Raw genomic sequence first — 71,593 nt, 5'->3', positions numbered from 1 at the left:
GGCACTCCGTCGCTTACGACGTCGAGGGTTCCAGTTCATCCGGAACAGCCTGCTCGTGAAATTAACGTGCAAATGGCTGAGCACTCCACAGACACGTGTATCCTTAACGTAGTTCTCGGGGATATTCAGTGTGACACAGTGTGACAAGGCTGACCCTTTGAATTACAGGCATAACAGAAACAGGAAGAAAGAGTGAGAGAAAGTTGTGGTGAAAGAGTACAGCAGGGTTCGCCACCATCCCCTACCGGAGCCTCGTGGAGCTTTAGGTGTTTTCGCTCAATAAACACTCACAACGCCCGGTCTGGGAATCGAAACCGCGAAGAAGAGTATATATAGTGCTAAGAAATGTAGAAGTATATTACACACTCGTTCTGAAATATGAATAAAAATATATATCCTGAGGAAATTCTCGGACAACTTCAAATAAGTTTTATTCTTTGCAACCTCAGAGAAAATGGAAAAATTAAATTTAGTTCTGGAGAAACTTGCAAGAGAAACACTCGACGTATCAACTGAAAGCCATGTACAAGTTAAAAGATAATTGCCTTGACATGAAAAATAGATTCTGCCGAAAGATATAGCTACGTATTATGTCTTGGGATATTTCTCTTTATTTCCCCAGTACTTGATTCGGGTAGCTCCAAGTTACTGAGATGGAAAAATGCCAGTTTTTCCAAAGATATTTCAGGATTGTGAGGTTATTTATTAAATCTTACTGTCGTATTTTACAATGTGAGAAATATCACGAGAATTTCTGTTTGAGTTATTTTATTCATTCCAACAAAACAACTACTGCTGATGTTGCTGTTGCTGCTGCTGTTTTTGTTGTTGCTGTTGCTGCTCCCATGATTGTTATTGTTGAGCAGGTAAACCCACTTTCAAAAGAGTTCCAAACTATGACCATTCAGTCTTATTTTCCGATAAAGTATCCAGAACAACGCAGATCAACGTTAGCCTTCCTTTTTTAAACCTTTACAATCCACGACTATGCTTTAGCGGAGATAGCTTCATTTTACTATACTCGTGAAAAGGGCAAAATCGAGTGGCGGCACAGTCTTGTGGTTAAGGCTTGCTAATTGGCAGAAACATCGATATTTTCAGCCGTAAACGCTAAATGCCCCGCATTTAAGTCTTCCGGGGGTATAATCAAACGAAATCGTTCCCGCTAAACCGTACTCGTGGGTTCAAAGGGTTAAAGAAAGTGAAGCATTGCGTAGGGGGAATTCATTATTTGCATTCGATCGGTGTGAGGATTGATCGTCACAATTCTATGTTTATTTAAAAGATCGATGGTTTTGGTATGGTTATTGATTCAGAGATTATTTTACTGAAAAAAAACAAACAATAAAATTATGCAAAATTCTATTGTTTTCTTTCCTTCTCTTTCTATTCCAAATCATGCTATTCGATATTTTTCACATACAGTTACACTCTCAAATGAAAAAGCGACAGAAAGAGTACTGTATAATTTTTGTGCACGCATGTTTCAGATAGAGTTCTTCAGGCTAAAGATGACAGAAGAGAAATAAAAAATACACAGCAGAATTTTACAACTTTTTTTTTTTTTTAGAAACTGGCTGCAATTAACGGGGAACGCAAGACAGCATATATTCATCTACCTCACCAATTTATTCCTACTCTTCTTTGCATTTTTCTTTCTCCCTCTCTCACCTAGCTTATTTCTCCTACTACTTCCTCTTTACGCCTGCAAAATCACGTTGTCTTGCGTTTCCTATCCATTGCAGCCAATTTCTTTTTTATCATAAAGCATGTAAAGTGTTACGGTACTTCATTTATTTCCCTCATGTCATCTTCAGCTTGATGACGGATTCTTTCCGAAACGTTGGATTTCCCCCCCCCCCCCCGCACCAATTCCACCATAATCTTTCCGTCGCTTTTCCAAATAATACAAGGCTTACAAACATAGATTGCCATCAATATTTTTTAATTATGTTTTGTATGATATACTACCCCATATTACAAACTCACGATGTGATGTCTTAAGAAAGAAGGTGATGTATATTTTTGATTACAAACATAACAATACAAACCATAGCATTTTTACAGAAAACATAATGCATTGTAAACTAGACTGAGATATGCAATTAGATTTATGGTGCTAGATTTATTAAAGGTTGTATTAAATGTTAACTTAATCATACTAAAATATAATTAAATCCTATGAAAATTGTGACATTTTAAATCTATGCAATTTATACGCAAACACACCTGTATGTATACTCTCGTACATAACTGTGCATTTTGATATAATAAATACACACACACACTGTCACTTTCACAAACACATATAGGTGTATCTGTATGATAAGAAGTTTGCTTCCCAACCAAATGGTTACAGGTTCGGTCCCATTGCGTAGCACCTTGAGTAAGTGTTGTCTTCTACTATAGCCTCAGCCAGATTAAAACTTTGTGAGTGGATTTCATAGACAGAAACTGAAAAAAACCCGTCGCGTTTATGTGTGTGTGTGATTGCCTCCCTAATCCCTGTAACTTAGTTCTTTAGCAAAAGAGACTGGTGGAATAAGTACCAGACTTTAAAAAATAAGTACTGGGATAGATTTGTTTGACTAAATCCGCCAAGTCGTTGACCTAGCAAAGCTGCAGCTTAAAGACTGAAGCGAATAAATGATTATATATATATATATATATATATATATATATATATATATATATATATATATATATATATATATATATATATATATATAATTTATGATGGAGACAATACTCCGTATATAGTACAACTGTTTTTTGTGCTCGTTTATGAGCTAAGGAGTAATAAACATTTTTTGTAGAAGATAAAAATTTCAGTTGTCAGTACTTTACATCCGAATTCTGTTTATTCTCCCCCGAATACTTATATCTACACATGCATACACGGTTTTCGTGTTCTTATATCTTACGTCGTTTACATTTTATATCTTATTATTTTTATCATATTTTCTTTATCTTTTATTATTTTTTATTATTATGTTATTATTTGAATTTTTGATATAAACATGTATCCCATCCAAGTCTTATAAATCACTATAAGCACACTTCCGTTTTTCGATGTAAAGCACTGACAACTGAAATTTTTATCCTCTACAAAAAATTTATACATATACATGCATACATATATATATATATATATATATATATATATGTATATATATATATATATATATATATATATATATATATATATATATATATACACATACATACATATACATATATATATATATATATATATATATATATATATATATATATATATACAAGAATAAGGGCAGGGAATCGTCAATTAGTAATAGAATTAATAATTAACAATTTTGCCAAGTAGTTCAGTATGAAAAAAACCTTTATCGGTAAAATCATTTATCATCATAGATATACAGGGATTAGCATTGAGTTGCTTCTCCAACATACTGAAAATTTAGAAATAGCAGTCAAAAAACTACTGATTCTAAACTACAAATTTTTCTCTAAATGGATGGCGATATTTATGGCGCACATAGAACAAAAAACCAGAGTGAAAAGCAAAAACAAACCTGCCTTTAGTTAATTGGATACGAATGGAATGGATTTCTTTTGAGATGGGATGCCTGAACTCGCTAGCCGATGAATTCGTAAGTGCCTTTTCTTCTCGTTGATTTTTGGCGTCGCATGGCCAGAAATTACCGTGAATTTTTTTTAGAGACACTTTCAGATTTATCAGAATATTGGGCTGATGAGACGGAATAGATTAATATCTTAACCGCGAAACGTTCGTATCCAATTAACTAAAGGCAGGTTTGTTTTTGCTTTTCACTCTGGTTTTTTGTTCTATGTGCGCCATAAATATCGCCATCCATTTAGAGAAAAATTTGTAGTTTAGAATCAGTAGTTTTTTGACTGCTATTTCTAAATTTTCAGTATGTTGGAGAAGCAACTCAATGCTAATCCCTGTATATTTACGATGATATATATATATATATATATATATATATATATATATACACACATACATACATATACATATATATATACATACATATATATATATATATATATACATATATATATATGTGTGTGTGTGTGTGTGTGTGTGTGTGTGTGTGTGTGTGTGTGTGTGTGTATATGGACATGTACATATCCACATATACACACACATAGACACGCACATATATAAACGAACTGTATCTTTGTATCGCGTACTCCCTTTTCCATTTACAAGTTCATAAACTAATATAAAATTATATAGAATTGTAGAGTATTTTACGATTGTAGAGTGGCAATAATGCATTTGAAGTTGTAACATTTAAGTTCTTCTCGAGAGAATGTAGTAAAATATTTCATTCTGTTAGCATATTAGTGCTAGTATATTTAATATAGGGTAGCAATAACTAGAGATATTAGGAGGTGAGAGACTATTGTCAGTTACCAATGTCTTGTTTTTTGTCGACAAGTACCGGAAATAACACAGGACATGATTTAATTTGACCTCGTTAGTAAGAAATAGAATGTTTCTGTATAGTACTTGATAAAGCAGTCCTGGATTGGATGAGTGGATTTTCTGTACGTCAGTAAGTTTAGTTGTCATAACGTATGTATTGTTGAAGGGTTATAAAATTTGGTTAGAAACCACAGGGGTTTTAAGTTCGATTCCATGACGTGACATCTTGGGCAAGTGTCTTTTACCATAAAAAAACTAGAGTAATTGGGAGTTAACCACCTTGCTCAAGCAAAAACACTACGAGACGCATGATCATGGAATCAAACCCACGATCTTATGATCACGAATCCAACACCCTGACCCAAGAGAATGTTTCTTCGCTTTACAGGGCTGAACTATTATCACCAATGGAAGAATCGTTCACACGTTGAACAAATTGCTTAGCGGCACTTTTATAGGTTTTGAGTTCAAATCCCGACGAGGTCAACTTTAATTTTCATCCTTCGGTGGTAGATAACATAAAATACTAGTCATGTAATAGGTTGATGTAATCAACTGACACTTTCCCCACAAAATTGCTGGCCTTGCGCCAAAATTTGAAACAATTATTGTCATTGACGAACTGGCAAAATCATTAAAGCATCGGAAGAAATGCTTTGCGGATTTCTTCTGGGTTTTTATGCTTAGTTCAAATTCTATCCGGGTCAGCTTTACCTTTCATTCGTGCCGGGACGATAACACGAGTACTAGTCAATGTAATGGAGTCAATAGTTTCGACTAAGACCCTCCCCTCGAAATTTCCTAAATTCTGAACCGTTAATATCACCAATATCAGCTAAAGTAAACCGTATTGCTATACAATTATGTCTCCAAAGGTATTTCTTTTGTATGTGTATATTTTAATATTTAATTTCGTTGCGTTTCTCATCTGATATCGTTTTCTGTGTAACTGACATCATTTTCTGTGTAACTGATATCGTTTTGTTTTGCTTATAACCGATATCCTTTTCCATATAATTCGTAACTCAGCTAACATATTTCTGAACTTCTTAATGAAGTACCAATTGAAAAAAATTATTTTCATTTTATTGCGCTTAGTTAATCAACGACACAAAAGAAATGGTAACTTCTTAGATTCAATAGCTTCAAATATATCAAAGCAAACACTTGATTTAACAAAAGATGACAAAAACTGTTGTGTGGACCTAATTGGTTCTTTGAAATAAGATATATCGGGAAGTAATGGTGGTGGAATAGCTTATGCTAGTGATGCAAGATTTAGTCTATCATAAATAATTTCAACTCCCGAGATCTGATGTGAACTCATAACCCAAAAGTCAACAGTCTGTTATATTGACTCCTAAAAAACATTGATTCGTTAAGGCATAGGATAACAGCAGAAAATATTTCATTTTATGTATTGTGTTCAGATCACTGCTTATCAAATTAAATAATATCGTACGAGGTCTGATCAAAAAGTATTCGGACTGTTGATATAGTAACGAAGCTAAAGCACGTAGAGTAAAGTCGCTTGGCACAGGTTGACCTTAAACTCTGCTGTGCATCCGTTTGTCATGGCGATACTTCTCATACCCAAATCTTCATCCATAGTGGACTGAATTTTCTGTCATGGTCAATGCGACGTTCACACACTACACACCTTCATTCCAAGCACTGCTGTAAACCGCGGAAGTGAGAAAGAACGTTGAAGCATAGTGCGCATGCACAACAGAGTTCAAGGTCAATCTACGCCAAGCTTGCTTTAACTTCGTTACTATGACAACAGTTCGGATACTTATTGATCAGACCACGTATATATATATATATATATATATATATATATATATATATATATATATATATATATATACATATATATATATGTTAAATATATATTTTTTTTAACCAAAAAATTTGGTAAAAAATATAGTATCTGTTAACAATCTTAGCAAAAAACTCACAGTTGAGTTTTTGAATATATATCAACTTTAAATAGATGTTCTATCGAAATGTACATAGGTCTATTTATTTGTTATTATTATTGTTATTGTTGTTGTAATAAAGTATTTTCAACGGATCAATTTTGAGCTCTATTTAAAGTTTATATATATATATATATATATATATATATATATATATATATATATATTCGTGTGTGTACGCTTGTATAGACATACCTAGATACATTAATTCGCTCAAATTATTAAATTTGTAGTTATATTAAAAGTCATAAAAAACGGATTTAAGTGTTTGTGGCAATGTGTTTTTTAAGGATGTTTTTAATATAATTACTAATTTTTAATATAGGAAAAATTAGTTTTAAATATTGTGATTGTATGAAGAAAATGTTTTTAATATGTACATACATACAAACATATATACATATAAATATATATATATATATATATATATATATATATATATATATATATATATATATATATATATATATGAATGTATGTATGTATGTATGCATGTATGTATGTGGAGGCTCAATGGCCCAGTGGTTAGGGCAGCGGACTCGCGGTTTCGATTCCCAAACCGGGCGTTGTTTGTGTTTATTGAGCGAAAACACCTAAAAGCCCATGAGGCTCCGGTGGGGGTGGGGGGACGACCCCTGTTGTACTCTTTCGCCCCAACTTTCTCTCACTCTTTCTTCCTGTTTCTTGAGTAACGCTGCGATGGACTGGCGTCCCGTCCAGCGAGGGGGTGGGTGGAGACATACGTCATAGAAACCGGGAAACCGGGCCCATGAGCCTGACTAGGCTTGAAAAGGGCGCATAAATGAAAATAAATATATATGTATGTATGTAAATATATATGTATGTAACTATATATGTATGTATGTATGTATGTATTATGTACGTACGTATGTATGTATGTATGATTGAAAGAGACTTTTATATATAAACAATTGACTGAAAAATGATGAGGTAACACAAGCCAGAATCGAACACACAAATCAACGCTTACATATATATGTATATAATACATGCATACATTATATCCGATATACACGTGCGTGTATATATACAGTAGCGGCCATAATACAACGGTCAGTAAGTACAAGTATATTGAAATAGTTATTATAGAAGATTAACAACACGTTGAGACTAGATATTTAACACATGTTTTGATATACCTAATAACTATCTTTCGTGAAAATTTCAAGTGAATGGAATAAATACTTCGTATGTTATGAAGGAATAAACAAACAATCTTCCAAATTGCAGCGGCCAAAAGTTAAGGGGTCACTGAGAAAAAAATGAACTACTAACTAAGGTATTTGTTGTTTAGAAGATTGTTAATGGGCTAACAGTTATTTCTTATGATCTTACATTCAACTGTCAGCATAGCAGCTTGTGAGAAACGACTGGTGTCCTGTGATAAAAAACAAAGGATTGTGTGTCTTCACCAAGAGGGCAAGTCAAATTCTGTGATAGCAACTACTGTAGCAATGTCTAGAAGTGTTGTGCAACAAATTGTAACTCGTTTCAAGTTATCAGGATTGACAGATGCTAAATCCAAAGCCGGGATACCTCGTAGAACTTCACTAAAACAGGATCGTACTATGGTTAGAATGTCACTGATGGATAGATTTAAGAGTGCTGCTGAGATATCCCGCGAGTGTAGCTCCACTTCCGATGTCAACGTATCACACAAAACAGTTTTTCGGAGGTTACAAGGTTCTGAGTTGCTTGTTCGGGCACCGGCAAAGAAACCTCTGATCTCCAAGAAGAACCAAGGGGCCTGTCTTCGTTTCACTCACGAACACGTTGTTTGGACAGAAGAACAGTGGTCGCAGGTTCATTTTAGCGATGAATCGAAGTTTAATGTGATTGGTTCCGATGGCAGGATGTACGTCTGATGAAGTGGCGAAAGGTTATCCCGTGCATGTGTGAACGAGACAGTGAAATATGGAGGTGGCAGTGTAATGGTGTGTGGAGTGATCTCTACTGCTGGTCCTGGTCCACTTATTCGCCTACAAGGGGCTGTGAATGCTAAAATCTACAAGAAGATTCTTAGACTGCATGCCCTGCCACATTTTCGATCCTCGTCAGTTCAACCTCTTATCTTCGTACAGGACAACGCTCCCTGTCACACTGCGAAGAGAGTCAAAGATTTTTTGTGTGATAAAAGGGTTGATATTATGGACTGGCGACCTCCGCCATTTTTCAGTTCTCACAAACTCCATCTACGAAGGACCTTTGTCTCTTATACGAAACATTGGGCTAGTGAAGACGAGGTTTCTTTTTTTTTTTTTCGCTACAAGAGGAGATTGCTGCATGGCAAATATAACGTAACGCTCAACACTTTTACAACGTTTTACCATGGATATACGGCATAGCGCCAAGCCATTGACAATATACGAACCAACGAAGGTGACGAGCTAGCAAAATGGTTAGCATGCCAAGCGAAATGCTTAGCGGTATTTCGCCCGTCTTTACGTTCTGAGTTCAAATTCCGCCGAGGTCGACTTTGCCTTTCATCCTTTCAAGGTCTATGAATAAGTGCCAGTTAGGCACTGGGATCGATGCAATTGGCTTGCGCTCCCCCACTCCGAAATTGCTGGCCTGGTGCCAAAATTTGAAACCAATATGTGAACCAACGAGCGTTGATACGGAAGTTCAACAAACTTATTCGAAACTTTTATTCAATTCGTTGTTTTACATCCGCAATTGCAATACTCCATTTGCGTCTTCTTCTTTACTCATTTTTTTTTCTTATCTCGAGCCCTAAAACTATAAGGCCGGTTACCCGGTTTCCATGGTGTATAAGTCACTGAAATCATAACGTTCCTCTGAAAGGGAAGCCAGTCCGTTGCAGGAGTCAAGGCCAACAACTTTGAATGTAAGGGTCCAGTCGATCACATTGAACCCAGTACCTGAATAGTATTATATATATTTTTTTGGATCCCGGAGAGGCGAAAGGCAAAGTTGACTTCGGCGGGATTTTAACCCTGATGATAAAGAGCCGGAAGAAAAACTGCTAAATATTTTGTTCGATGTACTAACGATTCTGCCACCTAGCCATTTTCCTCCTCACTCCACCAACACTAAACTCTCTCTCTCTCTCTCTCTCTCTCTCTCTTCATATCTCTCACTCTCTCACTTCTCTTTCTCCCCCCTCTCTCTCTCCCTTTCTTCCCCTCTCAATAACCAATTAACTAATCAACCACAGAACCACCGAAAACAAAAGAAAAGACGAAGTATCACATCTCTCGTTCGTCCCCCCTATATTCTTCATATTACAGTTTTCACAGACGGCTTGCTTAATAGAAACTGACACAGATTATATGAAGTTATTTACGTTAAACTTTATTTTATTCCACTATAAAAGTGTCTACGCGGGTGCGCATGCGCATGTGTGTGTCCATGTGTGCGTATGTCTTTAGTATACCAGAGAATTGGTTCCTATTATGTGTTTGAGTGTATGTACCAGCGAATATAAATCGAACTTGGTCTTCATTACGTGTGTGTGAGAGTGTATGTGCATGTAAAATAATCACTCGTAATTCATAAGAAATTTCCATTGTGTCCTTCGTTTTTATACAATGGCTGCGTTTTAGTTAAGTAACTGCCAGAAAATTTTAGTCCACAAAATTATATTAACTGGAACGACAACAGCAACAACGCTAACGTTAGCTAAGGAGAGTGGAGTTAAATGTAAAAGAATAGACAGCAAATAAACAAACCATTACAATTTTGAACAAAATAAAGTGCCAAAGCAAAAAGTAGTAAGAATATTTGATAACTGATAATGTCTGTACATATAAATGTATGTACAAGTTTCTGTGTGATTGCAAATCTGCGCGAATCTATCTCCTTACATGTGTATACATACATTACATACGTGCATGTATGTATATACATATATATACATACATATATATACATACATATATATACATATATATATATATATATATATATATATATATATATATATATGTATACACACACACACACACACACATACACACACGTATGTATGTATGTGCGCTTGCATGCTTGCTACTTTGTTTGGATGTTATGGTGGTATATGCGTTGATTAGTATGTATTATACGTATGTGTGTATGTGTGTCTATATGCATAGAAACGTGAGTATATGCAAATATTAAAATGTGCATATATGAATATATACATATATCTGCTGATGCATATATATGCACACATATCTCTGGATATGCACACACGTATACATACATACACACTCACATATACACGTACATGCATATACAGATAAATATGCACAAATATACACAAATATACGCAAATATATGAATAGGTAGAGATGTATGTATGTATGCATGTGTGTATATATGCATGCATGTATATGCAGTTTCCTGTGTGTGAATGTACCTGTGAACGTCTATGTGAATATGTGTATATGTATTTCTATGTGTGTACACTCATGTCTGCGCATAACATTAAAGACGTATAGTGTTTCCTCTCTATGAGCGTATACTTGTTACTGGTCTTTTTTTCGGATGTATGTATGTGTGAGTTTGTGTGTGACTTAGTGTGTGGCGAAACATACACAACGTCGCGCGCGCGCACACGTGTGTGGGTGTGTGAAAGTCAAGTGGAACAATTAGCTGTCTATTGTTAGAGCTTGTAAATGAGACAATTTCAGAAGGTTGATGCATGCATCCATTGAACTGTAACATTGTGTGTGTGTGTGAGAGAGAGAGAAAGGGGGGGGGGGGGGAGAGAGAGAGAGAGAGAGAGATGTGGCATAAAGGAGAAAGGTAGACAGAAAAAAGGTAGAGTAGAGGAACGGTGTGAAGCCAAAAAGCAAAAGAGCTAGAAGGTTCAGAAGACGGAGATGGAGAAGAGGAAGACGATTTGAAAAGAGGTGGAAGTTTGTTAGCGACACTAACAACTTGTCTAGAGAATCTCGGTTTTATTTTTAGATTTAGAGGGTAGCAAGAAGAGATAGATCTGAGTGAAGTGGGAGCACGGATCGGAGGTAGAAGGTAGGGTTTAACTAACAGAGAGAGAGAGAAAAGACGGAGCAATTAAGATACACACAGACACTTATATCCGTGTGTATCTGTACGTATACATATGCGTTTATCTATCTATGTGTGTGTGTGTGTGTGTGTGTGTGTGTGTGTGTGTGTGTGTGTGTGTGTGTGTGTGTGTGTGTGTGTGTGTGTTGTGCATGTTTCACTTATGGAATAACTGACCACCACGCATCCCGACTTTTGAGACGATAGACAAAGAAAATAAATAAAGCTTTACGGTCAAACACGAGAATGATGGATTAAGTTTGTATATATTTTTTGCATCTCACTCCCTTTTCTCCTTTGTTCTCTCTTTCTCTGCCTCTTTCTCATCCTCCTTCTCTTCTATCTGCTACCCACATGTGACCCGTAACTGATTTTCTATTTTCTCTGCTTTTTCTGGCTGGTGTCTTTATTTTCCTAGCGTGTTGGTCAACTTTTTCTCCTCTCTTACTAATTCTGTTTTTATATCCATTTGAGGATTTCTTCCAGGCGTTAAATCTATCATTCCTGTATTTGACCGTAAGGCGTTATTTATTGTCTTCGTCTATCGTTTCAAATTACATTTGTCTACTTTCGTACGCCCACTCTGTATTGTTTTGTTCGCTCGATCCCTAATTCTACGCAAATCTTACGTGTGCTGATATACGAAGTTCCCAGTCTTATTGTAAAAGGCACGAAACTGGATATTAGTATTACTGGCCGATAACTGAGGAAGGAGTTGGATCCTTGTGTCTGTTCTACGTTTACGTTTTGTAGTATTTAATGCATTTTTCATATGGAATAACTGAACGCCACACATCTCAACTTTTGTTAACGGTAAGTTCGTATATATTTTTTGCGACTTTAACTTTTCTTTCTTTCTCTCTTGTCGGCATAGGTAAATAAAGTGCCATTTCAGTACTGCAGTTGATCTTTTTCTTCTTCCTACCCTCTCACTCTCCCTCTCATCTTCTCTCTGGAAGAAATCAGCTGTTTTAATCTGTGAAGGAATGCAGCCCACCTAGATTAAAATGTGCATGACACGCACTGGGTATTTACTGACTGAAACAGAAAATGACCCAACGTAAGGTTACATGGAGTCCACCAAACTTTACCTGTCATTCCTCTTTCGTGCTTATAGTCAGCATTAATATAGCAGATTCCAATTCACTATAGCAAATGAGAAAGCACATCTCTGGTCGCCATGCACAGCTATTCAGGGATCACCAGCTTCTAGAACATAGCAGATTCTTTCGTGTCCAGGATAGACAACGAATTAAGAATTTGAGACCTATTATCAGTGGCTGCTGGAAAAGAAAATACTTGTCAGTCAATCGTTATTAGAATAGCCGAGTCCGCCCAACAGACCCAGTTTATCATCAGTGACAACCACAGTAGTTCAACAAGAGCCATCGCAAATCACCTCGAGTTGACGGAGTCCATTGACTGACGGGAAATATACGAGGACATCAGGTGCAAACACTACGCGGAAAAGAAACGATAGTTCAAGTCCTATAAGACACGAGAACTGTATGATGATGTGTCCTCCTGACACTTTTTTGAATTGCTGTGTCTGAGACATTATCGATTAAGAAACCGGCCTGCAGCACCACGATGTTGTTGTGGTGTTATGGATGATAATCAACTGATCCTAGCACATCAGGACCATCATTGAGTCTATAATTGGTCTGGTTCTATGACCCGTTTCTTTGCTATATCTAGTTGCACGCGTGTGAGGGCTTTTCTGGAAGTATCTTTATTTTTTTCTGGTTGGTGTCATTATTTTCCTTCATTTTCCCCTTATCAGACACTGTACAGAGCTTTAGAGTAATGGGATCACTTTCAACTAATTTCCCATAGACGAGAGCCTTGCTTGTTGAAATAGAAAAGGTCTCCAGTGAATGTGGTCCTCACGAAGTAGTATTTAATTATGACTTTTTATGTTCTAAGTTCAAATCCCACCGAGGAAGGCTTTGCAGGGTCGCTAAAATTAAGTAATAGTCATGAGGGCGTGTTTATGTAACTTAAAATGTGTTGCCTGTTCCTCCCCATATTAGATATTATTAGCAAGGCAGAGATTGATAGATAGCAAAATCAGCAGGGTGCCAGATGAAATGGTTTCATTTATTTAGCTATGTGTCCTTACGTTATCCATTCGGTTCACCGGTGGTCGGTAATATAATTATCAGTAATATACAAGATCATATACAATCGACTGAACTCTATCTCGATGTACTCGTGGTTTTGTGTCTATTTAAGAAATCATATTTTGCTATGGCTTAATAAGGATAAGAAAGTTAGTGTCACAATTTTCAGGGCTTCTGTGATGAGTGGGAGAAAGCGAGGAAGTCATCTTAAGAGTGAAGACCTGGTTCGTATGTTTCCAACTGAGAGAAGTCTACACACAAGGAATTCAAAGATGACAAAGTGGTGGTGCTAAACCGTCGATGGAATAGGTCAAACACACACAAAAAGCAACAGCTGAAATGGTAAGTTGTTAAATTACATAAATATCTAGCAACACTTAGCTATAAGGGCTTTTCATTTTGTCTTGGAATACAATCCAGGTTCGATTGATAAATTAAGTACTTATAATATTTTGGTATTAATTCAGTTGACTGAATCCGCTTCTCTTCAAATTAATGCCCGTGTAATGAGTTGTCAGATAAATTCGTTAGTTTTCGTTCTTCTTTTTTTTTTTTTTGCTTGGCACTCCGTCATATGTCGGAAAAGAGGTAAAATTTATACAAGTTTCGAAAAAGCTAAACTTGTAGAAAAAGAAGAATGTAGCTACAAAGAACCCTAAAACATCAGGATAAAAATATTTTTCGTGCTAATTCAATAAAACATTGGGAAGGATTAAAATAAATGATGGGGTGAGGCACGAACAAATTTATCAGACAACCTAATATATATATAATAAATGCTGAGCGGTAATTTCTGACGTCGATAAAAGGCCTAAAAGTTTTCGATTATAGCAGTTCCACTACTTGACTTGTATGTTATTATATTACTCGAACCTCATCGAGATTTAAACGCAGAACATAAAGTGTAAAAATAGTATTGCAAAGCAATGTTTGGCACTCTAGGGCTTCTGCCAAGCCTAACTATTACCAGCCCGACATATTTATCTAAAAATGAACATTATATCGATATTAAGCAGTGGGATAGTTGATTAGTAGACCATTAGAGCGCTGAATAACACTTCTTGCAGTATTTAGTTGCAATTCATTACGTTCTGAGTTCAATTTCCATCGAAGTCAACTTTACCTTTACCATTCCGAGATGGGTAAAATAAAATACTAGTTAAATTAATCAACTGCTCCTCTTTCTTAATTCTGAAACCTTGTATCTACGATAAGGACAATTATTAGTACGGATACACAATTCTTTATCAGGAACCCTTGGAGACAGTTGCGTTCTGAATTTCGGATTTTTTCGGATTTCAGAACAAAAGCCAGTTGCCCCAGATTGTAAACTCGTCGTCAAAACAGACGTTCTGCTATGGTAACGACATTACATGGGAAAAATAGAGATTACAAATATTACAGCTTATTTATAGAGTAATATACTGGTAAATGAAATAGTGGGATAATTAAGATCACAAATAACAAAATACATATAGTGGGATAATTTAAAACAAAAATACACGATTCACAAATACAGGTAGATACATTACCACAATATTTCTGTACAGAGACACATAAATATTCACGCTAATTTGAATAAAGAAAGACTACAAATGGTATTATAGTTTATTCATAAGCTAGAGTCATAAACTGGTTCAAACTAGGATAAATATGCAGCTACATAGATGCTCAAGTGATGAAGTAGCACTACCAGAGAGGGCATTTTTAAAGACTTCTTCAAGTGTCATCTGTTTTATCAGCATAGTTTTCCGTCTTTTTAATTGAGTAAAATCCCATAATCTGTTGCTCACTGATAAATGCACGTTGTTCAAGGCCAGCTATTAACTGATCACAAGTTTTCACCATATCATCTATAGGAATTTTCTCACCTGTGTGCTTTAACAATTTCGTCACCACTCAAGGAATGCACAACAGGGGCATCATTGTTACTGTTATCTATTGGGGTATCTGCAATTCTTTTTGAAAATTTCAGGGCACATTATATAAAAAGTCGCAAGAAACAACACAAAGACAGCAAACAACAAATGCACGTCTTCTCTCTACGAGTGCTGAGTCACACCTGACGCTTGGCAGTAAGTGGTGGCCGACCTGCCGAGCATTACCACGTCATACCTGAGTAAGGCGGGTCACGATGGTCAGCTATTTGCGCTCCACCCTCCACAAAAATAAGTTTGGTTTTTTAAGCTTTTGGGATTTTAGATTTCCGGATAAATGATTGTGTACCTGTAAGACTGAGAATTAGGTGTAGCAAAAATAAATTTCTTTACAGTATTTACTTTCGTCGCAGTCCATGGAGGGCAAGTTGCTTTGCAGCATTGCGTTCTGAGTTCAAATTCCGCCGATGCCGACTGATTTTCATCTTTTCGGGGTCGATAAAATAAGCACCAATTAATCACTGGAGTTGATTTAATCGACTTACTTACTCCCACCTCCCTCTCAAATTTCAGACCTTATGCCTATAGTAGAAAAGGGATTATTATGTACTGTGTCGTATTGGTTAAGCCTGAGAATTACGTAGAGTTTACATGTGTCTGTCGATTACCATCCACTGACACGTTGATCGAATGATTGGATATCTATCGACAAAACTGATAGAAGATTCATCTCATACGTGAAATGGCTACATAAAAGAATCGAAAATCATCGACAGATTCGGTCCGTTGAACCGTAACTTGTGATCTATGATACTTGTCGAAGACTTAAGAGAAAATCTGTTACTGATTTCTTTTGGGTTAGTTTTGATTTACTGGAATTATAGCTTTCTTCAGTTATGAGTTTATTTACATCTAAGACAATTTATAGATATGGTACACCGACCCATTTGTTGACTGGTATTTTATTTTTTATCAAACCCTGGAACAAAAAGTTAATCATGGTAATATCAACATAAAAAGATGTAACGAAAAACAGTAAAATATTTTGTCCAATGCTCTAAGTATTAATCAGACACTCGATTTTGAATGGTCTTCATTGACCAGCGACTCACTCCGTCGGTTACGACAACGAGGGTTTCAATTAATCTGATCAACGGAACAGCCTGCTCGTGAATTTAACGTGTAAGTGGCTGAGCACTTACAAACACGGGTACCCTTAACATAGTTCTCAAGGAGATTTAGCTTGACACAGAATGTAAAAAGGTTGGCCCTTTCAAATACAGGTACTGTTCATTTTTGCCAGTTGAGTGAACTGGAACAATATGAAATAAAATGTCATCATATAAAGAGGAAAGAGATTAAGGATAGATTATTATTAAGGCGGTAGGGTGGCACTATCTCTAGGGCACTGGACAAAATTACCTTGTGGTATTTCTTCCAGCTCTTTACATTCTGACTTCAAGTCCTACCAAGGTCAACTTCTTTAATCTCTCCGGGGCGGGTAAAATAGATCATCAGTCTAACACTGGGGTCAATTTGATCTATTACCCCCACCAATCCAGTTGTAACCCTTGTGCCTGTATTAGATACAGTTAACGACTTGCCTGTTCTATCTATCATATGTGATACACAAGACATATTTCCCTGCCGTCCGTGTATCATATATAATATATATTTCCAATTTTTTTCCCAACAACCCGTGTAACGGGATTTATGAAAGGAAATTTTTATATTACTCGTACATTATGAAACGAAGGCTGACTAAAAATCTGAAAACCAGCATGGATCTTTAGGACAAACTTATGAAAATGATTTAGGCAGTAATTTAATTTACTGAGCAGTAGATTAAAACTGTAGTAAGCCAAACTAAATAGTTTTCGTTGTTGAGTTTCATTTTTCTTAGCCTCGAGTCAACTTAGGTTTTATGAATGGAATTCTAGAGGGATCGAACCGAAGACCACACGGTTGCGAAGCAAATTTTTTTTAATCATTCAACAATGTTGCACAGGATCTAGTTCAAAACGGGGGCACCAGTATTTTCTTAACGAAACACTTTGAAACTTGGGACACTGGTAGAATGTGTCATATAAAACATCTTTTTCTCTTAGTCTTCTTAACAAAAAAACGTACATCGCAAGTTATTTCATGTTAAAGTTGTCGTATTTCTGTAATTTCAACCAATGACTGACGTCCATTCAGCCGAATACATTAAGTGCTGACTACATAAACAAACGATTCTCAAACGATTCTGGTGGTGATAAAATTATTATTTCCTTGTCAAACAATGGCTGAAGCATATTGGCAGTAGCTAATAAACCTTTCTATTATAGGCACAAGGCCTGGTTTTTGAGGTAAGGAGCAAGTCAATTAGGGTTAGGGTGAGGAAAAACGAACACACGTGTGTTGCCTCTCTGCAAAATGTCAGAAGTAATGGAGATTAAATACGCTTTACACCGCTTAAACTGCCAAAGGAGTAACTGTAAACAGCTGAATATTTGTCAGTGATTGGTTGAAATTATCGAAATAAGACAATTTTTTACATGAAATTAATTCGAATACAAAAATTTTTTTCTGTTCTATAACACAAAATAGATAAGTATACGAAGTTTGAAAGTCTTTCGGTACCAAAAACACTACATAAAACATAAATGAAAACTGGTGCCCCCGTTTTGAATTAGATCCGTTGCACATATGAGGTACCATTTCCATAGGAATATTTCATGTTCCCAGTTTAGAGCCTTACCATACAAGGTTTTAGCTGTCACCGTATTCGATAAAGCAAGCACCAATAACAAGTTGGGGTTTATAGAGCGAATTATACTAAAATTTCATTTAGTGTCAACGTATCTGTAATTTGTTTTGGAGGATCCATTTCGATAAATGCACTCTACCATACATTCGAGATGGCTAACACCTTTTAAGTGATATGTAGTAGACAGAAAAAATATATATGCGTGTGTTTGTGAGCACACATAAAATCAAAATACATATACATACGGTGAGTGTATGTACTTTCGAAGTGACAGGCCACATTTTTGCACTTATATAGCCGGAATTTTGCATTAGTTTATGTAACTTTTAGGTTCTTTATTTGTTTGTTATTGGATTTTTTCACACATTTTATTAACTGTTTTCTGAATTACTTGAATTTAAATACGTCTGAGTAAGCCAACATTTCCGGATCAACTTAAGATTGTTAACATCTTTCGAAAAAATTTACCAAACATATAGCGAATTCAAATGATTGTATTCGTTAGAAGTGTTTATAAAGCCAAGGATGTCATATATATATATATAATGTGTGTGTGTAACTTTGAAACTTCGGCAGACTTGAGATAAATCGTTTTTAATGAAGAAAATCGAAGTAGATAAGAGTGTTTTAAACTCAATTTACACGGTATTATAGCTTTATCTACTTCATGTTTTACCGTTAAAATCGATTTATCTAAGTTCATAATGCCGTGACGGTTATATACACATGCATTCCTTTCTCCATTTTTCTCTCCTTCTCTGTTCTTTCTTTCTGAAGACGAGTGTACACACGAAACGTAGAAGAGTTTGTTCTTTTTTCTTTTTCCTGGGTGTAAACCTAATACACTCTTTCTTTCTTTTTTAACTCTTTACCTTGTCTTCGTGTTATATTCTTTTGCACTAATATATATATGTATGTGTGCGTGTGTGTGTGTGTGTGTGTGTGTGTAAGTAAGACTAGGCTGAGACTTTAAAGCTATTTACTGAGGTAACTTTCAACGCCATACATTCCATATACATGTTGGATAAGAGATCAACTAGTACAGTTTACGTACAATTTTGTACAGTTCGATGTGGCTGCCATTTGTTGCCCTACACACATATAATCGATACTTCAGTCGGATGAGAAAAGATTAATTTTCGGACATACTGTGTATATGTCTGTGTGTGTGTGTGTGTGTGTGTGATTTTAATGACCCATCATAGCTGTCACTCACAGGGAAGTATGACGTGATAGCTTGTACCATACTTTCGCTAGTTGTTTTAGGTATTCATAGAGTCACGAGCAGATATAGAAACTTTTTCGATCCTCCCGTTCTTTACCCAGAGAAACATCCAGCTGAAGTCCACTTGACTGAAAGACATTTTCAACTGAAAAGACTGGAGTAACTTAAAATGAAGTGCCTGGCTTAAGGAGACAACGCTCAGTCCAGGAATCGAATCCATCATGTTATGACTATGAACACTTCATCTTAACGACTAGACATTATATATGTAATTTTTCTACTCGAAGCACAAGGCCCGAAATTTCTGTTGAGAGAGCCAGTCGATTAGATCTATCCCAGTACGCAACTGGTACTTAATTTATTGATTTCATTCAGGACGAAAGGCAAAGTCGACCTTGGCGGAATTTGAACTCAGAACGTAAAGACAGACGAAATACCAATTTCTTTATTGCCCACCAAGGGTTAAACATAGAAATGGACGGAACAACTGATGGGATCAGTAATGCAATATGATTTTACATAAAATGTAACTTTTAAAAATTAAATGAAATATATGAAAAATCGAATGAAATTAACAATACAGGGACAAAACAAATGAAGCGATGATCAGGCCACGCTCCGACCCCACAAGCCCCGATCTGTTTGCTGGTACCTTTCTTGTTCTCTTGTTCTCTTGCACACACAACACTCGTACAACATGCTTCCATCTATTTTGGAACGTACACTCCGACAGACATCTCTTCTCCAGCCACACCTTCCTTTTCAAATGAAAAGAAAAAAAATGATCATAAATTGTGACCAGAGATAAAGTTGCCTGTCTTAATTCCTTTTATCCTAGTCTTCCATACTGTCTCTTTCGCTATTGCTACAATTCTTACCTTCGTTTGTTAAAACTCCAGGTAGGTCAATTTGTATAATTGACTCAGTCGACAGCTGTGCTCATCCTTCGCCGGACAACAGGTATTCAACATAACCCCACATTTCAGATATCTCCGGACATTGAACATTAGCGTGTGGGACGGTTTCCCTCTCCCTCACCCCACCCCCGCATCTTGGACAGGTCGGCGACTGACGCTTACCGTGTCTTGCGAGCTTATCCCAAACGGGCAAGGCACCTCTGTAGTATTGCCAGGTTAAGGACTTTTGGAAGTTTTCTGTTTTTCTTCTAGTAGTAATTTCTCCGGTGGTTGTATTTTAACCACGTTAACATTTATTTGCATCATTTTACTGTATTTCATAAAATCACACTTATTCGTCGAAAGCAGCCGGGTTCCACCCCCAGCTGCCAACGCAAAACTTTTTTTCTTCCTTGTTTGGATGCTAGGTGCATCAATTATTCTTTTGGACACAATATTTTTGTTTTTTGGCAAACTCGGGAATTCCTCTAGTGAAAGTTCTGACGATCTTTCAGACATATCTCCAAACAACTCATACATTTTGTTATACTTTTTTGCAACGGGGTGGTTACATTTATCCAGTTTTTCACTTTTACGTTCAACGTCATGTAAACATTTTAACGGTGTGTAACTCAAAAAATTCAAACACTCCCGTTACCTTTCTTCCATTAACCATTGTTACGTCCGTCCTTAACAACTGCAGATAATCAGGTCTAGGGGGTGGTGTCTCCACCAACCATATCCGTTTCGTTTTTATTATATTTTCACCAAGTTCTTTTATGCACTCGAAGCATCTTTCCTCAAGTGTCAAAATGCATTTTTCAGCACATTTCTCTGGCATTTTCACTCTTATTATTTCTTTTAACCTCTCGACTTTTCTCTCCATCTGCTCGCAATTCTCGTACTTTGTATTTCACATCTTTCTCTGTTCTCTCCTCCTCTTCTTGTACATTATTAGTTTCTGGCTCTTCCATCTCTCCTTTGTTTTCTGTTGACCGTTCCTTTGACTTATTTTTCCTTCGCTTTTTAGGGTTAGTGGCTCCATTTTCGTTCTTCTCCTTCGTTTTCTGTTTCACACTTCTGTCTCTCTTTTATTTCCTCAGTGTGGTCTACAATTCTTTCCTCCTCTGTTTGTGCTTTCTCTTGTTGTGGCTGTGTGAACTCATATAGGGGGCATTTGGTCTTCATATGACCTCTCTCCCCGCATCTATAACAATTTGGTTTTCTTCCCTCGACTACGACATTCAACGTTTTCTCGTGTTTGGAGTATTATATCTTGATTCAAATATCTTTGCTGCTACGTCTGTGTGAGTTCTTTTACGTCTGTTATTGTGAGACATTTTTGTAACTGTTTGTTTAACAGTAGTTTTTCGCCCTACGGGGCAGGAAAATACCATTCATTTGTCTTGGCGACAAGAATTTTTTCTGTTATTTTTGTCTTTTTGACAAAATGGCGACAGCCGAAAGCAACGCTCCCATTCAGGGAGAAAGTATGCCAAAGCAAAGTTTTTCTCAGGCTGTTGGTGGAAGCACCATTGAACTGAAAATTGTAAAAGAGAGTCTGTACGCGTTCAGGAAGTACATACAAAAGGTGGATGGTGAAACCAAATTGATTCCACCACCCGAGACTGTCAATGCCCGAAAGGAAAAGATAGTAGTATACAAGGTATACAATATAAAAGAAAAAAAAATCACGGAGGTTCGTAACGAACTGGTCGAGAGGTGTCTGGCGCCAATATGGCCAAAGGTCCGCCACGTCAACTGCGGAGTACGAAGTGCAACGGTTGAGGTGCACTTCGACTCGGCTGAAGTGGCGAGGGAGGTCTCGACGGAGACGTTAAAAAACGATGTAATCATGTTGCTGCCCACTTACATGGGAAAAAGAACAGCACGGGTGACCATTGAGGACATACCTTTCAGATACGACGTAATGTGGGCGGCAGCAGCGGTTATATTCGACGTCGAGGAGAAAATAAATATTCTAAGCATGAAGAGGAAGGAAGCGACCAGATGGAGAGGTCAGACGTTGGAAATTCTAGTCCAAGCTGAGAACAGCACATTCGAGAATTTGCCTGATAGGGTGTTTGTGGGGGAGGGGCATACCATCCGCGTGTCGGTGGAGGGACGTCGACCCAGATGTTTCAAGTGTGGGCAGAAGGGTCACGTCCGCTCGGCCTGTATAAAAACAAAGCCAAACACCGTTAAAACGAGTGACGCCCCTCCTCCGAAAGCGGACGAGGAAGAAAAAGAAAAAGGCAAAGCAGTCACCATCGAAGTGGAGAGTGGAAACACGGTAGAAGGAAAAAAACAGCAAGAAAAAGAACAAGAGAGAGAAAAAATAGTTGCCGTAGTGGAGAACGAAACGGAAAAGATGGAGTTCCAAACTGCGAGCTACAAAAGGAAGAAACAACACGCGCCAGAGTCCCCTCCCCAAACAAAAAAAAAACCTCTGCACAGACAGAGGAAAAAAAAACAACTTCCCACCCTTACCCCGCTGGCAAAACGCTGATAGGACAGAGGTTCAAGCCCCCCACCCCTCAACCTGCATTGAAAGGTTTTTAAAATAATGAAAAAATAGTGGCGATAGACACAAAAAATGAAAAAGTGGTGAAGTATATCAAAGCCCACCCAAGGGTAAGATATTTCAAGAGCGGCACAGAGGACGCTCAATACAGATATGCAAAGGTCTCAGAAGAAGACTTTGCAGAAAGACTGTTTCAGGAACACGTTAGAAACAAACTAATAATTGACGTCTCCAACGACGTAAAAGAGGGCAGATTGATTGTCAGCCCGGCAGCCACCCCAAACCAGAGCCCGGTGGCAACCCCGAGAAAGAGCCCAGCAGAAACGGAAGGAGGAGGGGAGGTTGGCAGACAAAAAGTGCCATGCTCCCTCTCACAACCGTAAGTCCTCATTTTCTACCTTTATTTTTTCAATGATTAAGTTGGGTAGTTTAAATGTGCGTGGAATGGGGTCGAAATGGAAACAGGCTTGTTTTCTGCACGACCTCATTTCACATAGAATAGATGTGGCTGTAATAACCGAGTCCAAGATGAAGGGACCTGAAGCGTTCTCGCCCCTCCTCAATGGTTACGAGAAATTTATTTCTCCGAGCCGGAGGGGAGGTGCAGGCGTGGCAGTCCTCATCAAGAAAAACTTGGATTTGCAGATACGTACTGTCTTTCTGGACCCAGAAGGTAGGCTGGTCGTCCTAGATGTGACACACGAAAGTAAGCAGTCCTTCAGGTTGGTGGCTGTCTATGCTCCTAACGGACACAGGCAGTCGGATTTTTTTCGGAACCTGGAGTACTTTCTATTGACGTCTAAAACCATAGTATTGTTAGGGGACTTCAACACTATTCTCGATGCGCGAGTTGATAGTGTAGGCTCCGCTGATAGGAAAGGAAATTCTTGCCTCAAAGGTCTACTAGAGAGCTTTAATCTAGTAGACCGTTACCGACTGGATGAGCCGAGCGTTCCACAGTGGACGTGGAGTAACAACGACGGCTCACGCAGATCGTATATAGATAGAATATTTGTTAAGGAAAGAGATAAGAATAGTTTTAGCTGTCCACATTTTTGCATTGTGCCTTACTCGGATCACAAACTTGTGACGTGTGAGGTGCATATAGATAAGTGTCATAGACAGGGACCCGGGTATTGGAAAATGAACAAGTCTATTTTGACTTGTGTAGCTTTTCGTACCCGGATTAAGGAGTTAGTGCAGAGGGCATTATGTGGCACCATCATTAATAATAGATGGTGGCACGCCCTCAAGAGAGCCATACGACTTGAGTCCATTAGATTTAGCAATCAGCTAAGTTTAGATAGGACTAGAATAGAGGGTGACTTAGTCAGGAGTCTAGATGAGGCAATGGAATCTGGCACCGCATCCAGAGTGACGGCGGCGAGAACGGTCTTGTATCGTCACCTCAATGCCAAACATGAAGGATGCCGAGTCAGAGCTAAGTTACGCGCTGGGAAACGAGAAGGTATCAACGCAGCCAGATGGGCTCGCCATGTGGAGAGTCAGAAGGGCAAGAAGTCCTGCATTGGGTCTTTAACTGACGGGCAGGGACGCAGGATCTATGGACAGGAGGAGATGCAAAAGGCCCTTCACCAGCATTTTGCTCGGGTGTTCGGGGAGAGCGGTCCGCTTGGGCGTGGGGAGCCCTTAAGGGACTTCCTAGCTGGCGGGCCTCGACTCTCGGCGCGCGAGGATGAATACTGTGAAGGCCTGATCACTCCCGCGGAGGTAAGAGAGGTGCTGGCCGAGTGCGCTGGGGAAAAGTCTCCGGGACTGGATGGTCTGCCCTACGAGTTTTACCGAGCAATGCCGGACTTGTTTGGGGAGATTCTGGCAGGCGTCTATGCAAACTGGCAGCAGAATGGGAGAATTCCCAGTTCTGTAAGCCGGGGAGTTGTGACGCTGATACAGAAGGACCCAAGCAAGGGGGATAGCATTAGTAACTATAGGCCCATAACTCTACTCAACGTAGAGCTAAAGATTTTGGCCAAGGTGTTAGCTAAAAGGTTGACGGCGGTCGTGGAGAAGCTTGTCGGGAAGGCACAGACCTGTGCAATCCCAGGCAGGTCGATCCAAGACAATCTTCACCTTCTCCGCTACACCTTAGACAGGGTTGGGAAATTAGCCGGCAAAGGAGGGGCAGTGGTCCACTTAGACCAAAGTAAAGCATTCGATAGGGTCGACCATCGGTACCTGGAGGCCGTCCTCGAAGCGGCTGGGATAGGCCCGGGCTTTCGCGGGTGGATCTCCGCTATGTACAGCGGCATTAAGTCCACCGTCCAGATAAACGGTTACCTAACGGAGCCGTTTTCGATCAGGCGGTCTGTTCGTCAAGGGTGCCCCTTGTCTCCGGTCCTGTATGTTTTGGCCCTGGAGCCATTGCTGCGGAGGCTGGAGAAGTTGGGTGGCAACCCTAATGAGATCGGATGCGGTAAGTTTACTTCTGCGTATGCGGACGACGTCGCTCTCATCGTGTCTGAGGAAGCACAACTACCTCGAGTAGAAGATGCTCTCCGAAGATACGAAGCGGTGGCAGGAGCAAAAGTTAACAAGGACAAGTCCATCGGTCTGCGCCTCGGCACCTGGAGGAACAGGCCGTTATCGTCCAGTGTCGTTGGACACTGGACAGATGGTCCTGTTAAGTTGCTTGGAGTCTGGTTCGGTTCAGACTCAGACGGAGAAGAATTGGAGCGAGGTAGTAAACAAGGTGGAGGCCATAATCCGGAAGTGGTCCGGGCGGTCTCTGTCCTTGAAGGGTAGAGCGGAGGTGGTGCAGATGTTTATAGCATCTGTAATCACCTACCGCCTGTCCGTTGTGCCTTGCCCCGATTTTTGGCTAAACAAGCTGGTACGACTCCTCTTCCGCTTTTTGTGGAGGGGGGGAAAGCCACTTGTGAGGCGCTCCGTATGCTGCCAGGAACCGCTAAAGGGTGGTTTGGGGATGCCCTGGCTAATGATGCGCAGACATGCGTTGAGGCTGAGACATCTCTGGTGCCACCTGGAGGGTGATAAGGTGTGGAGTCCGTTGGCGGAGGAGTTCTTGCCGCGACCGGCCTCGCTGGAACGATTTAAACCCGGTCTCATTAGAAGATGTAATCTGACTTTATGGCAGAAGGAGTGCCGTCAGGCACTCTGGTCTATCCACAAGACGGGCAAGGCTGGCTGCGGGAATACCACCTCGGTATTCTACAGACGGCTAGTGGAGGAGGGAAACGATGACGTCTTAGGAGGGGCTCTGGGGTTCGACGAGAACCAACTCGCCAACCTGTTTCGTAAGACCTTCAAGCCAGAGTACTTGGATAATTTCCAAAAATCTCTGACTTGGCAGAGTTACAGGAATGCTCTACCTGTTCGCGAAAAGTTATCCAGGCACGGTTTAGCAGTGCCACCGACATGTCCAAGATGCGAGCAGGACAGTGAAACTGTCCAGCACGCTCTCGTACATTGTCGGAAGCTCTCCGGCTTGATGATTTACGTGGAACACGTGTTGTCGCATTTTGGGACGAGTACAGCTGTCGGCTGAGTCTATGATAAAGATGATACCGCCAACTGGACTATCAAAGGAAGGTGAGGCTTGTTTTCTCTGTACGGTAGCAGTATTGAAAGAGTGTATATGGAGGACGAGAATGGAAGGCATCGTGACAGGGTCCTACATATCCGGCCCTGGATTGCTGTTCTACTTCAGATATCACCTGAAGAGCAAGATATGGCTGGAAAAGAGAACCCTGTCAGAGAAAGTATATGAACGAAGATGGAAGGAAGTAGTGAAAAAGGTGGGTGTAAGTCACCCAAACTAATCATTGAGAAAATAAAAGGCAAACTGCTGGGCCTTATAGGCTGCCGGGTTGAAAAACCCAATCTCCCCTTCTTTTTATAGACATACATGTGTGTAGGTGTATGTATGGGTATGTGTGTGTGTGTGTGTATGTATGTATGTATGTATGTATGTATGTATGTATATGTGTGTATATATATATATGTTTATATAGATGTGTGTGGGTATGCATGCATATGTATGTCTGAATATTCAAAGTCATCGTTTTTTAAATTTTATAAAAACATCGTAAAATTTTTTTAAAAAGAACTCATACATTTTGTACATCTGTTTGTAATTGTCTTTGTATCATCTATGTAAATTAGATCCATAGTGATCATAATAAAAAATTTACGACATTTAACGCTTTCTCGTCCTCCACTTCTATCTGGTAGGGAATTCTTTCTATGTCCTCGAATGTGGCAAAAAGCCACATTTCGAGTCCAAATCCCCACCATTTGCATACTTTTGTTTTCGCCACTGGTCCCAATTCCGGCTCCTCCTTGGTTGCAGCCAGCACTGTTGCAACCAACCACTCTGGTTTAATATCTAGTGTATCTCTGGGAATTCGTATTTTTACACTTCTTCCTCTATAGCTTGGTAGCAATGCTATTTTCTCACTTCTTAATATGTTGGTTGCATGCTTGGTTGCCTCTTCTATAGTGGCGAACCTCACCTCAACCTTACCTAACTTTCTTCCTCTGTTGATGTACGTGGCATCATTGACAATTTCACCCAGGCACTCCTCGATTTCTTCTTCCGTCACCATTTCAATTTTACCGGTTTCCACAGCCTGTGTACGATACACTACTGTCCTCAGAATTTTATTTTCTTTAGTCTCTTTTGGGGGACATAATTTGTACGAGTCTCCCTCAACTTCTATCAAATTCATGCTTCTGGTCACCTCCTCCATATCCAACTTGATTAACTTGGTTTCCAGCGGCACTGGCTTCCTCACCGCAGTGGCCTTGGCGTAGCTCTCCATACTGGAGACACTACCACTTGCCACAGCTGGTAAAAATGCAGCAGCTCACTTGAAATGCAACCGTAATAATTCCACAAAAATCACCATTATTCACCGAGACAGTTTTCACAAAGTAACACAACAGTATTCACAATAATTCACAGAGCCGTTATACCGCGAAGCATTTCGCCCGGCGTTCCATCGCTTGTGCCAGCTCGTCTCCTTAATCACCGATTAATATTTGCTTCCTCGTCTATGTATATAATAGTTTATTGTGTACAATAAGGCGCGTGGCTTAGTGGTTGGGGTATCCAGCTCACGATCGTTTGGTTGTCAGTTCAATTTCCGGCAATGCGTTGTGTCCTTGAGCAAGACGCTTTATTTCACGTTGCTCCAGTCCACTCAGCTGGCGAAAGTGAATGGTACCTGTATTTCAAAGGGCCAGTCTTGTCACACTGTGTCACACTGACACGTGTCTGTGGAGTACTCAACCATTTGCACGTTAATTTCACGTGCAGTCTGTTCCAGTGATCGGATCAACTGGAACACTCGTCACCGTAGCCAACAGTGCCAGTGAGTTATGCACAATAAGCATCTGTTTTTTTTTTTTTAATCTTTAAAAACCAAATATTATTTGTTATATGAATGTTATACATCACGCGCTCCCTGAATTTTAATCTGCTGGGGACAAGTGCAAACTTTTAGCCGTAGGTAAAGCCGTGTGGTTAAGAAATTCACTTTGCAACTACTTGGTTTTGGGTTCAGATCTGTTGCTTGGTACCTTGGGCAAGTAAGTATCTGCTATATTAATCCAGGGTCGATTGATGCATTGTGAATGACAACCACTTTGAGTAGTTGTCAGAAACCAGTTGCATATATGCATTTGTGGTGTGTGTGTGTGTGTGTGTGTGCTTGTTTCTCACCGCTTGATAACCAGCGTTTCTTTATTTTCCAGTAATGTAACGGTTTGGTAAAAAATATAAAAGAGACCGATATAATAAGTACTAAACTTTATAAAAACACAGTAGTGAGGTCCATCTGTTCAAGTAAACATTCTAAGGCGTTGCTCCAATTCGACGAAAACTTCCATTACTAAAACAAATAAAATAAAGAATTAATTTCCTTTGTGAATATTTTTCTCTAATTGTCACAACTCTGGAAATGACAGATATCTGCTTCGCTGATGAGATCAGACCATGTCCAAGAATTGTTTCCTCAAGTGGAAAAAAAAAATTTTAATATTATTAGTCATTGATTAACTCATTTTTCTTCTCTACATAATCACTTCTTTTTATCATTATCTATTTATGTGTATATCTAGCTGTCTTCTCACATAATTATTTCTCTTAAAGTTTTAATGCTCACCGCATTAAATATCTTAAAACTAACGTAACTAGATATATATATATATATCTAGCTGCTTCACTGCATTGTTTTAAGTTAGCGCTTTAATGTTCTCTATTAGTTTAACGCATTTGTTAATGCACTCTAAATAAAATAGGTAAATATTAACTAGCTATCTGATATCGAGCTGCCTCATACATGCTTTCCACGTTAAATTTTTCAATACTAGCTTCTCTAGGTATTTGCAAATCTAGCTACTTCATATCTTTTTATTTGTTTCAGTCGCTGGATGAATCGACCCCAATAATCAATCTTCTAAAGTCTGGTACTTATTCTCTCAGTCTTTTGCCGAACTGCTAAGTTATCAACACGTCAAACGGGGAAGGAGAAAACACAAAGACACACATACGCGAAGGGTTTCCACACAGTTTCCATGAACCCCAATTCACTCACAAGAAATTGGTTGATAGTGGAACTGAACCTGAAACGACGTGGTTGCAAAGAGATCTCCTAAACCACACAACCATACCATATTTAGTTTCAGTTAACTTTTCCGTCCTCCCTACATTGTTGACATTTAGCATAATTAGTTATTTATATCTAGCTACGTCACCACATATTTCTAGCTGACTTTTCAATTTTGCCTACATTAAAGTTAGCTCGAAGTTATCAATCTGCCCGTCATTGACTAACGTTACTTTTCCTTTTACTATAAACCTGAATATACAGGGTAGCTCTAAACTCTGGACGCATAGGAAAAAATGACAAACTCGTATTTAATATGAATATCAGTGATATTTTATATATTCAGACTTCATTATTACTTTATACTTTGTTTATTGTTGGGGTCATTAAATAAGCTTTTGTTTCCAATTCATATGAAACCATACAAGGCGGCAAGCTGGTAAACACGTTAGCGAGTCGGACAAAAGGTTTATCGGAATTTCTTCGGCTGTTTACGTTCTAGGTTCTAATTCTGTCCAGGTCGACTATGCCTTTGATTTTTTTGTGGAGGGTCATAAAAAGTAAGTACCAGTCGAATATTGGGGCCGATGTAATCGGCTTACGCCTTCTTTTAAAATTGCTTACACTTGTGTCAAAATTTGGAACCACTTATGAATCCATTTCAGTATTGTTTGTTGTTGACGTTTATCTCCAGGACAGTCCTGGTCGAATTGTCCAAAGATCAAATGTATTGTGGTCATTGCGTCTTTTAAAAGATGTGTCGAACTGTGTTAACTATTTTCCACTTTTGTGACATAATATGGGAGATATAAACGACAAAGTTGAGTTCAACAAGGATTTGAAAATAGGCCTCTGTATAATTGCCAAGGTCGGAATTGTATGGATTTGAACTGTCAATGTTTTGGATTTAGTATTCATTACTACTATTACACTGGAACTCAAAATAATTACGCAGAAAATTACCAAATCCAAGCAATGGCTTAATCAAAGCATATGATAATATAAAAAGCAAAAATATGTTCTTGCCGACCGAGCTCTTCCACTCACTTGTGTAAATGGGTGTGTTGCTTATAAAGTTTTGTGTATCACTTCTTCACTAGATTCCCGTTACAAAGAATCCCACCTTTCAATCACATACAAAACGGGTTTACTTCGCGAATCTCCAAAATATAATTAAAAATACAAAAAAATGTATTGCAGTGAACGAATAAAATGTGTTTCAAGAATGGTGCACGGGCGAATCTAAAGTTTAGGCTTCAGCAAAGCTCTTCCCAGTAACATTCAATCTACGGGAAAGTAACCTCGTTCTTTCTTTTTAAAGAGACCATATTTCTCTCAATACTTGTGACGAAGTAGCTTGCAGCTAAAACTTTTATTTCATTTCTAACCATTCTAATTCCAATGTCATACGCAAGAATTTTTGAAAGTAATTTTATTCCCCCCGCCCCGCACTTTCTCTCTCTTTCAATTTTTCTCTCTGTTTACGCAGAATATTTTACTAAGATTTCACTAAAAAAAAAAAAAAAAAAAAAATGCGGATATTAATTTCTTTCAAAGATTACATTTTAGTTTCTATTTATTCTCAACGTTGAAGTTGCTTACATGTACTCATTGTTTAAAGTCTTCTTTTGTTTGCCTCCATTGAAATTGTGTGAAAGGCTGAAAAATAATAATTTATTCGTCTTTCATTCATTTATTCATTTATTTTTTTAAAAAGCATTTCTGTCTTTCTTTATAACGTTATCATTTAACATTCAACTTTGTTGTGACCTGCAAAAAAAAAAAAAAAAAAAAAAAAAAGGAGTAAAATTAAGCAAAGCTAGCAAGTCCAAAATGCTTGCAATTGTCAGCTACGTCATTCTCTAAAGAATCTGCAGAAAAGGGGTTACAATTGTATTAATCATCTCATCTTTCTGCCGCAAGGGATGCTTTCTTTCTTCAAATATTCTAGCTCAACGTTTAACCTGCTTAATATTGCTACTCTTGCTACTATACGCTTTTCTGCTTCTCGCCACATATAATGCAGCATCAGTCCCGTATTCTTCATCCTTCTGTATCGATCTGGGTGTGTGTGCATATATATATATATATATATATATATTGATAGGAAGGACAACAAAAGAAAGAAAGAGACCTCGATATTATGTAAGTAGAGGAATTCATCCGTAAAAATAGAGCCGGATAACTGAAGAGATGTTGGCGTGGGCTCCCACCCCGGCATCCGAAACTCGGAGTTTTATCATGCCTACCGAATAAGTGTCGCATATTTTTACAGATATATATATATATATATATATATATATATATATATATATATATATCGATGGGTATGTGCATACGTGTGTGTGTGTGTTTGCGTATATATATATATCGTTGTATGTACGTGTGTGTGTGTGTTTGATGAGAGAGAATGGGGTATCACGCAGTGGAGCTGAACCCGGAACCATGTGGCTGGGAAGCAGAAGGCTGAACACAGACACAATGATGATGATGAAATGAAAAAAGATGTGGCTGGTGGGGCAAGCAGCCAACGCCCTCCGATTGTTACTTCCCGATAACATTGTTCTTTTTAAAAAAAAACACAAATGAGGTGTTGAACCTGTTACAATAATTACAAATTGAGGCGCTGAGCCTCTTATCAATAAAAAAAGTTCAGAAAATATTCAACTTGAGACGGTAAGCCTCTTACCAATCCACTGTTTGGGTGGGACAATCTCCTACCCCAACACAGTGTTGTTTGTCTTTTTTTGCCATTTTTTGTTTTTTGGAAAAAAGTTCCCAAAAAACAGAAGTTCACAGAGTTTTAAAAAACTGCAAGAAGGCAAGAAACAGTTCCAAACCACAGCAAATTCTTCTGGCCGTCTTGGTACTCCTGGCCAACTCGGTAAGCCTCTTGGTAAGGGCACAAAACAGTCACAAAAACTGGTAAAAAATAAGCACAATTATAGAAGGAGGGATACGCCCCACAATACGCACTTCTCACCGCTAAGTGAGACTTTAAACACAACCACAGGCAGACAAATGCGTGGAACGCAGTGGAGATTTCTTGTTCGACAAAAATAAATACGAGCAACAAACCCCCACTGAATCCCCTCCCCCCAAAACAACAAATGTCTTACCTTGTAGTTGTGCTTTACTCGTTCAATAATTCACGACGTTGGTGTACAGCAACGTGATTCCTAGAAGTGCAAAGAAAACACTGAGTGAGAGGTGACGCCACCCTTCCTGCGCTTGTGTGAAAACTTTCGCGCGGATAGGCCGCGTCAGTTCCCGGTTGTGATGTCTAGTGTGCACTCGTAGGACTGTTGTTCTCATGCAAGATCTAGCAGCATCAAGTTTTGCGAAGAGCTTGGTGATATTCAAGTTCAAATTATCCAAAAGATTCAGCAAGCCTTTGGCGATGATGCCATGGGTAAAACTAAGGTGAAGGTGTAATACAACCACTCCAAATATGACCGCACCTCAGTGGAGAGCGGGGTATGCTCAGACAGGCCATCCACAAGCCGAAATTAGGAGCCAGTTGAGAAGGTTCGGTGAATAGTCATGGAAGACCATCGTGTAACAATCCAGGAAATAGCTCACTCAGTGTGAGTAAGCACAGGATCGGTACTCTATTTCAACGGTGGATGAATATCAGCGAAGCAGTAGAAGCAACACCGCAAGGAAATCGCTCAGGACTTGCTGGATCGTGCAAACAACGATCCAGACTTTGTGAAGACCATCATCACTGGTGATGAGACATGAGTTAATGGTCTCCGCACGATGCGTCCGGTCATCTTACGTGAAAAACGAAAATCCAACGAGCGCGCACTGCATTTCTGTACTATAGGCGTAAAAGCCAGAACTGACGCAGCCTATAGCGCGAAAATTTTGTACGTGCGCAGGGAGAGTGGCGTCATTTCCCACCCGACTCATTTTGCCCATGTGACATTAGGCTTGGCAGGGAAAAATAAAGTCGGATACTTTTTGAACGCAACTATCTATGCATACATACATGTTTATATAGAGAGAGACATGTGTATCAGTGTGAGTATGTGTGCATATATAGGTATATAGACGTATGTGCATATAAAAATGTATGCGTGTGTATATATGTATATATATATATATATATATATATACATGTATGTATATATATATATATATATATATACATGTATGTATACATATACACATACGTATACATAAATGTATATAACTATACATATATACATAAATGTATATACACATACATACGCATTTGTACAAAGATTTATCAGATGTGTTTGCAATCAGAGCACTCAAAAATGTTGCGCTTCACTATCACCAGCGATAAAAGCACATCCTTAACATTGTGGGGACCGCATCTCAATGATCGTTCCTTTCTCCTCACGGCCGGAACAAATATCACTCCAACAATTACTGATACACCATAAAGCTCAAGCTGAGGCCACAATGGAGCAATGCTTTTACATCTGGCCCACAAACTAACTTCATCCTCTCTGACTTTCTCTTTTCCCTCATAAGCATTCGATGTTTAAAACATTCTATAGTATTTTTCAGTTCTATGTTTAAGAGATGAGGCATTATGTACATTATTTACAATTGATGGATATTTGTCCTCATCTTGTTTGTTGTTAGAACAACGTTTCGGCTGATATACCCTCCAGCCTTCATCAGGTGTCTTGGGGAAATTTCGAACCTGGGTTCTCATTCCTAAAGTATTTTCGATGTTGTTGTTATTGTTATTGTTATTATTATTATTATTATTATTATTATTATTTAGGTCACTGCCTGGAATCGAACTCGGAATCTTGGAGTTAGTAGCCCGCGCTCTTAACCACTACGCAGCATAATAATAATAATAACAACAACAACATCAAAAAATACTTCAGGAATGAGAATCCAGGTTCGAAATTTCCCCAAGACACCTAGTAAAGGCTGGAGGATATATCAGCCGAAACGTTGTGTTAACAACAAAGATGAGGACAAATATCCGTCAATTGTAAATAATGTAAATTCTATAGTATTTTTATAAGTAGATATTATTAAGAATTTTATCTTAAAAAATTGTTGAACTATTTTGTATATTGTAGAAGTATAAATAATTATTTTCACATAAATTTTAGTCACAAAAATCTTACATGGACACCCCCCCCCCCACACACACACTGTCATATGTACCCAAGTTGAGAACCACTGGTTTATAGCGTCATTCTCACCGATATCATTACTCAATACCACATCAAGATTTGAGTTGTTCAAGTCCTCAAAACGTTAATAAAGGCACCACACATTCGCCTATTCATCATTATCTACATGGTTGTGAATAGATCTCGTCTCTGTAGAAAGGCCTGAAATAAGCAAAGATATGGAACTTTCTTGAAAACACCCAAGATCGACTAATCCATTATAGAATGTGCGTCTTACAAACTTATTGTTACAGAGACTGTAAACCTTGTCTTACGGAGAAGTATAACATTCCTTTACAGCCTTTTCAATTTTGAACAAAAGTACTGGTAAGATGATTGCCGACATTTCCATTGCTATTCCATCTAAAATCTGGCTAACATTGACATGCACTGAAAGAAGGCTATATGTTTATTTTACCAGCATTAATTTACATTTATTCACCAATATGATATATATAGATAAGCATGGCTGTGTGGTAAGAAGCTTGTTTGCCAACAGTTCCAGGTTCGGTCCCACGGCGTGGTATCTTCGGTAACTGGTTTCTACTATAGCTCCAGCCCGGCAAAAGCATTTTGAGAGATTTTCCTAGACGGAAACTGAAAGAAGCCCGTTGTTGGTGTACACACACACAATCTGTACTTGCGTTTTCCCCCACCACCGCTAGGCAAACGGTGTTGATTTGTTTACATTTCGGTAACTTAGCGGTTCGGTATGTGTGGCCGATAGAATAAGTACCAGACTCTACAAAATAAGTACTGGATGTACTGGGGTCGATTTGTCCGACGAAAACCCTTCGAGATTGTGCCCCAGCATGGCTGCAGTCTAATGATTGAAACAAAAAAAGTGGAAGAAAACGATGTACGTATCCATATATATACTTGTATGTGTGTGTATGTGTATATATACATATATATATATATATATATATATGAACGTGGGTGAAAATATGTGTGTGTATATATATATATATATATATATATATATATATATGTATGTATAAAATCAACAAGGATATAATGTATTGCAATTGTTCTAGTTTTAAGTAGTTTCTTTCCATTCCAACTTCTCTGGATTATTTACGAAGATAATAAATACATTGTCATTTAAAGATGACATTTTATAAATCAATGTCTAGGTTTACATAATAATATTCAGCGCAGCTTGTTTCAATGTATTCAACTCTATAATGCAAGATGTTAAGTACACTATACCGGACTAAATAATATTACACTATAGTAAAATTATAGCTAACCTGCTAGAAATAGATACTTCTCCCGCAAACCACAATGTACATTCTAAAATAGTAGAAAAATCTGGCAAAATCAAAACAAAAGAAACAAAATTGCGACTGGTATACCTTTGGTCATAGGTCTGCTCTCCCAGAAATGACTTGCAGTTAAATAACAGCAGCAGAAACAGAAATATCAACAACGATACAACAAACACTAGACTGCCCAATGCAACGATTTAATGATAGAAACCCTTCGTGGTTGGCTGACTTGTTAGAAATTGAAGATAAATATCTCCTTAGTAACATGCCATTTCTTTCTAACCAACAAAAAGCATGTGATTATTCTTAGGGAATCAATAATGTAATGAAATGTTTTAATACCAACCTGCATGAGACAGCTCCTGGATTTAAGATACAAACTTGTTTCAAATTAAGTCTTTCCATTAAAATTTCGTTTAATTCATGTTTCAAACATCAAAATGATGAAGTTATTTTACTGAATACATTATGTTGAAAATTAATTGAAACAAAGGCTGTATAATTCCAACAGAGTATAATAACCAAAGTGAAGGTAAGAACTACCTCACTCCTCGCTGCCCACTCAGGCTAAGGGCGAAACTTTTGAATCTGAGATACATAGTGATGATATGGAGGACCTTTTAGTATTGCGATGGATTTAGAAGAGCTTGCAATACCTATGAACAACTTCTGCAGGTTTTGCGAGGCAAAGCATGTCCGGTTTTATCTCACCACTTTATGAGAAAAATGGGCATCAAACATCGAAAAGTTTCAACAAAGTTCGAATGCAAAATAAATATGATTTATTGTATCATTGCGGGGTTCTCTGGTTAAGCAAAGTGTACATAATCAAATCTTCTATGAACTGAATGCCGAAGTGACACTTTTTCATAGATGTTAAAGGCATTCGCATCATGAAATTAGATGATGTAAAAAGGGTTACAAAATTTGACGTTCAATTTTACGAATCACTCAAATCACCTAAATTTGAAAACACATGGACTGAATGCAGTTATTGCCTTCTTCGCCAATATCAATGCTATAACTGTTTGTAGCTGGACTGGAAAATAATATAGCATGCTACATTTTTCCAACACCGAAACAGCAGGAACTAAAGTCTGTAATGGAGTATATACTACAGAATGTTTCATTCTGTTGGATCAATTTGAAAAGATTTCGAGATTGACAAAATTATGAGTTCAAATTATAAATAAGCGTAACTGTATTTGATTTAATGCTAAGTTCTCGATTCCTTGCAACTAGAATGAATTAATTTACAATTGGATAATACTTTGATATTCAGATTTAATAGTTTTTCTTTTTTCAGTTTTATGGATCCTTGGTAGATATCTAAAAATATTAAATCTCAAGGAATCCCGCAGTGAAAATTGCATCATTGATTTCTACGATTTACCATCAGAGAATATTTTCTCGGCATTAAATTTTGCTTGCTTTCGGATAATAATTATTTTGCACCTATCTGAGAATTGCCTCATTATCGATCTCCTTTAACATCTAGTCCTCAAAGATAAGTAGATTTGACTATTAATATTCCAGGTAAAACATATCCCGCGTTGGTTTTGGTTTTTCGTTATCTAAAGCGTTATAACCCCCTGGCTAATTAGCGTCTTATAACATTTTAATTCATGCTGCGAACGCAATCACATGTTTAACTGTTATTGTGCTTCATTGTTATTTCTTGAGGAATAATTAATGAACGTTTTTTACAAATTTATTTAGAAAAAAAAAATTAATCAATAATATACTCTCCGTTGTTGCTTACGACTTTCTCTCATCGTTCAATAAGTCTGTCGATGCCTCGGCGATAAAAATTTCCCGTTTTTTTTTACTCAAAGAATTCGTCCAACCAAGCCCTCAATTCCACGTCATTATTGAACGATACACCGCGCAAAGCGTTCGAAAGCGATTGCAAGTCTGGAGACTATGGCGGACGAGGCGGCACTTCCCATTCGAGTTCTTGAATCGCGACTTTGGTCATATTGGCAAGTTTCTGAACCTTGCACCGAGTTTCTGAACCCATTGAGTGAAGGTGGTTCACCACAGTTTTTTTTTTTATCACAATCCATCTGCTTCACCAATTCTCTTGTCGTTTGACGTGGATTTTAGTGAAAAAGTCGATTCAATCGCTCTTCATCGAACTCAGTTGGTTGACAGGTGTGTGATTCGTCCTTGAGGTCAAAATTCCCATTTTTGAAGCACAAAAACCAACGGCCAGCGGTACTTTGAGGCATTGCTCCTTCTCCATACATAGTACAAATCACACGAGCAGCTTCGGTGGCCTTGACACCTCAATTAAATGCAAAAGGCAAATGGTATCGAAAATGCTCAGTTTTGTCCATTTGACACTTCATTTCAATGATCTAAAAATACACAAAAATCAATAAAATTAAAAAATCAAAACACACTATCTTGTAGAGCAAAAACTTTTCTTTTAAATAACACAAAACATTTTGTGAATGTGATTTATTTCTGCGTGCATCATTTAATTTGAGAAAAAAGGCTCATGAATTATTCCTCGACCCAATACATTTCAAAGGTATTTTGTATTTATGACTGCCCCTTGGTACTAAAAAGATTTCCTATGCCTGGTGTAGAAACTTTTCCTATGGCATCATTATCAGAAGTGTATATATATTCAGGATATTATTCACTTCAATACTGCTTTTATTTAATTCACATATTCTGTATCATTTCTAAATGAAAGTTATAAAAGTGGCGTTTACTTTATAAGACGAGGTACTCTTTTCAAACATTCAAATCTATATTTTACTCTATCTTTATTATATAACTGACCTTCTTCATTGTACATCTGAGGAATATTTACTTCGAAATATAAGCCTATTAGCTGTGAAGTTTTAATACTTTCACAATCAAATATCTTTTTATTCATACAGAATGAAACCTCACTCTGTCTTCGAGAACTATTGTTAGCCATATAATTCATATTGTTAATTATTGATGATTCTTATAGCGGGAAACAAGAAAATTAGATTGGACGAGCTCTTAGAATTCTTTGTATATGAATAACATTATTGCATGCAACAATTGTATATCGCAGTTGTTGCCAAATTACTAATGTGTATATTTGCGTATATGTACGCGAATACATACATAAAATATAAGTGAGCAACAATGAGGTACAAGTGTCGTACCTCAATTTAAGTACCTAATTCAACTGAATCTTAATTGTATTTTATATATATATATATATATATATATATATATATATATATATATATACATCTTAGCTGAAGCTACGTTAGGCGAGGTTCACGTTTCTGATAGTCAGAAAAACTAAAAGGAAGCAACGTAACACTATAGAATGAAATATATTCATAAATATATCGCAATACAAAACTGAATAATGCTCCCTCATCCACCAAAAGAAGCGCCACACATTCATTTATTCAATCGTTATACGCAGAACACGTGATAATAATCGCGTATGTATGGGTAAGAAAATTTGCTTTTTTACATCAAATATACTCCTTGCCTTTTAAATAAGCTAAATCAAATTAATATATATAATTTATGTATACTGATAAATCAAGCGTTATAGAGTTAAATTATAACTAACAAAAATATTCAATAGACCAGTCATCATCGGCACGTACAGAGCTGCAAAAAGGAATCGTTTTGGATGTTCTTGTTAAGGTCTAATGAAAGGAAAACAAAATAGCACAAAGATTTTAATTGCAGCAAAAATCTATAGCTCTGAAAGAATCTGAGAAACTTTAAACATAAATGTATAGACAATATTTCCGACACTTCATCTGCAACAAAAACAACAGTTAAGTGTTTACATATTTGATATAATTAGTAAAAGAAAACAATTTGATGAATTTTATCAGTATATATAATTCAATAATTACGAAAGGCAGTTTGAACATGTTTCAGTCTTACGTGAAACATAAAAAAGCGGTGAGCTGGTAGAATCGTTAGTGCGTCGGACAAAATGCTTCAGACTCTTTACGTTCTGAGTTCAAATTGTGCTAAGGTTGATAAAATGAGTAGCAGTCAAGTATTAGGGTCGATTACATCGACCTACATCTACCCCTCAAATGTTTGGGGCTGGTACCCAAATTTGAAAGAATCATTAAAAATATGGACTTCTACAATGAAGGAGATCTAAAGGAATCACTAAAAAAAAATGTACATGGCTTATATATTGTTTAGAGCAAAAGAAATACAGGTATTCTCTAAATATAAAGCCTTAGAACAAGATATTGGAAACGCACAAAATTCAGTAACATGATAAACTTGTTAAAGAATAAGGTGCCGATACATTAAAGCAGCAAGTTAAATCATTTTAAGTGTACAACACGAAGAGGAAGACCAACAAACGCAAGGTCTCAAATTTGGAGGCCGAGTACAGTTGAATTATATTGATTACAGTATTTAATTCGTACTTATTTAATTGGCCTGGAAGAATGCAAGATTAATTCGATCTCTGTGGAAATTGAACCGAAAATGAACAAATAGGCAACAATTTTGAACATGATTTCCATTCAGTTCAATTAAAACTACAGTCAGTTTTTTTTCCTATCAAGTCAAGTTTCTTTTTCTTCAGTTAATCTTTGAATAAGCACAGTTGTATTGTTTGTCTGGTCGTAATAGGACTGGTCAGCTGATCGCGTGTATTATTTTATTGATAAGAAGTGAGAATTTCTCAGATCTGATATTTTAAGTTGAGTTTTGAAAAGGATGTAAGCCTATAGTTAGTTTCAAATCTCCCTCCAAAGCATCAAGACTGGATGAGAAGAACTTACTTGAAAAAGAAACGGAGGTACTCTACTTTCGATCTAAGTGCTTTCGAGTGACTGAAGGTTTGTGTATTGCTATAATATCCAGGGTTTACTGGAGGAATTGGGAATTCCGATCTACAAAACTGAATGACGATTGTTCATCGATAGGTCAAAGCAGAGCTTAAAGTGTGCCCACCTCCACAATGGCAATGGCGCAGTTTCAGGTTTAGTTCCACTGCGTGACATTATGGTTAAGTGTCTTCTGCTTTAGCCTCAGGCCGACCAATGCCTTGTGAGTAAATTTGGAAGGCGGAAACTGTATGAAATTTCATATATTTGTATGTTTGTGTAAGTCTTCTTGGCGATTGGTGTTTGTCAGTTAGCTGTTTTGCCAAAAGAGACTAATAAAATAAGTACCAGACTAAAGCCATCAAAGCGGTGCCCTAGCATGGCCGCGGTCCAAGTAAAAGATAAAGATAAATTACAAAATTTAAGAATCATTATCTTTTAAGCGCATATCTATACCCGTAAGTGCTATTCTCTCCAAAGATATACGGTCGTGTGCACACACACGTCTAACATTCTGAATATACCAGAAATTAATATACTCACAAGAAACTGAGTGCACAGAAGGTTAGTTGCCAATGTAGTAATTAATAATTGATACTTATTATTCATTTGTCAAGGGAAATTTTTTGCATAGCGAACGAACTTTTCGCACACTGGTTATTATAAAATGAGAAAGAACAGCACTCAGAATTCGCCTGCAGTACTAAAAACGATCCCCCGCCTGTTGGTCTATGTGATGATTCGATCAAAAGAAACTTTGTATTAGTGTATATTACTACATACACTTTGATTGTAATAGTTTTGTTTTCCATCCACATGTTCCTTGCAGATGTAATCTGTTAACTTCGTATGTTCTGTGTGTCTTTCTTTCAACGTATCAAAGTGAATAAGTAACTGCATAACGTAACACAACAGGAACAGTATCAATAATAACAATAGCACTAATATAATAATGATACAAACAATAATAATGATAATAATAATCAGATGGAAAACGAGAAAGAACGAAAAGGATAAGAACAGAGCTAAAAGAGGGGAAAAAAGACTCCAAGAAATGGATTTCTATTTAATCTTTATAAAACTTGTTCAAATATTGCGATCTGAAGAAATTACGCAGTCAGGCATTTTTAGCAGGTGTGTTTAACAATAATAACAGCAAGTATAACAACAACAAAAATACTAAGAACAACAATAACAAAAACGATGAGAATTATTATTATTATTATTAATATGATAATGCATTTCTTTGACTCGAGGGAAACAGAAATTCAACAGTTGAGAAAAAAAAAAAAAGAATTTTAAATCTTACAGCCAAAATGCGAGATAAAGGAGAAAGAAAAATCAAGCAAAAACCACAAATAAAATTTTAATTGGTTTATATCGTCTTTTGTTTGTTTTGGTTTATGCTAAACAATATGTATGTATTTACTCACTTCATAGTTTCCAAGCAACCTTAGAAATGTTGCAAAAATTCATCTCAAGAAAGACACATACATAATATGCATGCATACATATTTATACACATATCTATACATACCCACACATATGTACAGAGAAACATACACAATGTATGAATATATGTATGATTGCATCTGTGTGTAGATTATTGTTCGTGTTTGCAACATTAACAATGGGCGATATGATGGCCAAGTTTTGTCGGCGAGTTTAATATGCTAAAGAATAGGAAAGCTTAAAGTGAAGGAAAACCGTATAATGTGAAGTTTTCCATATGACTATGGATTTGAAAATTGAGTTTATTCTGTGACTTCAGGTGGAATTGTGTTATGGGAATGGTATAAGAAAATAAAACAACACACGCATGCGCGCACACACACACATATACATACACACAAGCAGACGCAAACACATTATTATTTGAAATTAGTTTCCCAGAGTATAATAACTAGTATGGCAGTACACATTGATTATGAATGTATCCAGTACTCACTGAAACGCTTTGTGTGGTTAAGAAATTCGCTTCACAACCACGTGGTTTTGTGTTCAGTCCCGCAGCACAGCAATTTAAGCATGTGTCTGCTGCTGCATATATATATATATTTGTTCTATGTGTGCCATAAATATCGCCATCCGTTTAGAGAAAAATTTGTAGTTTAGAATCAGTAGTTCTTTGACTGCTATTTCTAAATTTTCAGTATGTTGGAGAAGCAACTCAATGCTAATCCCTGTATATTTATGATGATAAATGGTTTTACCGATAAAGGTTTTTTCATACTGAACTACTTGGCAAAATTGTTAATTATTAATTCTATTATTAATTGACGATTCCCTGCCCTTATTCTTGTATATATAGTACGTATGTATATTTGCGTATTTCTATGTTCATTTTTATTTTACTCTAGGCACAAAGCCCAGAATTTGGTGGGAGGGAGACAGTCGATCAGAGCAGCCCCAGTTCGTAACTGGTACTTAATTTATCGACCCTGAAAGCATGAAAGGCAAAGTCGACCTCCGCGGAATTTGAACTCAGAACGTAAAGACAGACGAAATACCGCTAAGCATTTCGCCCTATGTGCTAACGTTTCTGCGAGCTCGCCGCCTTTCTATGTACATTTATAAATATATAGGTATAAAGATATCTATGTGTGCATACATACACTCACATCCTTCCATACTGCGTGGGAGTGTGATAAGATGGTGCAGGCGTAGGTGTGCGGTAAGAATTTTGTTTCCCAGCCACATACTTCCAGGTTCAGTCCTATTGCGAGGCACCTTAGGCAAGTGCATGCCTCAGGCCGACCAAAGCGTTATGAGTGGATTTGATAGACGGAAACTGTAAGAAGCCAGGTGTGTGTGTGGGGGGGGGGGTGTATTTTTCACGTCTTTCATATCTAAAATAGCAACGATGCTTTAATCGGCATATTTGAATTTTACTTCTTCATCTCATTCAAATTACATAAGTTTAGATATTAATTACGCAATAATTATATAGATGATATCTATATTTTAACTGTGAAAGCATTTATTGAACATAGTAGAATTTTCAAATATCAGTGAGACTTTTCCTTTTGTATTCTTAATATTTTGCTCTGAACATCCTAACCAACGTATATCTATGCAAATTCATTCCTTTTATGGATATTGCACCGAATTAATATTACATTTTTAAGTTAACAACATGATATAAAAAAACTGTGATGTTAATCAGTGGATATCTTTTATAGTGTTTTATAATGTACATACGTATGTACATGTATATCGTGAACTTTCCTGTCATAGACGAACAAATGAATTGTTTACAGTGATCATTTGCTTATGCTGTACATTGGCTTACTCTCTCCATCAAATCGATATTGTCTGTACAGGGGCACGGCATGTCATATGTCAGATGATGTGATCTCAGAGTAAAGAGAAATCAAGTGTTTTGCTCAAGAACACAAAGCACTGTCTTATTCGGAAACTGAAATCACATCTTCCGACTGTGAATGCAACACTCTACCCATTAGCCCACGTGCGTTCACACACACACACACACACACATCTTTCTTTTTCATATGGATGTGTGGGAGCCTCTTTGTGTTTGATTTCCCTACTGCTTAAAATCCAGTATGGTTTCTTTACACCCTTTCGACCAAGCGGTTTGGCAAAAAAAAAAAAAAAAAAGACAAATAGAATAAATACAAGGCGGCGAGCTGGCAGAAACGTTAGCACGCCGGGCGCGATATGCTTAGCGGTATTTCGTCTGTCTTTATGTTCTGAGTTCAAATTCCGCCGAGGTCGACTTTGCCTATCATCCTTTCGGGGTCGATAAATTAAGTACCAGTTACGCACTGGGGTCGATGTAATCGACTTAACCCATTTGTCTGTCCTTGTTTGTCCCCTCTATGTTTAACCCCTTGTGGGCAATAAAGAAATAAGAATAAATATCAGCCTTGAAATAAAAACTATAGCAGATTTGTTTGATAAACTCTTCAATCTATTACTCCAGCATCGACGCAATCCAGTGATTAAGACAAAAATAAAGAATATACCGACGGTTCAGTCATCCAAAACTTGTTTGTAGTTGTCTCCCTTGCTTGGAAAGGAAGATTAGCTTTTCTTCTAAACATGTCAATTTATTTTCTGAATTATTTTCTTCTACCTTTTAATTATTTATTTTTTTCCAGTCATTGGACAACGGCCATGCTTGGGCACTGTCTTGATGTTTTTCTATGCATTTGTAATTCAATCGATGAGACCGCCTCTATTATTTTCAAAAGTTTGGTACTTATTTTATTTTACCTTTCTATCGAACTGCCGGATTATGAGGACGCAAACTGTAGCAAAAAATCTTGAAGTGATAGAAGAAAACTAACTGTAGTTTTGAAATCAGCATGCCAATTTAGTCTAAATCAAGTGAAGAAACAAAACTCAGAAATCATGTTCAAAATTTTCCCTTCTGTAATGTGTATTCGGAAGTAGTATATAATACGTATAATAATCATATGTTTAGCCTCGAGAAGAAGATTGACACTGTAAATTAACTAGGATCCACATTTCAAGTGACTGAACTCTTCGGTATATCCGTGAGGTATATTTTAACAGTGAGACTAAATATATAATATTAAGCACATTGCACAGGATATCCGTATCAATATTTATAAATGTCATGTACGTGTTAATGTGTGTGTGTGTGTGTGTGTGTGTGTGTGTGTGTGTGTGTGTGTGTGTGTGTGTGTGTGTGTATACACACACACACATACAAATACACGGGCGCACACATATGCATATACATATTCTCATTTTGCCATGGTAGCCGGATATCAACTGTGTTCTCGTGTTGGATAATTACTAGCTAATCAACAAGCATGGAAATCGTTGCCATTAGGTTGTTGACTTTCAATCATCAAAGAATATACCATCCATCATTCCGGTTCTGAGGAACTTCTTTCAGTTCGTTATTAACGTGTATATGTGCTTGTATGTATGCGTGAGAATTTCTTCCTCTCTCTCTCTCCGTCTTTCTTTCTATTTATCTATCAATCAATTTATATATATATATATATATATATATATATATATATATATATATATATATATATATACCTATATACGCATGTATATATGCTCTTATATATACATACATGTACATAAACGTATTACTCTGTGTGTGTGTGTGAACTTGTGTATTACATAGATATTACATATATTATAGCACACCATCAATCTAGGATTTTACACATATTCTCTCTCTCTCTCTCTCTCTGTACATGTCGTATGCGTACAGATCACTGATTTTGAACTACTTCCGTCACTAATAATGAATGTGTGTGTGTGTATGTATACTCACAAGCGAATATAAAACAAACATAAAGAAGATCCAACACTTTATAATAGAGTGCAAATTGGAGTCGATGATTACGCGGCTATTTTATAGCACAGATTTTTCACTAATGCTAAATCGTCAAGTGAAGTAGGAAAAAAAATATGTAAAGAATTTCTTATTCAGTTAATCTTTTTTAATTTTTATCGTTTTATAATTACCGTTGACGTTTCTGTTACCATTTATTCATTTAGTTTGTTTGTTTTTTTCTTTCAGTTTATAAATACTTGTTATGATTGGGTATAAGAATATTAAAGCGTCGGTGTGCAGCGTATGTAGAGGGAAGAGGAAGTGGGTTGAAATTAAAATGTAAGTAGTAACGTAATGTATAATACATTCATTATAAATGCGTGTGACTGTTAATTGATCTAATGATAATTTAAAAATCAAATAAATTTGCGTGTGTTATGTGTAATGGAAGTCAATAAAAAAGCCGTTATGAAATTATGGGTGAGTGAAGGTCAAAGGATAATGTCTTTAATGTGTTGATATCTATATATGATAGTTAATGGATGTGGAGTAATGAAAGAAAATTTTGTCTCAGTGAAAATGATGAATGTGTTACGTTGTTTGAGATAAATCGGTGAACATGAGAGAAATTGTCTCAGTGTATCTGTTTCTTATTCTGTTTGTTGTTGGCACTCCGTCGCTTACGACATCGAGTGTTCCAGTTGATCCGAGCAACGGAACAGCCTGCTCGTGAAATTAACGTGCAAGTGGCTGAGCACTCCACAAGCACGTGTACCCTTAACGTAGTTCTCGGGGATATTCAGCGTGACACAGTGTGACAAGCCTGGCCCTTTGAATTACAGGCACAACAGAAACAGGAAGTAAGAGTGAGAGAAAGTTGTGGTGGAAGAGTACAGCAGGGTTCACCACCATCCCCTGCCGGAGCCTCGTGGAACTTTAGGTGTTTTCGCTCAATGAACACTCACAACGCCCGGTCTGGATCGAAACCGCGATCCTATGACCGCGAGTCCGCTGCCCTAACCACTGCGCCATTGCGCCTCCACTCTGTTTCTGTATTTTCAGCTTTTATTTGGTTCACTCGTTGGATTGCAGCCATGCTGAGGCTCCACCCTGAAGGGTTTCAGTTGAACAGATCGACCCCAATATTTATTTTCTTTTTTTAAGCCTGATACTTATTTTATTTGTCTCTGGCCGAACCACTAATTCATAAGGATGTAAAGAAATCGGCATTGATTGTCATGCGGCGAGTGTGGACAAACACAACACAAAGAAACGCACATGAGCGCGCGCACCGACCCCAGTACTTGACTGGTACCTTAATTTATCGACTCCGAAAAGATGAAAGGAAAAGTCGACCTCGGTGGAATTTGAACTCAGAACGTAAAGACAGACGAAATGCCGCTATGCATTTCGCCCGGCGTTGTAACGTTTCTTATTCCTTTACTGCCCACAAGGGGCTACACACAGAGGAGACAAACAAGGACAGACAAACGGACTAAGTCGATTATATCGACCCCAGTGCGTAACTGGTACTTATTTAATCAACCCCAAAAGGATGAAAGGCACAGTCGACCTTGGTGGAATTTGAACTCAGAACGTAGCGGTAAACGAAATACCGATTTCTTTATTACCCATAAAGGGCTATACAAAGAATTTTTCAGACATCACAAAACATAAAGACAGTACAAAACGCAAACATAAAATCGGGGTAATTAAAATAAAATGATAATATGCAAGAATAAAAAAATGAGGCGCAATGTCCACTCGATCCCCGAAGTCGGGTGGTTACATTTATCCAGTTTTTCACTTTTACGTTCAACGTCATGTAAACATTTTAACGGTTTTGTAACTCAAAAAATCCAAACACTCGCGTTATCTTTCTTCCATTAATCATTGCTACGTCCGTCTTTAACAACTGCAAATAATCAGTTCTAGGGGGTGGTGTCTCCACCAACCATATCCGTTTCGTTATTATATTTTCACCAAGTTCTTTTATGTACTCGAAGCATCTTTCCTCACGTATCAAAATGCATTTTTCAGCACATTTCTCTGGCATTTTCACTCTTATTATTTCTTTTAACCTCTCGACTTTTCTCTCCATCTGCTCGTAATTCTCGTACTTTACCAAAAGCCCCTTGTATTTCACATCTTTCTCCGTTCTCTCCTCCTCTTCTTGTACATTATTAGTTTCTGGCTTATTTATCTCTTTTTTTGTTTTCTGTTGACCGTTCCTTTGACTTATTTTTCCTTCGCTTTTTAGGGCTAGTATTTCCATTTTCGTTCTTCTTTGTTTTCTCTGTTTCACACGTCTGTCTCTCTTTTATTTCCTCAGTGTGGTCTACAATTCTTTCCTCCTCTGCTTGTGCTTTCTCTTGCTGTGGCTGTGTGAACTCATATAGGGGGCATTTGGTCTTCATATGACCTCTCTCCCCGCATATATAACAATTTGGTTTTCTTCCCTCGACTACGACATTTAACGTTTTCGGAACCTGGAGTACTTTCTATTGACGTCTAAAACCATAGTATTGTTAGGGGACTTCAACACTATTCTCGATGCGCGAGTTGATAGTGTAGGCTCCGCTGATAGGAAAGGAAATTCTTGCCTCAAAGGTCTACTAGAGAGCTTTAATCTAGTAGACCGTTACCGACTGGATGAGCCGAGCGTTCCACAGTGGACGCGCTGGGAAACGAGAAGGTATCAACGCAGCCAGATGGGCTCGCCATGTGGAGAGTCAGAAGGGCAAGAAGTCCTGCATTGGGTCTTTAACTGACGGGCAGGGACGCAGGATCTATGGACAGGAGGAGATGCAAAAGGCCCTTCACCAGCATTTTGCTCGGGTGTTCGGGGAGAGCGGTCCGCTTGGGCGTGGGGAGCCCTTAAGGGACTTCCTACCTGGCGGGCCTCGACTCTCGGCGCGCGAGGCTGAATGCTGTGAAGGCCTGATCACTCCCGCGGAGGTAAGAGAAGTGCTGGCCGAGTGCGCTGGGGAAAGGTCTCCGGGACTGGATGGTCTGCCCTACGAGTTTTACCGAGCAATGCCGGACTTGTTTGGGGAGATTCTGGCAGGCGTCTATGCAAACTGGCAGCAGAATGGGAGAATTCCCAGTTCTGTAAGCCGGGGAGTTGTGACGCTGATACAGAAGGACCCAAGCAAGGGGGATAGCATTAGTAACTATAGGCCCATAACTCTACTCAACGTAGAGCTAAAGATTTTGGCCAAGGTGTTAGCTAAAAGGTTGACGGCGGTCGTGGAGAAGCTTGTCGGGAAGGCACAGACCTGTGCAATCCCAGGCAGGTCGATCCAGGACAATCTTCACCTTCTCCGCTACACCTTAGACAGGGTTGGGAAATTAGCCGGCAAAGGAGGGGCAGTGGTCCACTTAGACCAAAGTAAAGCATTCGATAGGGTCGACCATCGGTACCTGGAGGCCGTCCTCGAAGCGGCTGGGATAGGCCCGGGCTTTCGCGGGTGGATCTCCGCTATGTACAGCGGCATTAAGTCCACCGTCCAGATAAACGGTTACCTAACGGAGCCGTTTTCGATCAAGCAGTCTGTTCGTCAAGGGTGCCCCTTGTCTCCGGTCCTGTATGTTTTGGCCCTGGAGCCATTGCTGCGGAGGCTGGAGAAGTTGGGTGGCAACCCTAATGAGATCGGATGCGGTAAGTTTACTTCTGCGTATGCGGACGACGTCACTCTCATCGTGTCTGGCAGGAGCAAAAGTTAACAAGGACAAGTCCATCGGTCTGCGCCTCGGCACCTGGAGGAACAGGCCGTTATCGTCCAGTGTCGTTGGACACTGGACAGACGGTCCTGTTAAGTTGCTTGGAGTCTGGTTCGGTTCAGACTCACAGACGGAGAAGAATTGGAGCGAGGTAGTAAACAAGGTGGAGGCCATAATCCGGAAGTGGTCCGGGCGGTCTCTGTCCTTGAAGGGTAGAGCGGAGGTGGTGCAGATGTTTATAGCATCTGTAATCACCTACCGCCTGTCCGTTGTGCCTTGCCCCGATTTTTGGCTAAACAAGCTGGTACGACTCCTCTTCCGCTTTTTGTGGAGGGGGGGAAAGCCACTTGTGAGGCGCTCCGTATGCTGCCAGGAACCGCTAAAGGGTGGTTTGGGGATGCCCTGGCTAATGATGCGCAGACATGCGTTGAGGCTGAGACATCTCTGGTGCCACCTGGAGGGTGATAAGGTGTGGAGTCCGTTGGCGGAGGAGTTCTTGCCGCGACCGGCCTCGCTGGAACGATTTAAACCCGTTCTCATTAGAAGATGTAATCTGACTTTATGGCAGAAGGAGTGCCGTCAGGCACTCTGGTCTATCCACAAGACGGGCAAGGTTGGCTGCGGGAATACCACCTCGGTATTCTTCAGACGGCTAGTGGAGGAGGGAAACGATGACGTCTTAGGAGGGGCTCTGGGGTTCGACGAGAACCAACTCGCCAACCCGTTTCGTAAGACCTTCAAGCCAGAGTACTTGGATAATTTCCAAAAATCTCTGACTTGGCAGAGTTACAGGAATGCTCTACCTGTTCGTGAAAAGTTATCCAGGCACGGTTTAGCAGTGCCACCGACATGTCCAAGATGCGAGCAGGACAGTGAAACTGTCCAGCACGCTCTTGTACATTGTCGGAAGCTCTCCGGCTTGATGATTTACGTGGAACACGTGTTGTCGCATCTGGGACGAGTACAGCTGTCGGCTGAGTCTATGATAAAGATGATACCGCCAACTGGACTATCAAAGGAAGGTGAGGCTTGTTTTCTCTGTACGGTAGCAGTATTGAAAGAGTGTATATGGAGGACGAGAATGGAAGGCATCATGACAGGGTCCTACATATCCGGCCCTGGATTGCTGTTCTACTTCAGATATCACCTGAAGAGCAAGATAGGGCTGGAAAAGAGAACCCTGTCAGAGAAAGTATATGAACGAAGATGGAAGGAAGTAGTGAAAAAGGTGGGTGTAAGTCACCCAAACTAATCATTGAGAAAATAAAAGGCAAACTGCTGGGCCTTATAGGCTGCCGGGTTGAAAAACCCAATCTCCCCTTCTTTTTATAGACATACATGTGTGTAGGTGTATGTATGGGTATGTGTGTGTGTGTATGTATGTATGTATGTATATGTGTGTATATATATATATATTTATATAGATGTGTGTGGGTATGCATGCATATGTATGTCTGAATATTCAAAGTCATCGTTTTTTAAATTTTATAAAAACATCGTAAAAATTTTTTAAAAAGAACTCATACATTTTGTACATCTGTTTGTATTTGTCTTTGTATCATCTATGTAAATTAGATCCATAGTGATCATAATAAAAATTTTACGACATTTAACGCTTTCTCGTCCTCCACTTCTATCTGGTAGGGAATTCTTTCTATGTCCTCGAATGTGGCAAAAAGCCACATTTCGAGTCCAAATCCCCACCATTTGCACACTTTTGTTTTCGCCACTGGTCCCAATTCCGGCTCCTCCTTGGTTGCAGCCAGCACTGTTGCAACCAACCACTCTGGTTTAATATCTGGTGTAACTCTGGGAATTCGTATTTTTACACGTCTTCTTCCTCTATAGCTTGGTAGCAATGCTATTTTCTCACTTCTTAATATGTTGGTTGCATGCTTGGTTGCCTCTTCTATAGTGGCGAACCTCACCTCAACCGTACCGAATTTCACCCAGGCACTCCTCGATTTCTTCTTCCGTCACCATTTCAATTTTACCGGTTTCGACAGCCTGTGTACGATATACTACTGTCCTCAGTATTTTATTTTCTTTAGTCTTTTTGGGGGGACACAATTTGTACGAGTCTCCCTCAACTTCTATCAAGTTCCTGCTTCTGGTCACCTCCTCCATATCCAACTTGATTAACTTGGTTTCCAGCGGCACTGGCTTCCTCGCCGCAGTGGCCTTGGCGTAGCTCGCCATACCGGAGACACTACCACTTGCCATAGCTGGGAAAAATGCAGCAGCTCACGTGAAATGCAACCGTAATAATTCCACAAAAATCACAATTATTCACCGAGACAGTTTTTACAAAGTAACACAACAGTATTCACAATAATTCACAGAGCCGTTATACCGCTAAGCAGTTCGACCGGTGGGCTAACGTTTCTGCCAGCTCGCCGCCTTAGAGACATTAACGTAATATTAGTTTCAGATTTTGGCACAAGACCAAGACTTTCGGGGGACGAGGAGGGGGTGAGTCGATCACATCTACCCCAGTGTTCAACTGGTACTTGTTTTATCGACACCTAAAGGATAAAAGGCACAGTCAACCCTGATGGAATTTGAACTCAGAAAGTAAAGACGAGCGAAATGCAGCTAAGCGTTTACCCCGATTCAGGCCAGCTCACTGCCTTTGATTTTTACTTTCTTTTCGTAATATTGGTTTCAAATTTTGGCACAAGGCCATCACTTGCGGGCAAGGGGATAAGTCGAACCCTCTGTACTCAACGGGTACTTATTTTATCGACTCTAAAAGGATGAAAAGCAAAGTCAACTTCGGCGCAATTTGAACTAAGAATGTAAAGACGCTATGCATTTTGCCAGGGGTGCTAACGATTCTGCCAGCTCACCGCCTTTCACCATCATTATTTATATATTATTTATTTATATATTTATTTATTTATTTATAATATTAGAACGAAAAGTTTTGTGTTTGTAGACTTAAGGGAGACAGTTCGTTACCTTTTCTTTTTGCGCACATAAACTACGCCAGTAGTTCTCATACGCAACAAAGCCAGAGAGAGTGACTTACCACGGCCACTTTTTGTAAACTTCAATTTGTAGTAGTTATATAATGGATTTAATCCTGAATAAAGGACCAAGAATGTATTGTACATAAAGCTAAGAATACAGATACATACTGATGGTTTGGGTCAGCAATTAGTTTTATAGCTTGAATTGAAGAGTATATATAAATAAGTTTAGATTAAAGGATAGTGCGTTATGATCGGATTATGAAGGTTTTATTGCTAACATAGTGATCTAAAGTAGTTTAACTGATCAAGATTATAACTGTCATGATGAGAAAACCAGGTGACTACGTAGTTTCCTCAGCCTTTCTTTTAAGTTTTCGCGACTATTAGTGGTTATTCACTCGGCTGTTATTTAATCTCTTGAAATCTGACAAGTACAGATAGATAGTTTGCTTTACTGCTGAATACTAATGAAACCAAAACGTGCTCGGAGTTGTCTTAAAATTTTCTCGGTATGAAGCTCACTCTCCCGCTGCTAAATACCCTATGTTTAATTTAAAATCAATTTTAATTTCAGAGTTGCCTCCCGTTTACTTTTCTTAAGTATAATTAAAAATCAAGATAATATCCATATAATTTTGATTTAAAATATTTGGTTCACTACATTATGTTAATACTAAATAAACGTAGAACGTATCTATGGGAAATACGTTCTCTGCCTCCCATCGTAGTCATTTTTAAGAGGCTGGTTTATGTTCTTTGGTGGTTAATTGAGATCCGATCTTATATCTACTGGTGACAAACGAATTGGTGGAGACTTAAATTCTTTCCCGGTATTTAGTTACGGCCCTTTACGCTCTGAGTTCAAATCCTACCGAGGTCTTTTTTTTTTTCCTTCCTTCTTTTTTCGATAAAAAAGTAACCGTTGAACAACAGGTATCGATGCAATACATTAACTCTTCTTCCAAATTCCTGGCGTTTTTGCTAACGTTTATTATACGACATAAATCGCTATTAAATTCTGAAAATAGCATTGACTATGCAGAATCGATAAAACAATGTACAAATTTGCGGTATTTACGTCCGTTACGTCTTGAATTCAAATCCATCCAGGATCAACTTCACCTTTCTTATGGAGTCAATAAAAGAAACACCACTCAGGAACTAGGATTGATATAAGCGAATCTATCTTCTCAGGCATCTAGAAATGATACCTGAAGATGATTAAAAGTCGAAGCATTGTGTAATTATAATTATTGTGAAGATTTCCTAAACATGGAATAGACTATCTGGAAAAATATAATCTTTGTGATGGGTATTACGCTTAAAATAAATGCCGTTGTCAGTTGAAATACTTTGTTTACAAAAGGAGATAATTTGTCAGAATTTTATTTCTTGATTAACAAATCGCAAGATGATATATTCGCTCATGTCAAAATACATCTGCCGCCTTCCATCTTTTCTCATAGGCAAATTTACGGGGCGGAGTGTTGAACTAGAAATAAAAAGAAATGAAAATAGACGTAGAAAATGAAAAAAAAAATTCACAGAATTTTTTGTGAGAACAAAGTTTCCACTAAAAGGGTAGTAATATAAGAACTGTTTTAAATTAAATCGTTCAGCATTATTGCGTGATCAATTCTCTGCAATTGGCTATATTTTCCGTTTGTGTGCTCTTAAAGTAAATATTGAATCGTAAATTTATTTTTTCAAGATTATTTCAATACAGTTTTCTACAACATGTAAATATCAGTATTTAAAAGTAAATGTAGGATTTCTATATTTTATTATATTATCGTTTTCAATGCATGTAAGCAAAAGATATTTGTTGTCATAATTGACAGCATCTGTAAATAATGGAAGTGTTGAATGCTTATATTGATATATTTATTCATACATATATTAAAGTTGGTTAGTATTGTATTGGGTTCTGTCTATTATATAGACATGTATATTATGCATACATACGCACTTAAATACATACGTAGACATACACACATATATATATATATAAGTATATGTGTATGTATGTATATATATCTGCATATACATATGTATGTGTGTGTGTCTTTCTGTTTGTCCCACGACCAACACTTGACAAGCGGTGGTGGTTTATGTCCCCGTAACTTGGCGGTTGATCAAAGGGGATCGAAAAGATCAGATTTAAAAAGAAAGAAAGTATTGGAGGCGATTTGTGCAACTGAACACTTCAAAGCGTGGTATTCCAGCATGGTCGCACTGTGTGTGCATCTATTTTACAGAATGACCTTCCCATACATAATAGTCTCTGTTTAGACACGTGGCTCCACAAGAAAGACTTGTTGAAACAAATACAAAAAAATACAAAAAGATAAAAGATTATATATATATGTATATATATATATGTGTGTATATATATATATATATATATATATATATATATATATATATATATATATATATATATATGTGTGTGTGTATAAATTATGGACACATATTTATCGAGTTTTTGTTTTCCTCACACTCAACCAGCTCTGATCAATCATTGCTCCAAATTGCTCTCCAGACCATCACAGAGTAGCCGCCGTGTTTCATTGTTGGCTGCAATCTTTTTACGTCAAATGCTTGATCACAGAGTCTCCTGACCCACTTTCGATCACTGTCAAAAAATACAGCAAATCTGGACTCATCAGAAAATATGACACTGTCCCAAAATGCTAGTAGCCTCTCCACCATCTCACTTGATATTGGCTGGTCGAAGAAGTGGCTTCCTTCTTGCTGCTCTGCCATAGTAGCCAAATTTTAGGAGATACCTGACAGCTGTTCTGGGACTGACATTAACTTGTTCTATTATGTCAGAGGTCTTGCAACGAGGATTATCCTCCACACTTCTCTTAACAAAGCCAAAGGTCCTTCTCCTCTCTGGTGAATTGTACAATCTCTCTATTAACTGTAGAAAACGGGATCCCAAGGTTTTCTGTGATTTTATGCTGACTAAGTCCACTTTCATACTGGCTACAATGCTGCCGTTTTGAAATTTGGATAGTTCCTTATGCCATCCTTAAACTTCTCTGTAGATTTACGCCAATTGCGTTTCCCTCTGCAAGCTTGCCATAAAACAGTTGTTTGGGTTTGCGTTCATCCGCTATTCGAACAGTATGGCCACACCATCTCATTTGGGTTTTCAAAATCATTGATTTAGTTAAAGTGATTAGGGCGGGTGCATCAAGGTCTCCTTGCTTTACTCTATTTTCCATAGCAAAAGATTCAGAAACTCTACGAACAAAATTAACTATAACCTTCATATCTTGATGCAAAGCCCTGATCATGTTTACAAATTTTTCTGGGCAACTTATTTTTCTTAGAATTAGCCACAGAGCATTTCGAGATTTATACAAGGCACTTCCTCAGTTCTCAAATTAATATTTAAGAGTTCAAACATTTTGTCACCCCCATATTTCCTCTGCACAGACCACTGCACAGATTCCATCAGATCCTGGAGACTTATTATTATTCAGCTTATTCACAGCTAAATAAATGTCATTTAGAGTTGGTTCAAATGCCATCTCCCCTATAATTAGAAGGTGTTCGATTTTTTCTATCATCTTCATGTCAACGGATGATGGTCTATTCAAAGGTGCAGAAAGATTATCAACCCAGCGATGTCAGTCAAAAGCAAATGTCTATTTGCTGTTCTCACTGGAGCTATTGCAGATTTTGGGCCATATACCTCCTTAGCATAAGAGTACAAACCCTTGGCATCATTTCTGTTAGCTGCTTGTTGCGCCCCTTTTGCTCTGTCATGCCACCATTCCTGTTTAATTTTTCTTAGAGCAGTCTGCACTTTCCCTTTCAGCTCTCTGTAAGCTTCGTTTGAGCTGGAGTTCATGGACTGAGAAAGAAGTGTATTGCCTAAGTTTTGTTTTTCTAAAGGTAGATCATGAATTTCTGGTGATTTGTTTGAAAACTTGTCACTGAACTTACGGAATTTAAATCCCACTGATGAACTTGCAGCCTGAAATACTTTTGTTTTGAAATCTTCCCATAGATTGGTTGGATCAAAATTGATATTTTCTATCGCATCATAGAATCTTTACAAGTTGCTTGGTAATTTGAAGTTTGCAACATTTAACTTTTTGGATACCTTAGGATCAGACTGTAGACTTTTAGGCATTATCGAAGAATTCATTTTCCCACGAACTAGAAGATGATCAGTTCAGCTCTCTGCTCCTCTCATGGCACGAACACTAGAAACAACTTTCGTATCATGCTTTCTGATGAAAATATAATCAATAAGATGCCATTCCTTAGATCTTGGGTGCATCCAGATGGTTTTATATTTATTTTTCTGCTTAAACAGAGTGTTAGTAACAACCAGATTATTCTCAATACAAAACTTCAAAAGAGTTGCTCCATTTTCATTACACTTTCCAATCCCATGTCAGCCTAAAACAGGCCATTTCCAACCCTTGCGTTGAAATCTCCCGATATGACCAGCTTATCAGAAATTGGTACTTTACTCAATAATTGTACTGGATAATCATAAAACTGTCCTACAGTTTCGTCACAATGAGTTATTGTTGGCGCATAAATACAGACAAGGGTAAGAAACCTACCGTTTGTCAGTTTTACACGGCATGACATGGTTCGTTCAGATATACCACTTGGAAATTCTGCAATGGAGGATACTAATGAATTTTGGGGAGCAAACCCAACGCCAGATTCTCTACGCTGACCCTCAAGTAGGCCTCTCAAGAAGATAGCATATCCATAAGCAGATTCATTTATTTGACCTTCAGCGGAGAGACGAGTTTCAGAGAGCGAAACTATATTTTTTAAGCTCACAAGCTCTTGTTGAAATTATCATCTAGAAGTGTGCGCACATTCCAACAGCCAAAATTCAGATTGACACACTGGGACACCTGCCGAGCCAGAACTCAATAACAGAAATAACAGCAACCAACAACCAGCTCCCAATATCAATATACGCAGGCGCGCGCCGCACGCACACACACACACACACACACACACACACACACACAAACAGAGAAGTTTTGCATTTGTTTCAACGAGTTTCTGATACATAATGACTTAATATTTAGTACCTATTCCTTCTTGATGAGCCACATCTAAATGAATTCCCAGGAGGGCTCTTCATTGGGCCTTGAGCCTAACAATGACACTTCATGCATTGAGTACATATTAAATTTTATTAAACTTGACCAATATTTTTCAAGCAATGAACGATTTTCATCAGAATAATGATATAATATGTCGACTTGGAACTTATTGCAAAGCTGCATGATAAACAGCATTCTTTTGTCTTCCCATTCAAGGGTGGGGGGGGGGTCAATACAATTTTTTTCTGTCAAACACACACACACACACACACTCTCTCTCTCTCTCTCTCTCTCTCTGTTGACCATCACCATCACTAGTACCACCACCGTCACCACCACAACTGCAATACATGCATCATTCAGACTTCTGACACCACCAACATCAACACCTTTGACTTCGCCGCCTTCCCATCCACGACCATCACCACTGTCTTTCACATCTTGACTGCTTCAGCTACCACCACCACCACCACCATCATCACCGTCGCCTCTGCCTCTAACACAACTATAGCTCATACTATTACTATCACCCCACTACCATCTCAACTGTCAATCTACTGCCACCCTCATCGTCTCTATGCCTACTATTACTCGCACTCTAGCAAGAGGTGTAGAAGAAGTGTCATTGAGGAAACACTGACACACAGAAGTGTCATTGAGGAAACACTGACACACAGAAATTCGTTTTGGCATTTATTATCATATATATATATATATATATATATATATATATATATATATATAGACAGAGCGAGAGGGGGGAGAGGGAGAGAGAGAGAGGAGAGAGAAAGAGAGAGAGATGAGAGAGAAAGAGAGAGAGAGATCAAAAGGTAGACAGAGAAGGGGAAAATGGAGACGAAAACACGATACAAGGAACATTTGCTGCTGATTTTCTCATCAGTCGGTTTCCGAGACGTCTCAGTGGGTTCACGCTATTTAAAACTAACATCACTGTTATCAACGGGAGCGCAAGAACATACAACTACAGGAAAAGGCTGACGAATGTGTGCGAGGAGAGGATAAAATAACATTGAATGTACAATAAAAAATAACGATAAGATATGACAGACAAGGAATGGTAAATATGCAATGGAAAATGCCTTACTGCTGCACAATAATTTGTAGGAATAATCATACGTATACAGTACTAAAACAATTCAATACAAACAGAAAAAAGCCTTTTCAGCTATCAAGACAGACGTAGTGAGCTAGCGCAAAGAAATGGAAAAAGTCCTTGAAGGACAGAACACAAATGGTGTCTGGTTTAGTCAGCAGCAGGCCAAAAAAGAAAAAAAAACGACGCGCTTTGACTGGACACCGGTTACGTGGTAGGAGAGAGGAAGAGTGGTGGGAAGAGTAAGAGAGAAGGAAAGAGAGAGGACAGGGTACAAGGGAGGCAATTAAGGAGAAGAGGGAAAACAAAAAAAAGAAAAGAGAGAAGAAAGTGTTAAGAGTTGCACTACAAATATTCAGGGAATTTTTTTTAGTGTTAAGTAAACAAACGGAGGTGCGTTGCGCTGCAATGAATATTTCGAAAGTTAGATAGAAAAGGGGAAAATAGACGAAAACTGGGCGAAAACATAATGGACAGAAAAGGAAGACAAAAGGACGATACAAGGAACATTTGGAGCTGGTTATATATACACATACACACACGCACACACACACACACATATATATGTAACGATGATGATTAATTTTGTGTAACGGCTGGAATTAATTTGTAACGACATGTAAGATGTGAAAATGAACAATGCATGAAGTTTTAAGGAAATATTTATTTTTACCGTTATATTATACAATACCTTGCCTCGACAGGCAGGTGATAAAATCGTAAAGCATGCGAAGTAAAAATAGATATAGATTTTCCTTGCATAGTTTGTGTTTGTGTTCTCGTCATTGTTTAGTAGTAATTATAGAGGAAGATAGAATGGTGGTGTAAGAGAACAGCATTAGAGCTAGTGAGAGAGTGTGGGACGTTGTCTTTCTTTTTCCTTCTTACCGTTTGTCTGCCTGCTTCCATGATTCTAGTGGTCGGTTCACTAACTGATGTTAGCTCTCTCTCACGTCAGGAGCTGTCACCAAAGTGACTAACTGATTTATGCTTGGGGGTTCTTGTTTTTATAACTACCCAGAAGGATAGATATATCGTTGAGAGCAATAGATTTAGTTGGTGGTCTTGTCATCTTAATTCTAGCTTTTGGTGGTCTAGGAGAGGTTAGAAGGGTCAAGTGGTGAAGATATTATTTCGGCCGAGCTAAAGCAATCTGAAAAATGTAAAACTGCAGTCACTGAAAAACTATTGTTCCACCGTGAGAAAAGTTCTGTTGAACTGTTACTTGAAATTTTGCTATGGTGGATCGAATCCACTTCGTGCCTACAAGATTCACTACATATATATACTCATGTACCTACACGTATATGGAAATACATATAGAACCTATATAAATGTCTATATATACACAAGGGTATATTGTTATGTGTAGGAGCTGGAATAGAGGTCTAATAGATGACAAAAGATACAAACAGAGGTATAATTAAATGAGAGCATAATAATATAATAGGAAGAAAAATTTTAGATCCCGTAAACTAGACAAAGGAAAATGGAAATAAAGCTAAAATGCAGCTAATGAAAATGATAATTTTTACACAAATAACGATATCGTCCCTTCTTCCGTTTTCTAATACGGTGGTCAGCAGCTTTTTGTACGATGGACCGGTTTCCTGCAAGACAGTTTGTTCCACATATTGAGAGATCATGTGCATAACAAACCATAAAGTGCATAATATACAACTTAATTTTTAAATATATCACACGTATATTATATGTATAATACATATATAGTACAAAAACACTCATTACACTGAAATAGAAATAAAATTTTTAATATATTTCTTTCTGTACAAACCGCAACCAAATGGGCCACGGCCCCGTGAGGACTTCTAACCTAATCCATTCGTTTGTTTCCTTATCTCTGTTGCAACCATCAACGTTCCTTATTCGTTAACGATTGCAAGTGTAACGTATTGATTAGCAGCTTTTCTGATGAGGCCGACAGCGAGGCCTGTTTGAATAACTTTACTGCGTTTTTAAAACAAAATCTTACTTAATATCCTTCATATTTCTTCTTCTTCTTTGCATTTTCTGTTTCTTTTTTATACTCTAATAAGTGAATAAAAACGTCTAATCTTAAATCACGATTTATGTAATAATAACCCTTTCTACTTTCTGCTATAGGCTCAAGACTTGAGATTTTGTGGAAGGGACTGGCTAATTACATCGATCTCGGTGTTCAAATGTTATTTATTTTATCGATCTCCGAACTATGAAAGGCAAAATCGACCTCGGTGGAGTATGAACTCAAAACACGAAGACTGGTGGACTGCAGCTAAAGACTATGTCCGGCGTTTTAAAGACTCTACCAGTACGTCGCAATAATAATAATAATAATAATGACTTCAAATATTGGTACAAGGCGAGCAATTTTGAAGGAGGAGATAAGTCGATTAAATCAACCTTAGTGTTTTCAATTGGTACTTATTTTATCACTACCAAAAGGATAAAAGGCAAATTTGATCTCGATTGAATTTGAACTCAGAATGTAAAGACGGACGAAATGTCGCTAAACATTTCCTCCCGGCGTGCTAGCTATTCTGCCAGCTTGTTGCCTTACTACTACTACTACTACTACTACTACTAATAATAATAATAATAATAATAATAATAATAATAATAATAATAATAATAATAATAATAATAATAATAATAATAATAATAATAATAATAATAATAATAATAATAATAATAATAATAATAATAATAATAATAATAATAATAATAATAATAATAATAATAATAATAATAATAATAATAATAATAATAATAATAATAATAATAATAATAATAATAATGATGATGATGATGATGATAATAATGATAAAGATAATAATAGCTACAAATTTTACCACAAGGGCAGCCATTTTGAGGGAGGGGATAAGTCGATTACATCGACCCAATGTTTCACTGGTACTTAATTTATCGACTTCGAAAGGATGAAAGCCAAAAAAGACCTCGGTGGAATTTGAACTCATAACGTAGCGGCAGACGAAATACAGCTAAGCATTTTGCCTGGCGTACTAACGATTCTGCCAGCTCGCCGCCTTAACAATAACAACAGCAACAACAACAACAACAACAACAGAGTAAAAAATCTAATTAGTTTAACATTAGTATAAACTCATTTTAAGTAAAAACTTGGAGTTTATAAGAAGCTGATGTGCAGTTTTATGAAGAAAAAAATTAACGAGTTATTCAAAGAGGAAAAAAGAGATCAAACCCAATACAGATTATATTGGTTTATAACATTATGGGCTATATAAAGGAATATTGTTTGCAAATTCATGGGACAAGTCATGCCTCTTGTTGAAGTGAAGAAAAACGTTAGCAGGTTCTATGGAAGTGTATAAGATGAGTAGTAACCTCTTCTGGGGGAAAATGGGTTTAAATAGTTTATTGTTCTCTCTTCAGAAAAACAGTAATTCTGAATGTTGTAATGGTGCAGGAGAGAAAAGGATTTTTAGATATTGTGATGCGTAACTTTCTGGTTGTTATTTAGAAGGAATGTTAGAAAAGTTCAGTATCCAGGGTATAAGTCAATCGATATACAGCAGTTTTCTGTCGGGGTTTCGAAACGATGTCTGTTGTGGTTGAGCTACTTTTGAAAGGATCTGCGGTTAACCATAAGTACCAAAGGGAAGTCGAATTAACATTGACTATGACAGAATAGATTACTTCGTTTTCCTGGTAATTTCTTTGAAGTAGTACAGTTATAGTTTGGAGTATTTTGATGGTAAGATTGTGTTCTCAGTTTGGAGAGATTGTGTTCTCAATCAGCAAGATATTGTACAAGATATTTGATGGCTGGATACAAAATCCTGATATCTTTTGGTTAAGTAGTTTATGATACTTATGAATAGAAGACATATTTTTTCTGCACGAGTTTTAAATTTTAGCCCATAAAGAAAAGAACTTAAAAACCGGGGACACGTTACTACATTACATGTCTCTACGTTTAGCATAGGTTAGCATTATATTAGAGATTCATTTTACTTTGTATAGCAAATTCTTCGTTGTGCTGCATTGCAATATTTAGATGTTTCGTCAAAAACTTGTTCATCAGAGAATAACTAAATTATTAACAATAATAGCTGATAGAATATGAATTTATAGTTGTTTTCCGTTAGAATTTTTGTTGGGTGAATATTTTAATTTCACTACCAACTGACTACTTTGTTTCTTTACAACTACTAACCTATATTTTTTTGGATTTGACATTACATTACATTCCATTCTCTTTATATTTCTTTCTGATATATTTTATTTTGATAAAAGACTTTATTTAACCATCATTGCTTCTGCAGCGTTTACACATTCACTTCCATTCCCAGACCAATTAATTTCCTTAACACAATAAATATTCAATTTTCTTTAGTTATTTCTTACTTTGCTACTTTCAAAAAATACTTCAGTTTTTTTTTTATATATATCGCAGATAGTGTTCTACTTTCAACTTGCATCGTTGCCTTTTTGCATTTCATATTTTATTACTGTGTCTTAAACTATAAGTTTTATCCAACAACTCTATTTACCGATGTCTATACTAATAATGTATTTCTTCAATCTCCGTTCAAGCCAGACACATACACATATGTATACACGTATTTACCCATTCTTGAAATCTCCTATATGTTATTTCTATAATAAAAATATTAGTACATTTCTTTTAACTATCTCACTTTATATTTGAAAAAAAGTTGAGTTATTTTAATCGTAAATTTTGTGTTCAAACTGTAACCATTGGCTTTCCTCCTCCAGCGTCATTGCGTTTTTTTTTTCTTTTTTTACTTCATAAATCCTTACTTCCCTCAATTTTCTTATGTCGGCTAAATTTCAACATTAACGTGTCTAATATTTCAAGTTTTTCTGATTATCAATTTTTCAACCATAAAAATAACCTTTTTTCTCATTTCTACATTAAGCATCTCTCTTGCTCACGCACCCATACATAAATACATACACCCAATAATTCCATACCTGGGCCATTTTCCTCTCTTGCTGTATGTTGATTACTACTATATTCTAGTTTTATAAATGTATTAGTTTCTGTTTTTTTCTTACTTCAACGACTTGGTATCAAAAAGTTCCTGGACTAGTTCTGTAGTGCGCCAACAGATGGCAGCATACGGTTGCGTGCTCAGTGAGAATTAGCAGTGACCTTTATGAAGTAGTGTGCTGAGTAACATCATTGTGTTTACATCACAAGTTGTGAAATTTGTGTTTTGTGATTACGTGTATGCTGTAGTCTGCGATTTTGTCATGGACAGGGACAAAAATCCATGTGAAATTTTGCGTTAAACTTGGGAAGTCTGCTGCAGAGACACTGAGTATATTTCAGTAAGCTTACGGTGATGAAGCAATGGGTTGTACGCAATGTTTCGAGTGGCACGGGCGCTTCAAGAGCAGAAGAACGTCCCTGGAAGACGATGAGTGATCTCTAAGACCTGCTACGAGCGTCATCCCCGGAAATATGGAGAGAATTCATCAGCTTGTGCATTTAGGATCGCCAGAGGACAATCAATGACATTGTTGATGTTGTTAGTCTGTCGTACGGGTCTGTGCAGGCAATCTTAGCGTCTGAATCGAACATGCAGCGTGTCTCTGCCAAGTTTGTCCCCCGCCTGCTGACCACTGAGCAGAAAGAACATCATGACTTGTTTCAGTCATTAAACTACAGACATACAGGGGCACTGACTTGACGAATATTTTAGTCAAACGAATCAACTCCAGTACTCAGTTTTTTTTAGCTTGGTACTATTCTGTCAGTCTCTTTTGCCGAACCGATAATTAACGAAGACGTAAACCCACCAACACCGGTTGTCAAGTGGTGGTCAGATATTTATATATTGTGTGTGTGTATTTATACTGAGAAATGCGGGTAAGAGAGGAAAGAGAGAGAGCAAATATATAGTTTCCGATAGATTTTTAAACAGCCGCCTATTGAAACATTTGACCGAGTTAAGTGGTGCTTAACCTTGATCAGTCGGCAACAGGATGCAAGATTCTTAATTTAATATCATGTAATTTTGTATAACAATGCATTTTCAAAACCTCGCTTATTAGATGCATATTCAAGATAAATTTCGAATAGCAATGAAATCTGAACTGAACGAATTCCATAAACAGAGTATAAACACGAGGACCACTTTTGATAATGAGCGTCTTATGCATTTAGAAACACATTAACTTTCTAATATTCACCAACACAGCTCCGACTCCAGCTTTGGTTCACAAGAGACCTTTTCTTTCACACCAATTAATCTGTTCTCTACAAAAGGTACAGACATGGCTTATACTGCAGAATCTAGAAGATTACAAACATCCATTAACTGACTTCGATAACTATAGTTAGTATGATTACAATGTTAATGGATTTATCTATCTACTTAAATATCTATCTATTTTTCTATCTTTCTTTCTAACTCTTTTTATCTATCTATTTTCTATCATTCCATTTTTCTCTCTAACTCCTCCTGTCTACATATTTCGGTATTGATGTATCTAGTTATCTACTTTTATCTACCTTTCTCGTTACTTCTATCTCTTTCTATCCATTCATCCTTGTCCATCCATCTATCTTGCAGCATCTGTATCTGATCTTCTTACATCTCTTTCTCACTGTCTATCTATGCACAAACCTATGTGTGCGCCTATTAGACATCTATTCACCTACCTATCTATATAAATATATCTAATTATCTGCATAACTAGCTATTTATCTACATGTCTCTGTCGAAGGTGATGCTAATTCGATCACAACTGGACATTAATCTATTCAATAGGTGGTGTTGTCTATTTTAAATAATGATACAAATACAACAGCGGGAGGAAACCAGCAGAAAGCAATACTGTTAACAGCGCTGTTGAAATGTTTGACATTCAGAGGCCATTATTTGCTAAGTAATGGCTTTTCACCCTTCATCGACCAATATCTATCTTAGTTCGCGTAGTGAATGTTGAATAGCAGAAGTGGCTAATTGCTTCAAGATAAGTAACTGAGAGATTCTTGTCAAAATGATAATACCTCATTTCATTAAGAAGATTTAAAGATGTCCCATTAAGAGAACTGTAAATAATAACGATAATATAATAGAATGATTATGTTTATTATTAGTATTATTTTTATTACTGTTGTTGTGGTTGTTATTTTTAAAAAAATAGTAATTGCACTTGAGATATTACTGGAATTCGTTTACGTTAGATTAACTCCGTTAATGTTGCTTCTAAATTTCAGGAAGTAATTGTCTGTCCAACGACCGACTCACGGACGGACAGACAGATAGACAGAAATGGCGGAAGGTAAGTAGATCAGCATAAAAATAAATCATAGTTAGCCTGTGCTAAAATTATCAACTTGTTTCCTATCATTTGTTGTTCTTCACGCACACGCGCGTGCGCGCCTATATGCATATGTATGCATATATATTTTGAAATGTGAATTGAAAAGGATGTAAGGAACGACCGTGCGAACTCAAAAAAGGAGATATGGTGACGAATGGAAGAAACAGAGGATTCCTTTTATTTATACGCGTCGCACGGTCGAACACACAAATATATATATCAAATGATATACATGATATGTTATACGACGATAACATAGATGACCAGTAATTAAAGACCACAACCGTATAAGATGAATAACAGAGATATTTATTATGGCGTTAAAGATGTATGTCTGTGTGAGAGTGTGAATGCGACATATAAGAACATAATCAAAGACAGGCCGTCGTACAAAGAAAAGTATGTCTGTGAGTGATACATGTGTGTGTATGTTAGTTATTACAGCAGAGAGAAAGAGAGTCAATAACACGTGAGCAATTATACCAGTTCTTGTGTACACAATAGTATGAGTCTGTATGTGAAAGTTGGGGAGGCTGTGTATGGCAGAGCTGATCACTAGTTGTGATGTCGTGGCATCGATGCCGGGCCGTGATTCTTGTTATACAGATGTTCGTCGCTGGTTGAGATTTCTTGTCTGTTTATTTATCGTGGTGAAGCTGAGTCACCTAACAGAATCGAAGAGAGAGATGTGCCGCGGTGGTTTGGATTGGTGTACATAGTAAGTCGTGTAGACGCTGGTGGTGAAAAGGCTGCTTGGTAGTAATCGTGTTGGACATGACGATGATGCTGGATAGTAGTCGTAGACTCTTGTTGCTGGTGTGGCGACGGCGGTGGTCATCGTTGGCTGGACGAAGCTGTTGAAGTGGTCGCTGGCTGATTGTTGCTGCTGCTGTCGTGTGGTACACGGAACAGTCTCAAAGAGAAACTGGACCGAGACCCATTTGCTGGGTATGAGTTGATCTATTTAAGGCGTTAAGGGGGCTCTAAGACGGTAGTAGGAAAACACTATCACGTGACCTTATTAAGGGCTGTGATTGGTCAGTTTGCGTTCTGGCGGGAACGGTTCGAAGAAGTTGCCGATTCGAATAATGATCAGTCACGTGATGACAAGGTTGATGTTTTCCGCTACGTCCGCGTTTGTTTATATTTAAATGAGAAGAATGGCGATAGCAGTTTTGTATCTAATAGCGGTAGGTAGTTTCACTACAAGGATATTTACGAACGGTTGTCTTATGTAACTACTTTAAACATACGTATTAAATGCATCCAAAATATCAACATTTGGTTTTATTATTATTCCGGTATTACACGTAAATTTTGATAAGCTATATTGCATCAAAGTGTATGTTTGTATGTATATCTTCTGTGTGTGTTATATGTATGTATAAATATAAACAAACTAACATTTGTTTTTATTAGAGACGTCGAAATGTGTATTGCACGAAACAAGTAAGATGATATCTTTTCGAACGCAGTAATGCCGTTAGAACAGCAGAAATATCGAGTAAATATCCTTACAAGGTGGAAAAAGTTGTCAACGAACAACCATGGGACTCAAACTCACATCTCCCAAGATGAAGAATAAATTCAGCCGGAGTCTTTGGGGATATGGGTTCGAGTTCCATGGCTGTTTGTTGACAACTTTTTCCGCCTTGTATGTGTATTTACCTATTATTTCTGCTGTTCTAACGGCATTACTGTTCTAACGGTTCGAAAAAATATCATCTTGTTAGTATCGCGTGTGTGTGTAGTGGTGACAGGATCGGGAGAATGACGGGCAAACGTGCTTGTGGTATGTTTTAAGTCACGTACCTTTCTGAGATCAAATCTTACCGCGATTATATTTTATCCTTCTGTGGTTCAATGAAATGCGTACGATTAACTGTTTAGCTCCAAGTCTATCCTGATTGAATATACAAAACTATGATCAACTTCATTCTACTTGTGATTATTCTACCATTTTTTTTTTCTTGCATATCTTGGGCAGCACTGTCACCTTTTTTTTATCAATACAATATCGTGTAAGGTAGATATTGCTGCCATTTCTGACCAGTTGAGTGACCATTGGGAGGCCTCTTAATTGACTCGTGTAAGCCCAAGCTGAATCTAACTGGTTCTACTCATTCCAAACATTTTAAGCCTTGTGTTTGTAAATTGTTTGGAACTATTTCAAATATTGGTACAATGCCAGTAATTTGGATGGAAGTGGGAAAATTCGATTACATCGACCACAGTACATGACTGGTACTTCTTTTATTAAGCCGAAAGGCAAAGTCGACCCCGGCGAAACTGGAACACAGAACTAAATAGCCGGAAGGAATGCCGCTAAGCATTTTATCCTATGGGCTAACGATCGTGCCAGCTCGCTGCCTTCCTTGCGTTTATCAATAAAATCAATATATTTATTACGCCAAACCTTCTGTGGCATCTAGTTTACCACCCTACACACTGAGCTGAAATCCAGCTAAAATCAACTTTATCTTTCATTCCTCTAGGATCAATGCAATCGACAATAGATGAAAGAAGTCAATATATTTATTTTGTTTCCTTCAAAGTCATCACTAATCGAGCAAATGTTTATTCAAAAGCTCCTCATTTCTCTCAATCACGCATTATGTATCTGAGACTACCTTACTTAATATGCCGTTCTCTCTTTATTTAGATATTAGGGTATGTTTCAAAATTTGGCTGCAATGACAATATAGACCATATAATGACCATAAGTTCAGGTGTAGCGAAAGGGAAGCTAGACATTAATGCATTACAGTAATGAAATTCATCTCTCTATGTTGCCAATTCACATCCGGTCAATTGCAACAAATTAACAGCAAGCAACTTCTACCTAACTGTTCAAATTGATAAAGATAGCAATCAAATCTCCCTCAAATGACTCCTAGCCCTCTTTAAAATGGGGTACAAAACAAAAAAATTAAATGGCCACGAGTTGAATGCTTTTTGATCTTAAGCCTGCATCATCAGAACTAACTTCGGTTGAAACAGCAACAACTGTGACGACAATAGCAACATACCTGAAATACATTATTTCCTACCTGATCGCTCTGACTAGCAAGAGATAGCGTCCAAACGTCCTTCAGATTACACGTTACTATCTTAAAAATGCAACATATATATATATATATATATAAAAGCGTCAAAAGCTTGTTTATTTTTATGTTTTTTTTAATTTATTATTAATGTTACTTAATATGTTTTGCTAAAATTGCTGTTTCGTTTCAGATATCATCACAAAAAGGTGATTAAAATTCATTAAAATGACAAATCTATTGGACTTTCAAGAGGTCAAATTATTGGTGCTCGTATGGCAGGCGCTAGCGTAACGAAAACAGCCGAAATGTTTGATGTATGAAGAAGTACTGTCTCGAAAATAATAACAGCCTTTGAGAAAGAGGGAAAAACCTCCTCGTCGAAACAAAATTCAAGAAAACCAAAACTTTCAGATAGGGACCGTCGGACTCTTACGCGAATTGTTAGAAAGGATCACGAAAGTACAGCTCTCAAAATTACTACAGAGCTTAATGACTATCTCGAGAACTCAGTTTCCACAAAAACTGTTCGCCGGGAGCTTCACAAAGCCGGATTTCACGGGAGGGCTGCTATCAGAAAACCACTACTTTCAAAAACAAACGTTGCAAAGCGTTTAGAGTGGAGTAAAAACCTACAGAATGGGTCCCAAGAGCAGTGGAAGAATGTTATTTTCTCGGACGAATCATCCTTTACCTTATTTCTGACCACCGACGGAGACAGCCAAAAGAAGCATTTGACCCAGACTACCTTCTTCCAACAGTTAAACATGGAGGAGGATCTGTGATATTGGGATCTGGGGACTGTGGTGGCCAGATAAGATGTTCAACTTCATTAGAATGTTCCTCGCACCATTCACTAACAACTTTAGCTGTGTGAATTGGAGCATTATCATCATCATATATATATATATATATATATTATATATATATATATATATATATATATATATATATATATATATAATGCAAGCGTGTATGTTATGTGTACAATTTATTCTTAGATATACCAACTGAATAAAAATGCGAGATAGTCATAGATGCGTGTTTTTTGATCAAAGGTCTACTCGATTTAGGGCGAACTAGAAACTATATAAAAGACAACATAATTACCTGACAACACCTGTCGATACAGACTACGTACCTCCTCCCCATAGGTCATGATTATGCATTATCGCACTAAGATCTAGCAATTCGCATCCTGAATCTTTGTCGATTAAATATGAATAAGAAAGTTGCCGCTAAGCTGAAAAGTTGTGCGTGCGCATACATACTGTACGACAAATGCACAAAGGAAAAGAAATATCTGCATACAAGGTTTACATGATGAAATTCTTTATTTTAAATTCAAAATAGTTACTCTCATGGAAGTACACATATTTCGCAAAGAAAGATAAAATTTGTAAACAAGCTACTTTTGCGCATAACCACAAAAAAGATTTGAGGGAACATTGCTGGATAAGAGAGCTTATGGTTTTCCTTCAGCTGGTTGAGGTCGTTAAGTGATAAATAATGATGCCACCTTTTTTTTTTTTTTTTTTTTTGCTCTAGGTAAATTGTACTCCACATTGTCACATTGTCGGTGAGATACGTGGTAAATGCCGTAAGTCATTTTATTTTGGAATGTTTCCAGATTTTCTTCTGTGTATAACTATCCAATTATTGACATTGTTTCACCCCAGATTAGTCCCACTTGAACAAACGCATGTTCAAAAGGATTTCAGCCACATATCATACATTTAGGACCACATTGGCCTATGTATCCTTTCTCTTCTTTAAGAACATGCCTGGTAAGTTTACCGCCATCAATTTACCGCAGGGAAAGTTCATCATACGATTTTTTTGCCGTCATTTTTCAACTTGAGTTTTTCTCTCGTTTTTTTTTTTTTTCTTCAATAAAATCGTTTTTAACTATTAATGGTGAGATACTATGGATATATTTTCTCGGTAAACTTTCCTCGCGGTGCGATAAAGACATTCGCACCTCCGCCCTCCCTTTCAGAGACAGCTTCCTCTCAGCCCATTTCTGGGTGAGATTAGCCACCCTGCTCGTGACCTCACCCCAGTTTCTCTCTGTTTGGAGGTCTGGACGAACCAGACCCTGAGCAATTTCACCGGGCTTCCTGTCAAACGGTTTGGTTTGGTTGTTGCACATTGGGGTGTCCTTTGTAGAATTTGTCGTATATTTCTGGGTTCACCTCCTCCTGTTCGTGACAGGGAAGTGCTGGGAATATTGCTTGGTACATCTCTTTGAGCCTGTTAGTATTGGAGGCGTCGTCAATGTTTTGGCTGGAAGCCATAAATTTCAAAAAG

The 71,593-nt window shown here is 37.7% G+C and overlaps 3 long non-coding RNA genes across 3 annotated transcripts; 1 reads left to right on the top strand and 2 right to left on the bottom strand.

The window, feature by feature from the left end:
• Positions 1–13,183: 13,183 nt before the first annotated feature.
• On the top strand, positions 13,184–29,817 carry LOC149136102 (uncharacterized). Its single transcript, XR_016241332.1, has 2 exons — positions 13,184–13,919; positions 29,259–29,817. It is a non-coding gene; the product is annotated as an uncharacterized LOC149136102 (long non-coding RNA).
• Positions 29,818–37,081: 7,264 nt separating this feature from the next.
• On the bottom strand, positions 37,082–42,708 carry LOC149136101 (uncharacterized). The gene is made up of 2 exons (XR_016241546.1): positions 42,646–42,708; positions 37,082–38,243 (listed from the first exon to the last, which is right to left on the bottom strand). It is a non-coding gene; the product is annotated as an uncharacterized LOC149136101 (long non-coding RNA).
• Positions 42,709–53,797: 11,089 nt separating this feature from the next.
• LOC149136100 (uncharacterized) lies at positions 53,798–60,104 on the bottom strand. The gene is made up of 2 exons (XR_016241331.1): positions 59,784–60,104; positions 53,798–54,177 (listed from the first exon to the last, which is right to left on the bottom strand). It is a non-coding gene; the product is annotated as an uncharacterized LOC149136100 (long non-coding RNA).
• Between the last annotated feature and the right edge of the window lie 11,489 nt (positions 60,105–71,593).

The sequence above is a fragment of the Octopus bimaculoides genome, chromosome 4 (assembly GCF_046866305.1).
Source record: "Octopus bimaculoides isolate indiv1 chromosome 4, ASM4686630v1, whole genome shotgun sequence".
In the NCBI taxonomy this organism is placed as follows: domain Eukaryota; kingdom Metazoa; phylum Mollusca; class Cephalopoda; order Octopoda; family Octopodidae; genus Octopus; species Octopus bimaculoides.
This window is presented reverse-complemented; position numbering and strand designations above follow the sequence as displayed.